The following is a 72089-nucleotide window of genomic DNA, read 5'->3' on the forward strand; positions in this document are numbered from 1 at the left end:
TCCAGTAGGGATAGGAATTAATTTGTCAGCCTAAATTAATTAATGTCAATGTGAACATTAAAATCACCTACAAGAATGACAGTCTGGGAAAGAGAATTTAAACGAGTTAGTAATTCAGCCATTCAGATCAGATAAAAAAGACCTATTGTATTTTGGGTGATGACAGAGAACAACAAGTAAGATAGGATGAATTCTTTTATATAAGACTGTGATATAAATCTATGATCTAAATGCACTGTATGTAAGACTAATGAGTAGACTAATGAGAATCAATAGACAGTACTTTACTGCCTGTGAATCAATTCGAGTCAGGTGGCATTACTATCATACCATCCATACATAGTATTGCAGCATAAAGTGACACAAAATAACATTTTATGAGACCATGTTGGAACATATACTGTACATAAACACAGTACAAGTGCAACAGAAGTAGAAAAATATATCCTATTAATGATAACAACAACTAACAATAAAAACAACAGTAGTAACTGATGTACTTTATATAATAGACTACTAACAGCAGATCTGAGGGGAGGAGTACAGCACAGAGCTCAAAGTCCGGACAACCATGGGGTAGAAGTTATTGAAGGACCTTGCAGAACTGGTTTGAATGCTACAGGTAAAAGTGAGATGAGGAAAGTAAAGGAAGTGTGCGAGCACCCAAGATCTCCAAACATGGTTGATTTCTAAAAGGTAAAATATCTACTTTCAGAAAGCACTTCTAATGACTTGTTTGGTTTTCTGCATGAATATTCATAATTTGTAATGTTTCTTATTACTTGGTCCAAATTAGGAATTTATGAGAATTGCTGGCTTTTGATTTTGTTTTATTTGAATTGTTTACATTTCCTGCCTGTTTACATCTCCCTTTCCCCCATGTCTATATGGATATTTCTCCAGCTACTGCAGTTTTTCTCCAACATCCCCAAAGATGTACCTCTTAAATTAATTGTAATTTACAAATTGGCCTCTTCTGTGTATAAGTGTGGATATATGCTTGAGTAGGGCCTGCAAAGGACTGGTTTATTCATTCTGGGAGTCATGGGGTCTGATTTTGTCAATATAGTCTCCAGTCCCAACCAACTGAATTAATCAAGTTGAAAAAGCATGTGTAGTTAGGAAAGCTCACTTCATTAATTGACTGTAATTTGTACTTCTAGGTTCAGGTTTGAAGTCATAATTTAATTTTAATATTAAATTACATGATGTGATGTTGTCAAAGGCAACAAGTAAATCCAGATTTTCAACAAATTAAAAAAAATAAATATGTACCTAACATAGGTGTATGAGAAAATGAAAGGAGGAAATTAAGCGTCCTTCCTACCTAATGTAATTTACAAGTACATAACCTAACAATCTCAGCCTCGCATAATCCATATTGGGGGGAAATGAAAACCATTTTTCTCCATCAAAACATATTTAACTGCCATATATTTTTTTTGTTTTTGCACTATAATTAATTAAATATCAATATTTAATTGTAATGCTAATTTGTTTAAATGTAATATTTTCTAATATTAAAATCTATGCTTAAAGCAAAACAATGAGAAAATTAACTACAATAAGCATTAAGGATTTATATGTGGGGGCCTGAAAGTTCTATGTATCTTACTAGGTCAACAAACAGGGCATATAAAATTCCTATGTTTGTCTGTGAGTGGGACAGCAAAGCCAAGAATTTACATTGGGTCGAGAAAGAATGGCCAGCTAAAGAAAGGATCCACCATCAGGGTGACTTGGGTACCCCATTTGGCCTTAGCATATGCAAGATAAAAATGTCTAATATCAGGAAAAGTCCACATTTTCCCCTACTTTACAAGCACTCACAGCAATCAGCCATCCAGCATATGCCCTTATAACACTTGGATCATCTTGTTTAATCTGAACTGAATAAAGAGCTTTTAAAAGAAAAATATGAGTCCTGGTTAGTTGACATGGACAAGTCAAAATCAAAGAAGGTGTTTCATAGGTCACTTTTATGAGATTATACTTGATGTTCTAACAGTGTCACAAAAATGAAAACATCAAAGCTTTCAAAATGAGAGTACAGTGGTGTAATGAAAAGAAAAATTAAATATACTTGACATTTTCAAAAAATAAACCCAACTTATGATTTGAACAAGCACTTTGAAGACGTTTTAAATACTGCAGTAGGGACTAATGAGATGGACCTTAAATGTAGTCAGGGGAGGGCTGACATTACTCCTTCTAGCATTAATGTGCACTCCAGCTCTGTGGAGTTACAAGCATTGTCATGAACAACAAAAAGAAGGACAAGACCAATGCAGGAAATAAGACACACTGAGCAATGCCAAACTAGAGCAATGTATTATGTTATGTGGTGCAAATATGCAAACCCAAATCTCTCAGCTACATATCACCTTGTCACAAAGAGGCATAGTCCCTTAAAAATGTTCAAAAGACGTTTGTTTACTGTGCTGTCAGAAGAAAGTTGACTTCGTGCTAATGTAATAATGTAGCAATTATCAGTTAGTTTGATACATTCATTTAAATACAAAAATGAATAAAAATGGAATTTGATGTTGACCTAATATAAAGTTTTGAATGTTTTAAAATATTTTAGTCCCTGTACTTGATTTATGATTGAACAATATGAGATGTCCTTAATGTGTGAGTATATACGTGTTCCTAGTTAGGTGAGGTGAAGGGGGGCTTTTTGAGCTTGGACACCCAGGTACTTGCACAAGGGACAAAACCTTTCTTCACAATAAGTTAATGTCCCTTTTTTCACGCCTGTATTAGGTGCCTGTAAATAACTAAACAATACTTAAGAAATTAAATTTTTGCATAATGGGAAGGGTATTTTCAAAATGTGACAAAATTTGCTTCATGATGGGAGATTTTGAGTGAAGCACCTGGCATACATACAATACATGGAAGGCAGCCATGGAGAAGACCTCTGGGTCTCCAATTGCGTTGGAATGTCAGTTTCTGGCAGAAATTAAAAATGAGTGGTTAATGCTGCTGTTGCTACTTCCTGTCAATTAATCTAAAATCACTGTACATGGTTTAAAAATTAAATTGTGGATTGAGATTATTACATCACACTCTACAATTCATCACAGGCCGGAGTTAAACTATAATATTTTGAGTGCGGATATGCGTTTATTTATTCCACAGACACATGTACTCCCTCCCTTCAGTTTACTCTTGTAAAGGTTTAAGTAGACGAACAGTTGTTTAATAATTTAACAGTAAACGATGAGCATGTTTTCGTACTGGATCACTCACCAAGGGCATACTATCCGCTTCATTTAGGTCATTTTAAAACACCGACCGCCTCCGCAGCCTGACAAGGCCCGAATGCAGAAGAGTGGCGCGCTCTGTGTCTTTAAATGAAGGAGATTACCTCACCGCAGTCACGTGACACAGCCCAGCTGCTCGGTTGCTGTGGTGTTTGTCTGCGACTGTCTTGAGGGCGAGAGACCTGTCGGTCGAGGGTGTAGAAAGTTGGATAGCGATTTTCTGCGTCAATGAAAATACTTTAAACATAGTCCAATAATTCATCGTGGATACAATGGGACAGTGCGGCATTACCTCCTCAAAGACCGTCCTCGTGTTCCTGAACCTCATCTTTTGGGTAAGAAAACCAAACTCATTGTCACGGTTTTCCCTGGTTGCGTATGGGTTACTTCTGTGCACCACAGCATGGAGCGCAAAACAGGCCCCGTGTTACCGTCCTGCTCCGGTGTTGCACTAATTAAGAAGGCACTTTATGTAAGTGTTGCTTGCGGGACATGTGAGACTGCGGTGTCCAGGCGAGACAGACGCTGCATTCGAGTCGTACTTAATAATTTTTAGATACCTGTAAGTGTTGTAGTGTATTTTTTTTTTTCATCGAAAAGCAGATTGCTTTTAATCCAAAGCCCAACCACGATGACGACGTGTGTGACCCATCAAGGAAAATGTGGAAGGCACGAAATGCCGCCACTATGACAGAGCTGCAAGAGAAACCGTCGGCCAAGCAGCCTGAGCTCTGATTTTATCATACTCCGCGGGAAATGGCGTGGACGCATTAATCCGGGATAAATCGGCCTGGATTTCTTTTGGAAAGTAGGTTGCCTTTTGCTGATCAAATAATCTTTTACAGTCAAGGCGTCTTCTCCAACGCTGACACTGTGCATGTGTTGCGTTATGTAAATTGACGGTAAGGCAAGATCCGTGTAGTAAAAATATGTCAACTTGCAGTATTTAACAGCATACATCCTCATTCCTTCTTTATGCCGATGAATTACGCCAACGAATATAGACACCACCTTTAAGATAAACTGCTGCTTCAATTTGTACATTGTGATATTTAATACAGCTCACCATCTGTCGTCGGGATTTTATCGCCCTCTCATTTCTTGCCGACAACTGAATTTGGTTTCTGCATGTGGACGTTAAAATGACAATAAAAGATCTTAAATTAATAGCAACGTGTTTTGATAATGTCGAACAGGGGAAAACTTCTGAACGCTTTCAAAATTTTAAGAGCACTGTACGTTACAGTTTTGGAGAGGTGTGGGTTATGTTTAGTACAAGCGGTTAGTTCGTCGTTTTTGTACAATATATCGTAGATACATATCAATTTAAACACTGAAAGTAGTTTTTTATCCATCCATCCATTCCTCATTTTCCATTCCCGCATATCCAGATGTGGGTGGCGGTGAAGCCAGAGCCAGTCCTTTCAAATATCGTACACAAGGCAGAAGTAATCTCTGAACGGGGCTCAGTCCATCACAGTTCAACGTTATTGCGTTTTTATTCTACTGCGTATTTCTGAGAATGGTATTTCGTGTTTGTATATGTGTTCTGTACCGGGGAAGTGTCGATGAGATGGCGCTATTTAAGCATTAAGTAGTTTGTAATGAATTGCCTACCTAATTTGATTTGAACAACTGAGTTTGTTGTATTTGCCTGTTTTCATTCATTCAGGGCAGTAAAATGCTAGAAAAGAGATATTTGGACAGCTTAGATATTGGCTAAACAACGAGATTCATTGACTAAATGGTCACTTATTTGTCAAATTTAATTTGTCAGTGTATCTTGCTATAGGATATTGCATTGCTGAGTGTGTAAATAAATATAGTGCCTTGACCAGTTCTTTAATTTTACTAAATAAATCATATACTGACATTTCTTACTATGGTTTTATTTCAAAACATTGATAGTCAAAATTATGTTTAAAGTAGCTTTGCTTTATGTCACAAACAACTTGTTAAGAAAAATTCAAGAAGGACACTTATTGTATGACTCAGTACAGACTCAGTACACACACTTGTACATTATGTAGTGCAACCTTTTGGTACAAAAGTGTCAAGTGCTTTTATTAAAACCAATCAAAGGTGTTCAAAAACCGGTGCTGTGTGAAAACCAGATCCTCAATAAAAAAATAAATTCATAAAACCAAAGTGTCTAATTGAGGTTAAAATCAGCACCACAATTGGAAGAGTATGAGGTTTGTTTTTTTTCGGTGGCTGGAGTGCCAATCCTGCCACCAACCCCCAAGTTTTCCCTGTAAATTGGAGGACCTGCTAGATGCAGATTAACGTTATACCCAAGACGAAGCAATTGCCGGTTAAGGGCGTTACTCGTTGCAGTCATCCATTAATCCCCGGTTCATGGTCCTACCACCATGCCGCTCCCCCGCATTGTTCCAAGGGGTGCCAACCACGCATTTGAGCACAAACCTGCTGCTTGTCTTACTCAGGGCATACTCCCAATCACCTGACTCTTTTCTTGAAGACATGGGCTCCTCACCATCTTGCTTTTTTTTCTTCCTGTAACCTCCGTCCTTTCCCTTTTCTTTAACCCTCTTTCTTTTTCTCCCCTCACTGCTGTGCAGTCTCTCTTTATACTGCCCTGTTATCTTCTGGTATGTTCCTCCACCAGGTGTCCTCCTTCAGGTGTGAATAAGGTACTTGATTGGTCCATTTCCAAGCCAACCCCAGGACCCTATTATTTATTTAAAAATCATATTTTGCCACAGATCTATTATCACGGGTCCAGATAGGTAAAAGAGTGTAGGATCGTATAGGAAATACACATACAGAACACATGTTTAGAGGAAATGTTGGTGGCACAAGCTTGCGTTTATATGTATTTTTGTGTGTGTCTACGTATGTGTATTTATGTATACATTAAAAATTTCAGGTTATTTTTTTAATTGCTATTTTTGATACATTAATATGCTCTTAACCGAAGTGCAGTTGAAGTTAGGGGTGTTCTTTTTTAGAAGCTCACAAAAATGACAACTTTTGTGTCAGAGTGAATTGTCAGAGCAGATTTTACTTCAAAGTAATATCAATCTTCAGTGTCTGTCACTCCTTTTAATTATTTTTAGATTACTTTTTTCCACAGGACAGTTTTGCCATAAACAAAGTAACCGTAACAAAGGGTAGAAACTGTCCAGTCATAGCTTGGAAAAATGTTATCCAGTTAAGTTATTTTTCAGAGTCTTCAAAATCATGTGCAGTGTAGACACAACTTTGTCCATCTAGGCAGCATTGGTGATGCATTTAGTTTGTTTAGCATTGTACTGTTTATTACTCATGCATTCTTTATACCCATGCTCAATTTTGAAAGTAACATTTTGGTCACTATTATTTTTCTTTGCCAAAGGTGTCGGTTAACTGTCTATCAGCACAGGTTAGTTTAGGGTTCATTATCATTCTGAAAAATGAAGATTTTGTGGTTTATTTTTTTCTGTATGTAATGCATGATGGAACAAAATCTGTAGTCATCATGCACTGAACCCTAATGACATAGTTTCTGTTGTGCTTTACAGAAGACTGAAGACATCCAACGTACTTCTTGTCAGTATGTCAAAAGAAGAATTGGCGTCTTTGTGAACCAAAAATTATAACTTTTTTTTTCCTTAAGACTTTCTGTTGTTGGTCGTTACTCCCTGCTTTTTAGTCCCTTTCACACTGCAGTGTTTACTGCTTCTTGGTTTTTTTTTCTTTTTTTAATTTTTTTTTTTATTTGCAACTCCTACTTCATGATCATTTTTAATAGCATTTTTGCATCGTGGAGGGCCATACTGCACAGTGAAGGGCAAGCAGTTTACTTGAGTATGTATATCTTCTATCACTAGAATTATCAAAGCCTATGAGAAAGCTTGTAATCCTGGCCCACCTTAATTTCTTTCGCACCTCTCCTGTCAGCATCAACACAAGCAGCAAAACAGCCTGCTATCCCAAACCTCTGCAGTTCAATTCGCAAAGAAGGCTCTCAGTGTTTATCTTGGAGTGAAGTGCTGGGGTTGTAGGGGGTAAATAATATATCGTCATTTGGAATACATACATTTCATGTGTGTTCAGTGTCATCAACAATCTATATAAAAACATTGTTAACACAGAAGTGTTTTTCATGTTTTAGTAATAACTAGCAAAATACCCACGCTTCGCAGCAGTGAAGTACTGCCTTAAAATTTTTATTAAGAAGAAAATTAAACCTTTTTAAACTGAGGGAAAATATACCAATAATTATTTGTTAACGATCTCTTTGTATACCACATTGTGAGGTCAGCCCTCCGGTTATAATATGGAATCCTTCCATTCCGTTGGTGTCCCAGCCAGGTAATGGCTGTGGCAGCCCATCACATACTTTATCACTTGAATTTTTTGTGTTTTGACAGAGAAGATGATTTCCCCCTAATGTAACAACATTTTAGTGAGGGTAGAATGCTTTCAGCATAGGGTGTATAAAGAATGAAAACTGCCTGCTTTATGTCATCTTGGCATGTCCTAAAATTATTATTAAACTTCAAACATTATTATGTCATTGCCACAAGAATTACTGAATGCCAGGATAATTGTAGATATTTTCTTTTACACAAACTCTTCTATAACAATGCACTTTTCTTGTCAGGTTTGGCAGAAATGTTATTTTGTTAGGTTTGTGATATTTGTTGTTGTGAGATTGTTTACCTCAATATGGAAGATCTGGTTAATAACCCTTATGAAGAGTAATATTTAACAAACAAATTGAGTTAAATTTTAAATGCTACCAACACATGATACTTCAATTTTTTAAGGTGTCATTTTAGGATTGTATTTCAGAATTCCTATAAAAAAGCCTTTGTTCTGTTTTCAAACTTTCTCACAAGTGACGACACATTGCTGTTGTTCATGCCTGTATAATAATGCAGTTAGCCACTCAATTACTATTCCAAAATGTGCTGCATTAGCTTTTGTCACATATTAGTTGCTTAACATCATAACTTAATAAATGTATTTGTGGATTTTTTTTCAGCAAATTCAATTTACATCATTTCAGATGGCAGCTAATTGTTTATCTCAGAGATTATGCTATTCCGTCAACAAATTGCCTGTCATGTAACAGGACAGATATGCCTATAACCATTATGAGAGGGGTCAACCTTAGAAAGATGTGTGTGATCATGTTCCCACTCGGTCAGGATAGGAACTGACTCCCTGGGGATCTGAACTGGATCTGCCAGTTAGAAAATGGACGGTGGAAAGAACTGTAGTCATGTTCATATTCATAATAATCCAAGGATGAATGTGAAACCACTGCTTCTTTATCACAGATGTGTATGACACTGTTTTACAAAAAAAAAAAAATCTTGCTACTTGCTCAGTTTATCCAGCTGACAGTTGATTGGTCTTGTCATTGCATTCCCAATGCATACTGAAATTCTGCGTTTTTGTTTCTCAACTAATTCTTTCCTGCCGTAAAAGTGTAATGATGAAAAGCCTTTTTTGCCTTGAAAGTTCAGCATTAAGTAAAACATTGCATTATTAAAAACTAAATAGGCAGCATACAACCAATTCCACAACAAAAATAAGTTTATATATACAAACTTAAGTTGCTCCATTAGCACACCTACTTAGGTTGACAGTCCATCATTAGTTGGCCAGTTGGATTGAAAAACATCTTGATAGCAAGTACCTCTAGAACCAAGTGAGCTTACTCACAATCTTATACCTTGCCTTCTGTATAGCATTTTATAATTCATTAACCGACCAATGTCTTTTTTTAAGGAAGTTTATAACTATTTTCATATCCTTAATAAATACTTTAAGCACCATTGTCTTGACCAGCTGTAATTTATAAAACTGACATTTTAATGAATGAAATGGAAATGGTAAATCAATCAGTCTGTGATGCTTTTTATTATTTGTGCCAACGATGCATTATTGGCCTCTAGATTATACAGTACCTTTTTGTTTTTCAGATTGTAAGAGCTATATGTAAATTAGGAAGAGAGTCAAAAAGAGATATCAGATTGTTGTCTTAAGAGTGACATGGTTGTACAGTTGTCAGTTCTGCAGCCTCTTACTTCCAGGATCCTGGGCGAGAACCCCATATTTAGTAATTATATAGTTTATTTTTTCCAGGTGCTTTACATTTCTCCCACATATGCCAATTATAAATTACTTATCTATGAGTGCCATTCTGTGTAAATGAGCCCTGTTGTAGACACTTACCCAGTCCAGGTTAGGTTCTGTATAATGCCAAGCAGTACCTGGACTGTCTATGGCGCCCAACAACCCTAACCTGCATGAGTAGTTTAGAATATTAATGTGTGTTTAAGTATACTGTTTGGGCTTTTAATGTGGATTCAGCGGGTTAGACAATGGATGGATGGATGGATGGTTTGTCTGTCTGTATGTCTGGTTTGTATGTCTGTATGTATGTAAATTGGACTGGTTACCCATTTTCTTAACATTGCGTTATAGTTCAGGAAATTAAGAATTGAAAACTCTGAATGCCTGGATATTTTTGTTTGTTGCATGACATTGAGTTTTATGCACATGTATGTAATTTTCAACTACATCAAATATGTATAAGATATATATATAAGGAAGTTCAACTAGCAATTAGATAAAAAGAAACCCCCCACAAACCTTGCATGTAATATAAAGGAAGAAAGATAAAATGAAAGTGCTGGGACAGCCTCGGGAGAGGGCATGGCAGTTGGAAACAATAGGAAACCCTGGTTTTTAAATCTGTAACTGAATGAGCTGTCAGGGATGCTTTGCTATTAGCTAACTGAAGTTTAATAAATTGAATGTTGCCCTTTTGCTTGTAAAATTTCATAATTTGTATTATGTTCTTTACAAAGTATTGCTTAACTTTAATTTATATAAAAATAAGTACATTATTTTTTTTATTGGAGATGGGAGCAGCCCAGTGGACCAGTAATTAGTCAGTTTGCTTCACAGCTTTGGTGATCTCCTCTTTTCTTATCTACTTATCTGAGTTTGAATTCTAGCTTGCGACTTAAAAGCTGTTTTGCATGTCCTGTCTATGGCATGTGAAAGGAAGTGCAAATGTACAGTACAAATATTTTTATTAGAATATTTTGGATCATTAAATAGGCCTGGTGGGAGTGAGTTGAGGTGCATGAGTGTGCCATGTGATGGACAGGTGCTCCTTCCAGGATTGGTTCCATCCTTACACCTAATGCTGCCAGGAAAGGTTTGGGTTCCCATGGCCTTAATTTGTAATAAGTATATTTTTATAATGGACTAGCAAAATACCCGCGGTTCGCAGCGCCGAAGTACTGACTTAAAATTTTTATTAAGAAGAAAATTAAGCCTTTTTAAACTGAGGGAAAATATATACCAATAATTATTTGTTAAGGATCTCTTTGTATACCACATTTTGAGTTCGGCCCTCCGGTTGTAATATGACCAAGCTGTGCGCTGAGCTTACTCTTGAGCATGCAACGTACAGTTGGCCATGTGAAGAGTAATCTTGTTTCAAATCTCACAGCTTGGATTGCTGCTGTCATAATCGGTTTGAGTTTCATGGTTTGTTTCAATGATGACAGTATTTGCAGGACTTGTTGTGTTGAAGTGCATTTGGCATCTGTCAAGCGTTGTAAGCATACAACCGGTTTAATCGATAACTTCACATCCAGCTTTTGAGAGTTTAAACATTCATAAACATCAAAGTGTCCACTACTGAAATCGTCACCTGTGAGTCTAAGATGTTTAAGAGGCACTGGCAGTTGTCAAAAGGTGTAAAATATTTGGCCATTTCGGTACACTTGAAAGCGACAACCGAACAATTTAGCGGCAGCCATCAACTCACATGCAGAACTATAGGTGAAGGGCTTAAGCATTTCACTCTTATAGTGCTCCTGTGTAGTATAATTATCTCCTGTACCGTCATCAATCCACACCTTAAACCTGTCCCAGTCATTCAATACATAAGACACAATGTTCCTCCGGATATCAACAGTGAGCCTGATATGGCCGTGCAATATGTAACAAAGAGAATGGAAAAGGTAGGTGCCATCTCTGGGCATGGAAACCACTAGGTAAGTGACAGTTTGATCAATGGTGATCACCACGATAGACATGTTAATGGGGGTACGGTTGGAACAATAAAGGAAATGGGTACCTGAACAATGTAAAGTAAGTCTAAAATACCTACACAATATCTATGATCATAATAAACGAACAATAAAACAGCGGAGAAGCCGTGGATTAAATAAAAAGGCTGTAGTTATCAGCAGGGAGACATGAATCCCTTGGCAAAGCAAGGAAGGGAATGTAGAGACTGGAGCGACAGACGGCCTTATATAGGCAGGCAGCCAGCCAACAACGTGGGAGGCGTTGGGATGGGGGACCCAACGCCGCCTCACATGGTGTCCGAGCTGCAGGCTATGGACGTATATATGTACGTAAGTAGGATTCAGTTAGCGTTGGGAACCCGCGTACCAAATTTCTTGAAGATGGGCCCATAAGTAACAAAGACTGTTGAAAAGTTCAATATGGCGGCCGACAGTGGCATCATAATACACCGAAATAAGTACGTACATTGGTTTTGGTTAGCGCAGGGAAGCCGCCTACCAAATTTCGTGAAGATGGGGCCATAAATAAGAAAGTTCAACATGGTGGACGTTGTCGACCGTTATGACCGTTACGTGTAGAATTTCGAAATGAAACCTGCTTAACTTTTGTAAGTAAGCTGAAAGGAATGAGCCTGCCAAATTTCAGCCTTCTACCTACACGGGAAGTTCGAGAATCGGTGACATTGGAAAGTTCGAGAATCGGTGACATTGGAAAGTTCGAGAATCGGTGACATTGGAAAGTTCGAGAATCAGTGACATTGGAAAGTTCGAGAATCGGTGACATTGGAAAGTTCGAGAATCGGTGACATTGGAAAGTTCAATATGGCAGCCGACAGTGGCATCATACCACTGAAATAAGTACGTACATCGGTTTTGGTTAGCACAGGGAAGCCACCTACCAAATTTCGTGAAGATGGGGCCATAAATAAGAAAGTTCAACATGGCGAACGTTGTCAACCGTTATGACCGTTACGCATAGAATTTTGAAATGAAACCTGCTTAACTTTTGTAAGTAAGCTGTAAGGAATGAGCATGCCAAATTTCAGCCTTCTACATTCTTTGCCTTTTATTAGTATAGATTAATGTGTTTATTGTTGCTCTGGCTTTTTAGCTCGGCATCATTTATTATAAATGGGCAATATGCTGCTGAGATATACTGCAGTATAATCATACTTTGTCTTTGTGGAAATGGGAGCATACTGATAGGTATAAGCTGAATTATTTACATGTATTCTTTACCATTATTGCATTGAGTGCGCCCTAGATTATTGTTGCTGTTGCAAAAAGTTGAACCAAAAATGCCATTTCAAATAAACTCAATCTGTAGGATTTTAATTAATGTTTGACTTTGTCAATATCTATAGTCTCATTTGACTGGACTGCTGAGTTTGCCACAGTTAACTTCTTGCTTGATGGGAAATGTTGACTCACAGTTGTCTGTTGGGCACAATTGTTTATGATAAGTCAAGAGAAATATGTTCATTTTGTTTTTCCCCTTGTTTTGCAGCTCTTTTGTACTTGGGGCCAGAGGATATACAGTTACTGCCAATCTTTCTTTTTTTTATGAATTGAGGTATAGTTAGTCTTTGCAAGTTTTGCAAATGAAGTAATTAAATGTCCTAGGGCAGTCAGATCAAACATTGCTATTCGAATATAATTCAAATTTATTTAAAAAGGTCTTATTCAAAGCAAACAGATAACATTCAATTGTAAAAGAATGGTTATTTGTTTTACCTGTACATATTTTGGCATCGGGTTATTTTAGACAAGCTATGCAAAGATGCAGTATTTTATTGATCTGGTTTTGCACATAACTTTCATGATTATAAGCTTATCTTCATTAGTAAAACTTATAAATAGACCCCTTCACAACATTTTTTTTTTTTGTTCCACAGTTCTATACTTTGATCTACAAGTGACCTTGGATTAATTTTTCTAAATGCTTCTCCAGTGCTCTACAAGTATAAATATTGCATCTGGTTCTGTCCCTTTCAATCTTAATCTGTTTAATACTAAGACCTTCTCATTAAAGTACAGTGGTACCTCGGTATACGTCCTTAATCTGTTCCAGACCCTTTGATTTATACCAAACAGGACGTATACCAAATGAATTTTTTCCATAAGAAATAAAGGGAAAATGATTAATCCATTCCCATGGAAAAAAAATCCTATTTTTATTGGCATATTATACATTGATGGGGTTGTATAAAATAATTTAAACACTGCTTAATACTAAAATACATAAATACAAAAGCAACTAGATGATATAAATAAAAATTTAACCTCACTTTACTTTTTAATAACATCTTTGTTTTTCACAATCGTAGATACCGTCGTTCTCGGGATATGGTATGCAGCAGCCATGTCTCGGATACACATACCACCTTCATACTTTTCAACAATCAATTCAAATTTACGCGAAAAAACACAAAATCGCGCGAAAATTCATAGTGAGTTGTAGCGCGGGTTGTTCACTGAATGCTACCAACTGCCGTACTGATGCTTGTGGGCAGTCGTGGCTTTGTCTCGAGAGAGAGGTAAACAAGGGTAGTGTAGTGTTCCCTAGACTGAAGTTGCGACACACTCAGAGTAACGTTTCGAATGCTGTTTATTTTGAACCATGTTTAACCAACTCTCCATACAGCGTGCCTTCTAAACCACACCCCTCCCTCCGGCAGTCATACGTCTCAAAAGATGCAGACCATAGCAATCAACACCCGAACATAAAGCAATGGACAAAAGCATCATTGAACAATCATATACAACAGGTAGCACGCGGGTTTTTCATTGAATGCTAGCAGCTGCCGTACTGACGCTTGTGGGCAGTCGGGGCCTTGTTTCAAGAGAGAGGTAAACAAGGGTAGCACGCAAGTCGTATTCCAAAAAAAGGTCATATACCAAGCAAAATGTTTCATGTCCAAACAGGACGTATACCAAGTTGGACTTATTCCAAAGCGTATGTATACCAAGATATCACTATATATGGAAAAATTAGTCCAATTCTGATTTTCCTTTTAGTACAATGCTTCAAAATTCCCACCTTAAAGACCCCTATTAGTATGTCAGCTAACACGCTGTGTCCCACAATTGGTCTCTGTCTTGCATGGCAGCTGGTTTTACATATTGTGTCTAAAACAATGAGGTGTAATTAAAAATATTAGGGCCACCTTTATTAAAATATTGCTGCATCTGTAAAGGACAAAAAAAATCGGATTGGGCAGATACGGACTTGATTCTGTGACAATTAAAGGTGCCACCTGGCTTTTTATTCTGATAGCCCCAATATAAACAGCACCTTGGTGCTGCTCATTGGATAACACCAAAATAATAAAACAAGTCTACCACTGACCTGCTTGCTTCTTGCATGCTCTTTTTCTTCACTGGCTATTCTTACCTTGTCACTTTCTTAGACCTGTATTCCAGCTGCCTTGGAAGGGAGTTTAAGTACTTGTAGGCACTCGGTTTGTCTTATGTGCTACAAATGTTTGTCTTGCTCCTGCAAGAACAGCTGTGAGGACTGGGAAGTGGGTTTAGGATGGAGCCTAGAGGAAAGTACTTTTTTGATAGATCACAAGGCACCAGGTTCCTATTTGTTCTTGCCATGACTGTCACCATGGATGTTACCATTATAACAAAGTATAAAAAAGCACATAAAAATATGCATGTAATACCCAGAATTTTTGAGCCAAGTTCGAATATATTCAAATTTCTTCTTATTTGAATATCTGAACATTATTTTTTGGCAGATTTGACAGCCCAAAATACATGGTACTGAATGGATCATCGTAATGATCTTTTAAGTTTTTATCAAACAAGATGTCTATTTCCCAAAAACTGAAATTCTCTAAAATGAGTTATCAGTAATGTTTGGATCTGGCAAACCTAGTTCTAATAATTCCTGATGCCATTCTTGTTAACTCTTGACCAAGGGATTGAGGCAGCAAAGGAGTCTCGCAATACTACTGATTCACTGACCTATTTCTAACTGTGTGTGAGGTTCATTTTTATGTATTTATCAGATGGTGTGCATAACTAAAATAACAATATAATATTCATTGTATATAATCAGATATTTCCAAACTAGGCACCGACATACAGAGGATTTTAATTTGCATTTATTTACAGAGAACCAATGAGCAGCAACTTTTTAATAACATTCCTCCATGAGTCTTTTGATTTCTGTATGTGAAGATGTATGGAACTTTTGAGCCAATTACTTGGATACTTTTTCCTGTAAGTGTGCATTAGTGTCGCACTTTTTGGTTTCAGCAGGCAGCCCTTTGCACCTTATCATATTAGTAAGACTATGGGGCTTTGCCCCCTGCTCGCTTCGCTCGCCAACCCCTGTGTTTGGTTAATCAATTTTTTTTTCTTTTTTTGAAATTATTTCAATTTCATTATTTGCACTTTTACTTTAAAGCTTCATTAAAAACAATATTTTTTGGAGACATATTGTGACAATGCAACGTACAACTGCCTGTGAGTGAATATTGTTTCTGTTTCTCTAATAATCTGATTTTTTTCTAATGTTTGTCCCTGTGATTTATTGATTGTCATAGCATAAGCTATTCTCACAGTAAACTGTAAACATGTTAATACAAATGGCATATTACAATCTCCTTTGGTGTGTAATGTTATTCGCGGAATATATACATTACCTTTATTTTTGCCTGTTAAAATTTACATCGCTTCTCTGTGATCATAAATATACACCTGACCGAGTTGTGTATTCTTTGAAATTCAACTTGTCTTTGCTTTAACTGTTGCAGGACCACAGATTCTCATAGCGTATGGTCTATTATTGTGTAAATCCATGTTTTGTGCATAAGAATGATGCGAAAAGACTCTGCTCTTTGCCTTTTATTTCTGACCTTGATTTGCCTTGCTCTTTTTTCAATTACACCTGGTCCTGATGATTAATCAACTTTTGTTTTGCGGTAATGCAATCCTTTTAAATTTCTTTTGAGAACTTCCAAGAAAATCACATATCGTCGCCTTGCTTTTGCATTCCAGGATTTCTTTTTATAATAGAAAGATAATGATCAAAATAATTCTGTGCTCCACTCACTTAGAATCTGGAACCAATGTAGAAAGCATTTTAAGACGGAGAAGCTTCTATCTGTGGCACCCCTGCAAGAGAACCATCTCTTTCAACCTTCACAAACATATGCAGTTTTTAATATCTGGAAAAAAATTGGAATTAACTTGCTTAGAGATCTTTATATAGACAACGCCTTTGCATCCTATGAACAATTACATTCCAAATTTAACATTCCAGCTACACATTTCTTTCACTATCTTCAAATCAGGAACTTTGTTAAACAGAACCTTCCAGATTTTCTTCACCTTGCACCCTCATCTACACTGGAAAAAATATTGCTCAATCTCAAGGAATTAGACTCCATCTCTACAATATATAAAATAATTTTACAATCCCTTCCTTTCAAATATCCAAGAGGACACTGGGAAAAAGATCTCTCAATTAATATATCAGAAAAGGAGTGGAAAATAGCAATGCAGAGAATTCACTCGAGCTCCATATGCGCAAAGCATACAATTATATAACTCAAAATTATATATCGAGCACATCTGTCTCGACTAAAACTCTCCAAAATGTTTCCAGGGCATGATCCAACCTGCGAACGTTGTAACCAAGCCCCAGCCTCACTGGGTCACATGTTCTGGGCCTGCACAAAATTAACATTGTTCTGGACAAAAAATTTTAATAACCTTTCAGACAGCTTTGGACTCACAATCCCTCCTAACCCATTAACAGCTGTGTTTGGGGTTCTTCCAGAGGGGCTTAAAGTGGAGAAGGACAAACAAATTGTGATTGCATTCACTACACTGTTGGCACTCAGACTTATTCTGATAAACTGGAAGAACCCAAACTCTCCTCTTTTAATTCAGTGGGAAACTAATGTGTTATATTATTTGAAATTGGAAAAAATCAAATACTCAATTAGAGGACCCGTACAGACTTTTTTCAAAACATGGCAGGATCTAATCAGTAATATTTTAAAATAAGTTTATAAAGCACAGATAATTTATTAATTTAGGTATGTTTACAAGCCTTAAATTTTACACAGTTTGGCTTGCTCTCTCTCTCAGGGGTGGGGGATCGATCTGTTCTTAACATAATTCTTCTTTTTGTAAAAACTTGATTGCTATGTATGGATTGTAATAAAATTAATTAAAAAAAAAAATCTAAGTAGTATACCGATCATATGAAATTTTGGGTATTAAACATCTCTGACTCCTCAATGTCTGTGAATACCTAGTTAAGTTTTAGCTATAAATTCTTTCATTCTCTTCTAAAGTTTACATTTTAAATGCGATTTAGCCTGAAAATTTTGATTGTCCTTCCAACTTGAGTTATAAAGTGCTAATATCTGACAAAAAACATGAGGGATAATTGAGATGAGCACTCTCTTTTTTGTGTCTGTCATCTTTAATTTACAATGTAAATATAATAAGACTAAAGTAAACTGAAACAAACCCAAAGATTATTGCTAACTTCAAGTCCAATGTGCCCATGAGAGCCTATGATTATGAGTAAAAGTGTTCTTGTTTAATAAATGTGCTGCATAGTAAATATGCTGAACATTTTGGTAGGGATTTTGATCACTGAAATGTTTGAGAAAAACATCTAAGAAAAAAAGTACAGTTTCTTGGCGTGTTTAGCTGTGATGATTTTCCACTGTCAAAAATACTGTACTTGATTTCACTAATAGGCCTTGTGAATAATTTCATTGGCATACCTGAATGCTGCATTTTTTAAAAAATAGATGCTTTTATTCTGTTTTTGTTTTTAATGTATTGTGTTTCAAGTTGATTTTTATTTAATACTTGAAACTGCAGTTCTTTTTCAATCCAGAACACAATCCTACGCACTAAACTTAAAACCAAACTGCTCTCTGGGATTTGCACTTCACTTTTGCTCACCTCCCACTCTTATCCTAATATAGTATCTGAGTAGGCAGGGAGCTCATTTTGATTCTTCTGTCAACTTTAGAACAGCTCGCTTACCAGCAGTATTGTAAAGGACTTGACAACCAAGAAGCATTTAATTGACTGGGGAGAGGGTACAGTTAAATTAAGTATACTGTATATAATTTGTAGTTATTGGAGGCAGCAATGCAAGAATGAAATTCACTGACTATGAGTACATTAATTAATCTGTTATTATTTGTATTTATTGACATTAAAGGTTAATGAATGAATCTTATTAATACTAACTGGTGCTTTACTAAATTCTGTCTTGAAGCAGCAGTTTTAGGAGTGATGCAAATTTTACAGTCATTTCTTATCACTTTATTTTACACTGTAAGTTGAGTCATTTTGCTATAGAAAACTTGAGCAAGAGCAAACTACAGTCAGCTGCTTGTTTGTTTATAGGGTGCGTGCTTTACCATCCCTTCTAATATTGCCTACAGGGGTTGGCCATTTTGTAAAGTGCAAACTAGTCTGAATTGAGTGTTCCAATGCAGCACATCCTGTAGCTAGCAGATCTCTCTATATGCTTGTTTTAATTAACATTTGCTTTATGTTGACTCATTGTTTTCCAGACCAGAAGGTAGCCTTCCGCATGTATATCATAACCTTGATGTAACGTATCTGTTTGTGTTCCTCTTAATTAAAAATGTGTTTAGGGCAAATCAAGTTTTAGGATTAATACTTTTTTTTTTTTTTGGTGTGTGTGCGCGCATGTTTTCATGATTTTGATCTGAATATGTACATTTCGGTTCTCCTAACAGATGTATAAACTATGTATAGAAAAGCTAGAATTAGACAATTTTTATATGTTCAAATTAGAATATCATAGGGAACTATGGAAATATTTGGTTTTATTTTTTTTTTACATTTTTTTTCTTTTTTTACATTTGGATACTCCATATGCAGCATAATATTAGCTTAGTCAAGGAGTGGTGTATTTTTTTTTTTTGTTCTGAAGTAAATGATGGTTCTAATTAATATAAACGTTTATATTGTGTTATTCATCAGTTTATTATATATTGAAAGTTAGACAGTTTGATTGATGGGGTAAATGTATTTACCTTTTATTAGTGTGTGCATGTAATTTGACACTGGCACTCTTGACACTATACTGGAAATTTATATTCTGTATGCTGTCTCTAACAGCAGCACACATCTCAAAAGTATCTTCATGCCGCTGTTTGATAAGAATAGATTTTTACTATACCATATAAAAAGAAAATTTAAAGGCACTATTCTAGTTTGATACATTACTTCTGTTAGCAACCTAGGTTTGAATTTAGATCAGATCTCTCAGTATGGAGATTGCATGTTCTTCCTTTGGTTATGTGTTGTGTTTTTGTTTTTTTTTTTTTTTTCCTTTTCACCCAAGGTGCTCCATTCTCTTTCCACATCCCAGAGAGATGTCTGTCATTTGTTTGGTGTGGGGGTGTGTGTCAGTGTGTCCGGCAGCCCTGATCCCAACAATGACAAAAATATTTGAGCTTGGTTTATCTCTAATTAATTTGTCACTTCCATCCATTTTCCAAACCTGATGTATCCAGAGCAAGGTCATGGTGAAGCTGGAGCTTTTCCCAGCAATCATTGGGTGCAAGACGGAAATAATTCTGGAGAGTATGCCAGTCCATCACAGGGTAAACATACATACTCAAACACTCACACACAGTCATACACCAGGGTCAATTTAGCATCACCGGTCCCCCTAAACTGCATGTCTTTGAACTGTTAGAGAAAACCAGAGCACCAAGTGTCCTTCATTAGTCAGTTGTCAGTCTTTACTTTGTGTAGTGTCATTCATCAAATATACCATCAGAAGACACCTTACATATCAAGCATACATTTTAAAATAGTCTTGTAGTTACTGTTTTATGTTAGTTGTATGGTGCAGTTATGTCCTAAAGTGTATATAAAGACTACAGAATGGTATAGTACAGTGAAGCAGGTAAACAGAAGTATGTTCATGTTATATGTTATAAGATAAGATAAGATATAATTTCTATTGAAGAATGAAAATTTATTCTGGTTAGAGTTAGGTTGATAGAGTTTGAGTGTGTGAATCAGAGATGTGTTCAGTCTTTAAAAACAGATGTGGCATAATCTACCAGTTGGCTACACACATTTTTAAAATATTTAAATACAATGTAATAACTGCAAAAACTGGAAAACACCTCTGCAAAATTCTCAAACCATTACAAGTTTCAAGTTGTATCTAAATTAAATAAATTTGATCCTCTGAGTTAGCCTAATATACTACTGATGTACTTAGTGATGAGAAACAGATAATTAGGCTTAACTATAACTTTAACTCCTATAAATATAACTTTGATGTATTTCAGAACACCAAGTAATCCTCCTTTGCCCCCACACAATCTTTTTCTAACCAATTGCTCTACATTTATTATGACTGCACCTTTCTTAAAGAGCAAAAAGTCAAATATACTGAAGTTACTACTTTTTAAATAATGTATTGGGATGTAAACAAACATACTGCATGACCTAAAAAGATCTCATTAAATGGCCTTTTCTTATTGTTTTCCTGTTCCCTGTCCCCATTTTATGTTGCCTGTTCAAAATATTTTCGAAAAGCCATTTGTATGTACATCACAGTACTTAAGTTTTCAACCAAGATGGTAGGCTTTTGTGTTTTTTTTTCCTTCCCCCTATCCTGCCGGCCCATAAATATTCGTCTCTGTGGGCGCAGTAAGTCGACGAAGCAATTGAGAACGATCAGGTGTGACTCGCCCCAATCACCTCATCAACTCCCCGCGGTCGTGCAATCGCACCCATGGTGAACTGGATTTAAAAACAGACCTCCTTTTTTTTTTTTTTTTTTTGAAGCCGCGGACCCACTGTACCACAAATAACATTATAAATGCAAGTTGCAGTTTTATTATTTGTGTATATAGCTTTGCTTGAAGCAAGGTCCATATTAATGCAATTTGCCTTAATGACGGTTCAGTTGGTAAAGATGTCATGACCAAGTTGCACTTATTTTATTTGGGTGAATACTGTGTAATGTACCAGGGCTTGAAGTTTTAAAGTAATAGTATTATTACTGGAAGTTGCACTATTATTTATTTACTAGCAAAATACCCGCGCTTCGCAGCGGCAAAGTACTGCCTTAAAATTTTTATTAAGAAGAAAAGTAAACCTTTGTAAACTGAGGGAAAATATACCAATAATTATTTGATAAGGATCTCTTTGTATGCCACGTTGTCAGTTCAGGTAAAGGATAAAGGACATGGGTACCTGAACAATGTAAACTAAGTTTAAAATACCTATACAATAACTATAATCGTAATAAACGAACAATAAAACAGCGGAGAAGCCGTGGATTAAATAAAAAGGCTGCAGTTATCAGCAGGGAGACGTGAATACCGTGGCGAGGCAAGGAAGGGAATGAAGAGACCGGAGCGACGGACGGCCTTATATAGGCTAGCAGCCAACAACGTGGGAGGCGTGGGGATGGGGGACCCAACGTTGCATCACATTGTGACCGAGCTGCAGGCTATGGACGTATATATGTACGCAAGTAGGCTTCAGTTAGCGTTGGGAACCCGTGTACCAAATTTCTTGAACTCCGTTTGGCCACTGTATCATACAGGCCTGATTGGTGGATTGCTGTAGAGATGGTTGTCCTCCTGGAAGGTTCTCCTCTCTCCACAGAGGACCTCTTGAGCTCTGACAGAGTGACCATCGGGTTCTTGGTCACCTCCCTGACTAAGGACCTTCTCCTCCGATCGCTCAGTTTAGATGGCCGGCCAGCTCTAGGAAGAGTCCTGGTGGTTTTGAACTTCTTCCACTTACGGATGATAGAGGCCACTGTGCTCATTGGGACCTTCAAAGCAGCAGAAATTTTTCTGTAACCTTCCCCAGATTTGTGCCTTGAGACAATCCTGTCTCGGAGGTCTACAGACAATTCCTTTTGACATCATGCTTGGTATGTGCTCTGACATGAAATGTCAACTGTGGGACCTTATATAGACAGGTGTGTGCCTTTCCAAATCCTGTCCATTCAACTGAATTTACCACAGGTGGACACCATTTAAGCTGCAGAAACATCTCAAGGATGATCAGGGGAAACAGGATGCACCTGAGCTCAATTTTGAGCTTCATGGCAAAGGCTGTGAATACTTATGTACATGTGCTTTCTCAGTTTTTTTATTTTTAATAAATTTGCAAAAATCTCAAGTAAACGTTTTTCACATTGTTGTTATGGGGTGTGTTGTGTAGAATTCTGAGGTAAAAAATTAATTTAATCCATTTTGGAATAAGGCTGTAACATAAAATGTGGAAAAACTGATGTGCTGTGAATACTTTCCGGATGCACTGTAACTCCTGTAGCCACAATAAATGCATTTATTGAATAGACAAACCAGGGGTGAACAAGTTCCTTTCTACTGCAGCTACAGCTGCGACGGACATAAACATCAATAATAACTCTTAAACTTGCAATATTATTTAGGAAAATCGCAACATTTTACTCACCAAAAATTTGGATTATTTGTAAACAAAAAACAGGCACTCAATTACGTGGGAGGCATGATGATGCGAGACTCAACTGTGCCTCACACGGCGACCGAGCTGGAGGCTATTACAGTATATGGACGAAATAAGGTTCCAGTTATGACCATTACTCGTAGAATTTCGAAATGAAACATGCCCAACTTTTGTAAGTAAGCTGTAAGGAATTTTATTAGTATAGACTAGCAAAATACCCGCGCTTCGCAGCGGCGAAGTACTGACTTTAAATTTTTATTAAGAAGAAAATTAAACCTTTTTAAACTGAGGGAAAATATATACCAATAATTATTTGTTAAGGATCTCTTTGTATACCACATTTTGAGTTCGGCCCTCCGGTTGTAATATGACCAAGCTGTGCGCTCAGCTTACTCTTGAGCATGCAACGTACGGTTGGCCATGTGAACAGTAATCTTGTTTCAAATCTCACAGCTTGGATTGCTGCTGTCATAATCGGTTTGAGTTTCATGGTTTGTTTCAATTACGTTAATATTTGCTGGACTTGAAGTGACATTCGGCATCTGTCAAGCGTTGTAAGTATAAAACCGGTTTCATCGAAAACTTCACATCCAGCTTTTGAGAGTTTAAACATTCATAAACATCAAAGTGTCCATTACTGAAATCGTCGCCTGTGAGTCTAAGATGTTTAAGAGACACTGGCAGTTGTCGAAAGGTGTAAAATATTTGGCCATTTCAGTACACTTGAAAGCGACAACCGAACAATTCAGCGGCAGCCATCAACTCGCATGCAGAACCATAGGTGAAGGGCTTAAGCATTTCACTCTTATAGTGCTCCCGTGTAGTATAATTATTTCCTGTACCGTCATCAGTCCAAACCTTGAACCTGTCCCAGTCATTCAATACATAAGAGACAATGTTCCTCCGGATATCAAGAGTGAGCCTTATATGGCCGTGCAATATGTAACACAGAGAATGGAAAAGGTAGGTGCCATCTCCGGGCATGGAAACCACTCGATAAGTGACAGTTGTTTGATCAATGGTGATCACCTCGATAGACATGTTAATGGGGGAACAGTTGGAACAATAAAGGAAATAGGTACCTGAACAATGTAAAGTAAGTCTAAAATACCTACACAATAACTATGATCATAATAAACGAACAATAAAACAGTGGAGAAGCCGTGGACTAAATAAAAAGGCTGTAGTTATCAGCAGGGAGACGTGAATCCCATGGCGAAGCAAGGAAGGGAATGTAGAGACCGTAGCGACTGACGGCCTTATATAGGTAGGCAGCCAACAACGTGGGAGGCGTTGGGATGGGGGACCCAACGCCACCTCACACGGTGACCGAGCTGCAGGCTATGGACGTATATATGTACGTAAGTAGGATTCAGTTAGCGTTGGGAACCCACGTACCAAATTTCTTTAAGATGGGCCCATAAGTAGCAAAGACCGTTGAAAAGTTCAGTATGTTAAGATATTTATCTTAACTCAATTCTAAACGAGTTGTAAGTGGATGTAATAAGGCAGTAGTCTGGATGGAATCTGCTTTAGGGATTTGGATTGAAGACTGCCAGAAGAAGAACAACGGCAGTGCTACCAAATCGCCTGAAGTGGCTACTTTAGGGGCTGTAACGCTGTCCTTTGTTGTGCAGTAAAATAAAACTCATTGTTATCGGACAAGTCATCGTGTCATTGTTGGTGAGTAACCATAATTAATTTTCTACTTACAGTACTTAGTACATGTACGTACGTTTAGTGTCCTGTACACACATTTACTGTATACTATTTTTCTTGCATTGTACGTATTTATTGCTGGTGGCCTGTCTATCGTAATGGCTGTAACATGTGATATCGGAGACACTCAATATCTTTAAAATAATATTTAGGTTTTACTGTATATAAACAGTGTGTTTATATACATAATTTCAGTGAATCTTACCTAATATCTAAGAGAATACAACGGAATTATGCTGTATAACTCTGCGGGGAATATTTATAAACAGTGTGGGATAGTTTATAAGGGCTTAAAATATATAAAAATAACCATACAAACATACAGTATGGTTTCTACTTCACGGATTTTCACCTATCGCAGGGGGGTCTGGAACGCAACCCCCGCGATCGAGGAGGGATTACTGTATATATATATATATATATATACACATACGTATACTTGTGTGTATGTTTGTATGTGTCTATATGTGTGTGTATAGGTTTGGTCACTGAGTGCAAGGGAAAAATAATAAATTATAGTCTATAAGTTATTAAACAGTAAAACATTAACGTTTTAAGAAGTACAGGTACATTGAAATTACATTTTCTATGTGAACGTTCAAATTTGTGCCTCTGGTAATGAGCCTTACCGGCATTTAAAGAAAATTAGTTTTGTGTCCTCTGCAGTGTTAAGAGAGAAAGGCTTTGGTTTGGGATAAAAGGAAAAAGGTGTAAAGAAAGGAAAGTTGCCTTTTTCTTTTATATAGTATAGAGAGATGTGTTCGCTGACGTTATGATCGCCTTTTGGGGACAGTCGCGGTGGGTCTTGTGTAGACTGGTGAGACGTCCCCGCCATTAATCGGCTGTGATGGCACTGTCAGTCCTCCACTCGTATGCGTGTCTTCATAATCCAAGCTTAGGACCTCATAATCGTATACGTGCAAAAGAAAGTGTGAATCGCCTTAATATTATTTTGCCGTGGTGTAGAAAAGGGGTCCCGTGTTTGCACTTGTCTGGGCTATAGCGCAGGGGGAGGATGAAAAAAATTAAAAGTGCTCACTTTGACTTAAGGCAGAAGCGCAGTCAGCGTCTCAAAGGCCGGCACAGCTATGCACGCACGCGCTGGCTGCTCGACTTTTGCTGGGCAGGAGACCCCAGTTTTTGCAGACACGTTCATGATATCAAAAGTGTGAGCGCTCTTTGGAGGTCATTATATATATACACAGTATAATAATATAGCAAAATACCCGCGCCTCGCAGCGGAGAAGTAGTGTGTTAAAGAAGTAATGAAAAAGAAAAGGAAACATTTTAATAATAACGTAACATGATTGACATTGTCATGAGTGTTGCTGTCATATATATGCCTGCCTAAATAAGTCACCCTCGCTTCGCTCTTACTTTTTTACCGTTCATTTAATCATGGCTAGTGGCGGAAAAATTATAAAATGGAAGAAGGATGGCTTTACCAAAACAATTATTGATGGCGAATCGATTATTCATAAAGCTTGAATTGGTGATCTGTTTTTCTGTGTTATCTTCATATTTTCATATTTTTTCATACTTCTTCTCAAACTAAGGTGGTGCGAGGGTAAAATGAATCGGGATGCGCTGATCAATGTAATCGGTGTACCAGGAAATCATACATTGACAAAAGCTCCCCTTTGCTTGGAATGTAAAGTGTGATTAAATGCATTATTTTTTAATGCGTTATGGAGCACATGCATCGAAGCTTCTCAGCTGTGCTTGTGCTAAGATAAGGAAAGATTTTAAAAATAACGTAACACGATTGTCAATGTGACCTTTTCTAAGTAGTGCCTGGAGGATTCAGTGTGGAGAAACTCTAGAGAGAGCGTGTGTATTAACTTGTGGATTTTTCTGTGAGTATTTGGTGGCAGTCTGACGAAGTTGCTTCGGAAGACGGTGTTAGCCGCGGAGCTCAGCTCAGAGCGAAATAAGATGAATGGGAGGGAGTTGATGACGTGACTCCCCACCCGCCTTTAACTGTCAATCCCCACAAACACAGTCTCTCGGAATTTGCATAAGCACACCCCTTCACCTACAGTTTTAACTTAGTTACAAAGTGATCAAAACTCTCGTTTATATCCTGCGTCCTCTCATTAAACTTGTATCCCGCATTACCTGTGGGCATGTGAAACGCCAGCGGTAGCCTGTCTATGAACTTAATTTAAAGTTTGTTTACACCTTGCTTTCTTTCCGAGGTAGCAGCACTCATGAATATGGTAGTATATGTCACTCGCTCGCTTCTTATTGTTTCGCTGCCTTCTCAATTATATAATGCATGTTTTCTTAAGCGCTTTTTGGAGGTCTTCCTGGTTTTCTACGCACTGCGTTGACAGTCAGTTCACGTGATTACGTGGGAGGCGTGATGTCACACGAAACTCCGCCCCCCACGTCTTTCCAGCTCAACTCTATTACAGTTAATGGAGAAAAATACCTTCCAGTTATGACCATTAGGCGTAGAATTTCGAAATGAAACCTGCCCAACTTTTGTAAGTAAGCTGTAAGGAATGAGCCTGCCAAACTTCAGCCTTCTACCTACACGGGAAGTTGGTGAATTAGTGGTGAGTGAGTGAGTGAGGGAGGGCTTTGCTTTTTATTAGTATAGATTAGTTTAGATATTATGCAGTTTAATTATGGTAAAGTTGTTCAAAAAAGTCACTTTAATGTGTCAGTGGACAGAGATTAACATTAACAATTCTCATGGCAGTGGAATAGGTTATTCTTAGCCAGTCTATTGTAGTAATTGCAGTGGAAAATGCGGTTAACTCATGCATGGGGAAAACAATACCATTGAATGCCATGAAACACGTGATATCGATCTTTGGTCATACCGCCCAGCACTAATTTATACCAAAAACCTTTTCTTTTACTTAATTCAACCTACTTTGAATCATTTGGGTTTGGAGCTAATATAATGCAGTGGAGATATCCTTTGCCAATCTTATGCATTTCAGTTCCTCCTGATATAGGATCATCATTTAACATTCCAGTACTAGCAAATCCACGGAAATATATATAGCTATAAACCACCTCTATAAAGGAAAGAAAAAGAAGTAAAACACCTATGGTCCCACTACAGACTGGCTGTAATTATATATCCGTATCAGTGGGTAGCGATCGTCTTTGTCGGTGTTGTTGACTCCAGTATATGTCAATGGTAATCTTCACATATACAGTACTTGGTTTGTGAGTCTCACTTGTCACGATTAAACCTTTAGTTAAAAAATGTAGCACTTTCATTCTGATCCTGTGAATTAATAGTGTCTCTGAAATAACATATTAAATAGTATTTCCGTAATTGTTTCAATTCAGAAGTAATCACACTACATTAATATATATTTTTACTACATATTTAAACTTAATATATTAGGAAAGTAACTGTTCACTCAGTTGTTTGATTTACACATGACTACAGTAATTTGCAAAAAACATGAAAAATGTAAATGTTCCAAGATCTAAAAATAAAGATTTTGACTTATATATTTAATATAATGTTTGTTGCAAGCTTAACTTCACAGTGCTACAATTACTTTATTTTCAAACAGTTACTTTGTCATAGGTTCTGCCGGTGTAGTTTAGATATTCTGTGACATCTTGTATAGAATTACACCTTTTTTCCTGCCATTTAGAATAATAACCATAACTACTGTATACTTTTTGATATGCACTAATCAAATTCTGCAGTTATGTTGTGGTCTGTATTTTTTTTAAATGTCCACATTATAGGAATTGGTTGTTGGTATTAGAATTTGTTGAATTTTTGAATTAATCAACCCCCATTCTACAAGTGTCTTCATATTACTGGAATATCCTCATCTTTTATGATGTAGATTGGCTAAGAGAAATGACAGGTCTGTGTTATTGTGGTAACTGATAAGGATATGCAAGTATTCGTCACAACCCTAAGTGTAAACAAACAACAAACACAACATAAAGGTTTGGGGTTTTCCAGCCCCGTATAATGTAAAGTTTGCTTTTAAGGTCAGTGAATTTTCCAATAATACAACAGACAGTGCAATGATGAATTGGGGAACATTTATGGAGTGGGACCGGAAATGACACAGACAGAATGCTGGGAAGGAACCGAGGTGGTGGATGGGAGCCATGACGTCATCTGAGTTAGACGGAAGGAAGGAAAAGAACATGGAAGTGTCAGTACGGGATTACGGAGTCTGGGCACATTCATGGCGGCGCGGCTTCTTTCTTTCTGTAGGAAAAAAAAGAGAGAGAGGTTAGTTATCCGCTTTTCCCCTTTGGTAGGAGTTGTCGCGCTGCTCCTTGTGTCTTTAGTCGGCTACCTATGTGCGCGTGCTCTCTCTCTCTCTCTCTCTCTCTCTCTCTCTCTCTCTCTCTCTCATATGTGTCAAAATGCATGAGTTTAAGTTTTATGCCCATTTCTTTAGATTAATGTTGAAAGCTTTCACTGAATTTCATATCTATAAAGATTTAAGTAAAATTTTAAATATAGCAATTACCAGAGGTTTATGGGTAGCATTTTGAAAAGGTGATTATATAATAACTTAAGTATGCAGTTGTATAGCTAACACACATCTGTTTACACCTGGTCTTTCTGCCGCTGAATTCTCATATGTTAAAAGGGCCTTCCTTGTAATCTTATTTATTGTTTTGATACTATAGGTAAAGCACATGGTTATGTCCTCCCTTCTGTGTAAGAGACATTACTTTTTAAAGGTGTTTTTATGTAAAGTATTTATACCAATGTGGTAGCCGTTCGATATCTTATCTGCACATGATGCCTTATAATTTGTAGTTGTTCAGTATTTGTTCTAACATTGCCACCAATGATTGAAATGTTTGTGCTTTGTTTTCAGATTTGTCACCTCTTTCTCTACAAATTACGTTAACTATAAAAAAGTGATTAAATGTAAGCCAATTTTCTAAAACAGACCATACATGGGATATCAACATCTTTAGCCTGGAAGGCCCCAGAGTGGTGGTGGAGTTTGAATTTGAATACAGTTCTACTCACCCATGTCCACTTATCCTTTCCGCGCTGTGCAGCTCTTGATTATTAAATGTATGAATTGGAAATGTTGCAAATGAGTTTGCTTTCCTTGAGTCTGTCTGCTAATATTTTTAGGTAAAAGGCATCTTAATGGTGACTGTTACTAGCAACAGTTGCTTATAAATCAAAGCGGTTTACATAAACTTTTGTCACTTGTTTTCTGTGATGTAGTGTTAGTGAATGTATATTCGATTACATTACATACTCTTTATTAATCCTATGTGGAAATTCAGATGAATGCAGCAGCTAAAACATAAAAAAATACACAAGAATACAGATTCATAGGACAAATAGTACAGTCAGTCAATTGATAAATAAATAAAACTAAATGCATGTTGTGCAGAATGTTCGGAACAAACTTAGAGTATATCAGCCTGATAGGAGTGGATAGAAGAGATCTCCAGAGGCACTAAGTGCTGTAAGAGAACGCCTCCTAGGAGGGAAATAGGGAATTTTTTATGATGGCATCCAATTTTGCCACCATCCTTTTCCTCAACAGCTTCCCGTGTGTCTAGGGTTCATCCTGTAATAGAGCAGACTTTCCTGATTGGTTTATTCGGGCATTGTGCATGTTTTGAGCTCAAGTTGCTTCCCTAGGTGACTGTAGCCTAGAAAAAAAAACACTGGCTACTATGATCTGATTGAACATTTCCAGCAGCTTGCTGCGTACACAAAATGACCAGAGTCTCCTTAGGAAGTATAATCTGGTCTGCTATATGTTTTTGGGTGAAGAAAAAGAGTTCTCTTTTATCTTTGGATCTGAATGTGACATACCAGCCGCAGCACGACAGGCCTGACAATTCCTTGGATATGAATCTGGAGTGTTTTTGGTCACCCAGTGTGTGTATTCTTATTCTATTGAGGTAAATTTAAATAATGCAACATCAGTGCTTGATCTATATATAAAAATAAATAAATTGTGAAGGTGGATTTCGCATATCTGCAGTCTCCATAGTTGGACTGAGAATTCTTGGTTATGGCACTGCTCCAGTATGTGGTATACAACTGCCCCTTGGTCTTGGGTCTTTTGATGTGAGATGTGCAAGAATTCTAGACATAATAGCTAATCCAGCCACTCTGCCAATATAACCAGGCTTTTGACTGATAATGTCATTTCCATTCTACCCACCCTCCTACCACATGAAGTATGATAGAGTGTCTAAAGACTTTGGACTTTAACTCCCATTTTTGCTCTTCTGGCCAATGCCTCTGATTCTGTTTGTGATTTCCATTAAATCACTTAAGTAGCCTGTGCTGCTATATTAATCTATATAGTGACTTAGTATGGTGGCTTACTATAGAAGTGTGATATTTAAAGTAAAGGTTGTGTATATGCAGTATGTGTGCATTCATATGTAGCATACTATGTTATATGCACTTTGTGGGATGATATTTTATGTGAAACTTATTCTACTGTATAACTTGCATCTGTTGTGTTTTCTTATTTTGCAGGCGGCAGCAGGAATCCTGTGCTATGTAGGGGCCTATGTGTTTATCACATATGATGATTATGATCATTTCTTTGAAGATGTCTATACACTGATTCCTGCAGTAATTATTATTGGTGTTGGAACTCTCCTCTTCATCATTGGATTGATTGGCTGTTGTGCAACAATTCGAGAAAGTCAGTGTGGACTAGCAACTGTGAGTTGTTTGTTTCATTTATTCATTTAATTTCCTTTTTTCCTGCAGGATCTTTATAAATGTTTTTCTTGATATCTGGATACAGTTTCACTACATAGAACAACATGTGAAAGGGGAAAGAATTTTGAATGACCTTTTATGTAATCTGCAGAATGGTAATAAAACATACAATCAACAAATAAAATATTTCTCTTGAAGAAAAAAGTTTGGTTCATTAAGCAAGAATATATAATATATTACTTAACATCAAGGCTATATCTTGTAATTAAAATGATTACAATTACAAAACAAAATAGAATTGAAAATTTAGAATTTAGAACAGTAGAATTAAACATTTAGTTGCCATTCATAAAACCAAGCATTACACTAGTTTTTTGAAATGCAAGGGCTTCAAGATCCATACAAGCTTCAAAGGTGACCTTAACAGATTGTAAAAGTTTTTGAAGGAGTAGTCATATAACTAGAAAAAAGATGTAGAATTACAATGGTAAACAGGTGATGAACAGCAAGGTAGCCCAGACAAAGCAAAAATCATTCATTGTTTCTCTGTCTTCTGTCATGGTTCATGACAGATTACATCTTCACCTACCGAGAGGATGAGACTTGACACTGTGGTATGAAACCATTTTACTGAAAAATCAGTGTAATGTAAAGGTAGTCCAGACTCAGTGGAGTTTTTTCAAATTGTTCCTCAAAGGCCAGCTGGCAGAAAAGTCCTCCAGTAGTTTGTGATAAATTATCTTGATTAAAGAGCTATAATGTACAGGTTTCAGGAGTGTTTTGCATTCAGTTTAGAACATGCTCATGCTATCAATATAAGCTGGAATGAGGCTTTTCTGCACAAAATGTAATTTAAAGTATGCACTTTTACTTCATATTGATAACTGAATTAGCCCAAAATGCCCTTCACTTGATAATTTTTTTCTTGAGCCTTGTGTGAGGTGCTGAAGCACTGGATAACAATTACGAGAAAAAGGGAATCTTGGTACACTGGATGGTCTCAGAATCAAATGATTAGATAACCGACTTTGTGACTGCAAGTTTAATGTTCTAACTGGAAGTACAATGACCAGTCAGATATATGGGGTTGGTGTCCAAGGAACAGGTTAAGAATCGGGCAATAAAATAGGAAGACAGAACTACAGACATAGAACAGGGGACCTCGTGTAGTAGCTTTTTTTATGTTAATATGGCCTGTTTTGTGACTACAAATAGCAATTTGCTTTTAAATGTTTTCGAAGCCAGTGGCTTCCAATTAACTTTTTAGCCTGGAGCTCCGCTAAAAGATTATATCCTCCGTGCATAAGAGAGAGTATATCAAATTGTGCAAAAGTCCAGCCAAAGATCATCTTGGCAAATTTCAATGAAACATTTTGGTCATTTAGGACATATACTGAAACGAGCAGAAAAGTTTTTCAACTTCCATGTACAATTCTGGGTTTGATTCCACATGAAAAATATTTATGTAGGTTTTAAAGTTCACTGAAGAATAAACTATTTCAAATACAGCCACATAACAGAAGTGATAGGCACATTTATTCTAATCACAACCAGTCAGTTATGCATGGAATACCTTGTGCCAAAACAGGCTTAATTGTTAGGTCATTTCCCTTAATTAAACCATTCAAAATTATTATAAAATGCTAATTGGACTATGTAGATATTTAATTAACACTTCATATTCCTTTATGCTCTTTAGATGCATTTAGCATCATATTATCAATGAAGCAAAACTTTAGGTTTTGATGCCAGAAAATTCTAAATCTTCTCATAAAAAAGGCCTAGGCAATATTTTAGAAAAAAATTATATAAGCCAGAATGATGAAACTCCTTGGTGCAGTGTATATGGTATTTTTCATAGTAATTACAGCAAAAATAATTAGTTCTATTAAATCCTTGATTCAGCTTCATTTGAGGCATATTCCAGGGCTGTATCTCAATAAGAAAAACATTGTAACAGGTTTCGCACAGTGTATTTTGAAAAACACTTAATGATATCAATGTGAAATACTGAAAGTTAAGATCTTTATTACTGTAGTTATATTTATGCATTTTTGACTGTCCAGAAGATTTGCAATATCTCCTTTTATGAATGTACAGGGTCATTTAAATGTTTAAGGAAATATTCCAGCTATGAATAATGTTTTATAATTCATAGCTGGCATATTTATTCATTTTATTAAATTTAAATTCAGTCTGCAAACGGGTACTTTTTAGTGAAATCTAACACATGAGGTGGAAGATTTCGGTTCAATAAGGGTAATTTAAGACATATGCACATGTCATTGATGTGCATGTAATGAAGCTGATTATTTTGATTGTCTTTAGGTTTGTATTATGAGTATTATGTTTTATGAGTTTGATTCTAGAAAATTTCGTTATTTAGCCCTATGTGGAAGGCATAGAAACTATCAAAATGAGAATGACATATCCAAATGAGGGCCTCTGATTTTTAGGAGTATTGAGTATTTAGGAGTGAAATAAACCACTTTTATCGTGCCTTAGAAATTTTGTGCAATTGTTCAATGTTATATTGCACTTTAATATGGTATCCTAAGGTACAGAAATACATGATGAATCATTTTAAGTTATATTTTTATGTACTTTAAATAAATTAGAAATTTTAAGCCATCATCCAATTAAAATGTTAATTCCTTTACAGTTTGTGATTATCTTACTGCTGGTTTTCATTACGGAAGTGGTTGTTGTCGTGCTTGGTTATATCTACAGAGCAAAGGCAAGTACCTTCTATAATTTTATTTTGCTTTTTTTATGTAGATTTTTATCAATGAAAATTGTGATTTTTGTATGGAAATATCCAAGAAAATTGGATATTTATATATAAAAAAAAAATGTGTGTGATATATATATATATATATATATATATATATATATATATATATATATATATATATATAGCAAAGCTGGCTGACTCATTCACTTGCATTTTTATACAATTTCCTATTTGGGTAAAAAGCTCTGGTCTCGTCCGATGCAAGAGATGGACGTCTGAAGTGGAGCTCCGCTAGCAGCAGTGTTATTTTTCATATTATTTGCTTATTATCCTGAGATATCCTGTATTTATTCAACCCGAGAGGGACTGCTACAGTATATGTAAGCACATATAAACATGGCCAACAGGAAGGGGGGTCTGAAAGAATCGAAAACTAAAGCTACACCCAAGCTAAGATCAGCAAGCCCTAGTTCAAGATACAGCCTTTCAGAGACGGACTTGAATCAGATGGGCGAAAGTGCAGACTCCTCGGGACCACGGTCCACTACATCGTCGCCGGCTGAGAGCGAAAAGGGGAGCGAAGGTGTGATCGTGAGTGCAGATCTGGATAGCTTGCCGATCGGAGAAGATCACCTGAAACTGGAAAAAGCCTTGGAAGTCCGCAGCTTCAATTACTCCACGCGAGCCGGGAGCAGCAGGGACACCGGCTACAGTAGAGTCTGCTGCTTCATCTACGGTACAAGAAAGCACAATTGAACTGTCTGAACTGAAGGTGTTGCTCGCTGAGCTCATGCAAGATAAAAAGAAAAGCAAGAAGGCTAATGAGTAAGCAAGGGTAAAGGCAAGTGAAAAAATGAGACAGGAGTTGAAACAGGCAAATGAATGGCTGCGACAGGAATTCCAACAGGCAAACGAAACACAGCGGCTGGAATTGCAACAGGCAAATGAAAGGCTGCGTCAAGAGATGCAACTTGAGCTGCGACAGGTGCTGGGTAAAATTGAAGAGCGCATTCAGGAAAACTTGGTTAAACTGAGCACGCTTACTGATCAATTGGAGGATCTCAAGGAGACATTCACGACTCAGATTGAAATAGCCAAAAATTTAGCTGCCAGTGCCGAGGAAAAAGTAGTAAATGTCAGCACTGAATGCAAAAAACTCTGAGATAGACTGGCTGCTTTGGAAGATGGAAGCAGAAGGTATAATGTCAGAATTGAAGGTCTGCCTGAGAATCGAGAAAGTTTAAACCCTGTGAAATTCGCAGCTGAACTTTTTTCTAAAATAATTGGGGATGACTTTAAAGCAGAATCTGAGATAGCAGCGGCTTACTGTGTTCGCGGATCAAACACCGTTAGACCCAGATCTTTTATAGTTCGTTTTGAACGATTATCATTTAAGCTAGAGGTAATGGCACTCCTCAGAAACAAGGAAGATATTATATATGAAAATAACCACATTCGTATCTTCCCTGACTTCTCTCCAGCAACAGCTACTAAACGCGCTGCCTTCTACAACATTAAAGAGCGGTTACGGCTAGCCAAATACAGCCTCTTGTATCCAGCAAAACTGAAAATGGAATGGCAGGGTCAATTCTATGTCTTCGCTAGCAAGGAAGAAGCAGAAAAGGAATTAAGAAAGCTGATCCTGGGACTATTCTGATGACTGGCCAATGTTCCATTCTAGTTATACGAAGAAAACTAGAGGTGTAGGAATTCTCATAAATAGAACAGTACCATTTGTAGCATCAGATGTAGTATTGGATCCTGACGGGAGATATGTAATGGTCATGGGAGACTTATCTAACTGTAAAATGATTTTGATAAATGTTTATGCACCTAATGTTGATGATAAGGAAATTTATACAAAATTTATTTGCATCCATTCCCAATCTGAACACTCAAAGTTATAATGGCTGGGGACTTTAATTGTGTTCTAAATCCACTTTTAGATAGGACTTCCTCCACAGGGGGAACAGCATCTAACACCGCAAAGATAATTACAAAGTTTATAACTGATCACAACTTATCAGACCCCTGGAGGTTTTTAAACCCAAATTCAAGAACATATTCTTTCTACTCACCAGTACATCATTGCTACTCAAGGATTGATTACTTCTTTATAGACAATAACTTCTTGCCTAAGATTAAATCTTGTAAATACGATGCTATTGTTATTTCTGACCATGCACCTATGATCTTGGAGCTGAAATTACTAAGCCCCATACACTCACCCCATAGATGGTACCTCAACCCGCTTCTATTAGCTGACGAGAATTGTACGGAATTTATATCCAAACAAATCAAATTCTTTCTAGAGACAAATACATCAACCGAGATCTCTGCAGGAATACTCTGGGAAACTCTTAAGGCCTTCTTAAGAGGACAGATTATCTCATATCTTTCCCACAGAAATAAATCCGAAGCCAAGAAAGTAGCAGAGATAAAAAGCGAAATTACTAAAATAGATGAAGAACATGCCAGACTACCAAGCGAGACTCTACATAGAGGAGGCAGGCTCTACATTCAGAATTAAACCTCTTGACAACTAAAGAAACTGAACAACTAATTTACAAATCCAGACATCATTATTATGAACATGGAGAGAAAGCTAATAAGCTTTTAGCTCAACAAATTCACAAGCAAGAAGTGCAACGCAATCTCTGTAATCACTAACACGAACGGAGATAAAATCATCGAACACAAAAATATAATGCACACTTTCAGAGACTACTATAAATCCCTATATACTACTGAGTTTAAAGAAGACAATATACAATCTAATGCATTTCTGGATACATTACAGATACCACAAATAGACGCTTTTAGTGTGGAGGAACTTGATAAACCTCTGGCATTATCAGAATTACTAGATGCTATAAAGTCACTCCAAGGTGGAAAAGCAGCAGGCCCTGATGGCTACCCTGCAGAGTTTTACAAGAAATTCTCCGCTCAGCTAGCTCCCTCCTATTAGCAACATTTACAGAAGCCAGAGATAACCAATCTCTCCCACAAACCTTTCGCCAAGCACTAATCACTGTTTTCCAAAACAAAATAAGGACTTATTACAATGTGCATCATACAGACCAATTTCACTTCTGAATAACGACGTTAAAATACTCTCTAAAATCATAGCTAGAAGGATGGAGAAAGTGCTCCCTCGTAATATCACAAGACCAAACTGGATTTATTAGGGGCCGACACTTATCTTCAAATCTTCGACGCCTGTTTAATGTAATATACTCACCAACTAAATCAAACACCCCAGAAATATTATTATCATTGGATGCAGAAAAGCATTGACATGATTGAATGGAAATACCTTTTACTACATTGGAGAAGTTTGGGTTTGGCCCAACATTTGTGCATGGATTAAATTACTGTATACTAACCCAGAAGCTTCAGTTTGCATCAACAACATTTGCTCAGACTACTTTAAACTAGAACGTGGCACTAGACAAGGATGCCCTTGTCACCGCTGCTGTTTGCATTGCCATTGAACCACTGGCAATACATTGTAAATACTGATCAGATAAAGGGGATTAGCAGAGAAGGACTGGAACAGAAAATCTCATTATATGCAGATGATATGGTACTGTATATATCGGACCCAGAAAATTCTGTGCCTGCAGTCTTAGCAGCACTCACAGAATTTCAAAAATCTCTGGTCTCAGAATTAATCTGAATAAAAGTGTACTCTTTCCAGTGAATTCTCAAGCATATAATATTAGATTAGACACCCTACCTTTTATCATTGCAGAACAGTTTAAATACCTCGGGGTAAACATCACAAGTAAACATAAAGCTCTTTATCAACAAAATTTCGCCATCTGCATGGAAAAAATTAAACAAGACTTGCATAGATGGTCAACCCTTCATCTCACACTAGCTGGAAGAATTAACACTGTTAAGATGAATATTCTTCCTAAGCTCCTTTTTATTTCAAAACATCCAATATACATTAATAAATCATTCTTTAAGCAATTAGATTCAACAATAACCTCATTTATTTGGAATTCAAAACATCCACGCATCAAAAGAGCACCCTACAAAGACAAAAGGCAGAAGGCGGCATGGCTCTACCTAACTTCCAGTTTTATTACTGGGCAGCAAATATACAGGCGATAAGAACCTGGACACAAATAGAAGAACATACACAGGCTTGGACCGCAATAGAAGTAAAATCCTGCAGTACTTCTTTGTATTCCTTGCTCTGTGCTCCAATAAACACACGCTATCGGCAATACACTAATAACCCAATTGTGCTCCACTCACTTAGAATCTGGAACCAATGTAGAAAGCATTTTAAGACGGAGAAGCTTCTATCTGTGGCACCTCTGCAAGAGAACCACCTCTTTCAACCTTCACAAACATATGCAGTTTTAATATCTGGAAAAATTTGGAATTAACTTGCTTAGAGATCTTTATATAGACAACGTCTTTGCATCCTATGAACAATTACATTCCAAATTTAACATTCCAGCTACATTTCTTTCACTATCTTCAAATCAGGAACTTTGTTAAACAGAACCTTCCAGATTTTCCTCATCTTGCACCCTCATCCATGCTGGAAAAATATTGCTCAATCTCAAGGATTAGACTCCATCTCTACAATATATAAAATCATTTTACAATCCCTCCTTTCAAAGATCCAAGAGGACACTGGGAAAAGATCTCTCAATTAATATATCAGAAAAGGAGTGGAAAGTAGCAATGCAGAGAATTCACTGAGCTCCATATGCGCAAAGCATACAATTATACAACTCAAAATTATATATCAAGCACATCTGTCTCACTAAAACTCTCCAAAATGTTTCGAGAGCATGATCCAACCTGCGAACATTGCAACCAAGTCCCAGCCTCACTGGGTCACATGTTCTGTGCCTGCACCAAATTAACATTATTCTGGACAAAAATTTTAATTACCTTCAGACAGCCTTGGACTCGCAATCCCTCCTAACCCATTAACAGCTGTGTTTGGGGTTCTTCCAGAGGGGCTTAAAGTGGAGAAAGACAAACAAATTGTGATTGCATTAACTACACTTTTGGCACACAGACTTATTCTGATAAACTGGAAGAACCCAAACTCTCCTCTTTAAGTCAGTGGGAAACCGATGTGTTATATTATTTGAAATTGGAAAAATCAAATACTCAGTTAGAGGATCGTACAGACTTTTTCAAAACATGGCAGGATCTTATCAGTAATATTTTAAAATAAGCTCATAAAGCACAGAGAATTTATTAATTTAGGTATGTTTACAAGCCTTAAATTTTACACGCTTGGCTTGCTCTCTCTCTCAGGGGTGGGGATCGATCTGTTCTTAACTCAATTTTTCTTTTTGTAAAAACTTGATTGCTTTCTATGGATTGCAATAAAATTTAATAAATAGATTAAAAAAAGCTAAAATTTGGCAGGATCGTACATCTAAACTGAAAGAGCTAGATTACACATACATGTGGTAAAAATGAATTTCCTTCACAATCTGGGCTTAGCCTTAGAGATGGGGTGAGAAGGACAGATATTTGAAAGAAGCTCAAAGTAAAGCCGCTGCCTCTTTGGATCAACGGGACCCAGTTGAGGTGGTTAATGCATCTGATTAGGATGTCTCCTGGATACCTCCCTGGGGAGGTGTTTTTCAGGCATGCCCAATTGGGAGCAAACCTGGGGGCAGACCCAGCACCTGCTAGAGAGAGTATAATATTTCTGCTGGCCTGGGAACACCTCTGTATCCAAAACCTTGGAGGAGTGGGGAAAACGGATGTCTAGGCATCATTGCTTAGACTTTTGCCCATGCAACCCAAAAAAAAGATAAACGTCAGGAAATGGGTTCATTGATTTTTTTTTTTTATATATTTGTCTATAGATTTTTCATTTGTCGATATTTGATAATTTGCTAACTTAGTGCTAAGAGTGTGCTTAATGCAACTGAAGGATGTAGCAGAAGTGATTGCCAAGAAATGTGAACAGCAGCACTAATCAATAGGGTCAATGGATGACTGAAGAAGGGACAGTGTCCTGGACAGGAAAAAAAAAAGACATGATCACATAGTGAAATGAAAACATTCTGCAGAGCTTAGTGGGGCAAGTGCTGGTTGTTATCATTGACCACTGTAACTATATGTGTACTATCTGTCATCTTGGTCATCCATTCTGCTCTGTCAACCTCCAGTCCTTGGTCATAGCGCTAAAAACTGCTCCCAAACACCAGGCTCTTCGATTGCAGTGCTTAAAACATTAAGGGGAATCCTCCATCAAGCCCTGCTATTAAATCACAGGAATGTTTTAGTCATGGACAATTGTGTATAGCATATTCAGGAGTAAGCAGCTCCACTGACCTAATAATAATAATATTATTATTATTACAGTAATCCCCCGCCTATCACGGAAGTTATGTTCCAGACCCACCCGCGATAGGTGAAAATCCACAATAGATACTTTTATTAATCCCATTTTTTTTTTATTTATTTTTTTTTATATAGTTTAAGCCTTAAAATACCCATCCCACATGCTTTAAATACATGTAAACTTATTAAAATACACTTTGTAAACACATATGATATGTGGGTGTCGGGCTAAGGATATGAGTAACATCTCTCTATTATAAAACATTTTAACTTCACGCAAGACAAGGTAGTGAGACAGGATAAGAGCTGTTGTACAGGCTTTTAAATGATTGACACGCAGACCGACAAGCTGAAATAGCATCTTGGCAGAGGCATCACAGAGCCAGCACAAAGTCCACTTCTCCTTAGCGTACTTTCAGCCCCCCAAACTTCACAACACGAAGTGGCAGGAGCTTCAGCTGTCACCAATCCCCCTACTTCTCCTCCTCCTCCTCCTTCAGAATGCACAGAGCAAACAGAACAGCAATCTTGGCAGAAGCAGCACAAGGCCAGTAGCTGATCTGTCTACTTTTGCTTAGTGTGCGTTTAGACCCCCACTTCACAATGCGGGGAGCGTTATAAGTGCCGCGAGAAAGATTTAACCACGCCTGGGGCAGGAAATACAGGACAAATATTGTTTTTACAAAAGTTTTAAAGTAAAAATTAAATAATGCATATGTAACAATTCCCATGAAAATAACAATCTCTGTTTATCCGGTAAATCAAACAAGGTGTGGACAAGCGAAGCGAGCAGTGGCGAAGCCCCCTAGTGATAATAATGCGATTAATAAATCTCCGATGTAGTGGGGGTGCGATAGCTGAACCGCTATAGAGCGGGGGATTACTGTACTTATTATTTATTTAACACCTTTATCCAAGATGACTTACAACATTTGAGATATGATTGGTTACATTGTTTTTTTCCATTTGGAGTACAGGCAGATGAAGTGACTTGCTCTCAATTACACAGTCTCGGTAGTGGGATTTGAACCCACGACCTCAAGATTAGAAGTCCTAGGTCCATAGTCTTAACCAGTACAGCACACTGTAGCCCTTGGTTTCAAAAATTAATAAACTACAAATATTGAGTACAGAAAAACACTTGGTTAGTTACATAGTACAAGTTGAGTATCTCTAATCTGAAAATCCAAAATCTGAAACATTTAAAGTGCAGCCGGGATTCGGTGCAGGTATACAACCAAAAGGGGAAAGGTGTAGTAACAGCGCTTCCAAACCACTACATGGGAGGTGGAGTGGGGTGGCAGTTTGTAGATGCATCTATGCTAGGTGCAAGAGCTGCACAGCAAAAATAATGTCAGACACATTATTTTCAATGTTTTCAATGCATGCAGAACACAAGTTTTTTCTAACTATACAATGTCATGTATCGTAAATGATGAATTTCAATTAAAGGCTAGTTATGCTGGTGCCAGAATGATAAACGAAGGGCTAGCTGTAATGCAGCTTAATTGAGCAGCATTGCATTCCAAAGGTTTTTTTTACTTGAAAATTCATTTAAATCGGCATATAATATGTCTTTATTAGTGATTTTAATTAATCTTCCTTTTCTGTTTGTCTTTGTTCAGGTAGAGGATGAGGTTGACCGCTCAATTCACAGTGTGTATAACAAGTACAATGGCTCAAATTCAGATGCCGCTAGCCGTGCTATTGACTACGTACAACGACAGGTGAGCTGATACAAGAAACTATTGTTAACATCAAAGTATGATCATCATTTAAGGATGTGTGTGTGCGGCAATGTAAGAGTAGACCTGCACCCCAGAAAAAAAGTCTAGTAAGGGTTGAAAATGTAGATTTGTAAGCAGAGTAAAAACAAACCTTTGGGGTGTGCATTGTTGCTGTTGAGCAGTGATAGTATTTATTTTTTTGTTGTTTTATATTTTATTATTTTTTTTATATTGATTTGTAATATTTAAGAGTACACTTACTAAGTCAAATGAATAGTCCTTTCTTATAGGATAGTTGAAATAATGAGCTGTGTTCCTCATTTCTGCATAGAAACTCATTTAAACATTAAAATTATTTCATTTGTATTCCATTAGAGGCTAGTTGTCTGAATTACAAGAGGCATGGAAAAGGAACTCTGTATGTAGTTGGGTTCAGGATTGTGTAAAACATCAAAAACATTTATTGACGCTGTTAACATTCATTAGAATTGGATAATGTTAAAAGCAGAGTGCAACATCATAATTAGTTTTCTTTTTTATCTTAATTGTTAAGATTAAAATATAACTGCTGTTGAAAGATTTAGAATTAACTAGTTAATTGCAGAGTCTGTTATGATCAATCGTATTCCATTAATTTCTTCAGTGAAGATTCAGGGATAATAAAACAGTTTGACAAACCTTGAATAAAAATACATATGTAGTTTAAAGGGAGTAAGCTACTTGAGCTTATAATGTATAGCCAGACAAAGTCTCCAACTGTTTTGCTTCAGTGACTGGTGCTACAAATGTTATGTTTAAATTTATAAAAATGTAATCTTGCTAGTATAGTTAAATTTAAATATGAAGCTAAATTATCCAGGTTATCAGATTTTCCTACTGACCATTAAATTATTGTTCAATTAGTAACTCTTATTAATTACACTTTGACTGAAAATAATTATATAGGCTTGAGTCTTAAGATGCATTAGGCCCTTCAATATGTGATGATACAGTCAGTCCTAATCATTAAAAACTAATCTAGGTGCAAGTTAAATTTGGCTAGCTATCTTGCAATAGTTTATGTAGAATAAACAGAAGAACCAAAATACCTTTCATGAAGGAGATTTCAGAGTCCTAGTTGACCCATTACTGTTCTCAGCTAGATAATGTGTATAACAGTTTAAAATGACATTTGTGTATAATAATGCTTTTTGATTGGTCACATCTAAAATACTGTGTGCACTTTGGGCCTTTCTAACAAAAAAGGTAAATAACAGCGCTAATGATAGATAGAAGAAACATAAATTGTGGACTTATCCAATGGGGATTAAGAATATAACAAAACTGGTGTAAAATTAGGAAGGTGAGAGTCTGTTGTTAATTTTAAAATATATAAATAAACTTATTTCAGATGGACAGTGATGAAAAGATTTACAGTTGGAGAATATTTCTGTATTCAAGTAATGTGGTTTTGCTAGTTGTACTGTGTACTTGAAAATTGGAGCTTGGATCTCATGATCTTTTTTCATTCAGCTAACATTACATCTTGCCTGAAGAAGAGGTCTGAGTTGCCTCGAAAGCTTGCATATTGTAATCTTTTTAGTTAGCCAATAAAAGGTGTCATTTTGCTTGGCTTTTCTCTACATTCATTCAGCTAATCAACAGATATAATTGTTTATAACCTTTTCAGTGAAATTTAAATACAGCAAGTTATTCCTTGATTGTTTATGTAACTAATGTGGTATGTTTCCATTTGAGTTTAGTGTAATTTGTAATTTTTGCTTTCTTTAGCTTCACTGCTGTGGCATCCACAACTTCTCAGATTGGAAAAATACAAGCTGGTTTATTGAAGCCAAAAACAACAGTGTCCCGCTAAGTTGTTGTAAAGCAAATATCAGCAACTGCACAGGAACTCTAAACCGTCCTGGAGACTTGTACCCAGAGGTAATGCAATGTTGTTTTGTATGGGTACTTTCTAGTTTGCAAGAAAGCCAATGGGGATTTATAAAAATAATCTGGAAAAATTAAAATTGAAATCGGGTGTGTGTAACTTAAAGCAGTGTATAGTTGGAGCAAAACCAAATTAAGAGTCCTGCCAAAGGTCACATAGTACGATAAGTGGAAGTAAACTGTTAGCCATGTGGTTTAAAGTCTAATGGCCAAGTGACTACACCATATCATCTGCCTTTCAATTAAATCCTTATACACTGTACTGCTGTTCATTAATATAGATGTGTATCCATATCTGTAGTGGTGTCCCTGATTTCAGTTTGAAATATGTTTTACAAATACTTACATTCCAGGTATTTTTATGGTCAACATGTTTACTTCTTTTATATTTAACTTTAAATGCAAGACTTAATTGGAATTATTGAAAATTAAAAAAGGGCATGCTCATTCCAGCATGTGGAGAAAACAGTGATTTTATTAGAATGTTCATCATATTGAGCGATTAAGTTTTTGGAACAAGTAATTAAGATAAGAGAGAAGTTTTAGGGATCATGTGAAGGTTAGTGAAGTGCAGTTAAATTTCAGGTTTGGAAAGGGAACAACCGATGTGCTGTTTGTTGTTGTCTAAATGCAGGAAAAACACCTGAGTGGGGGGGGGAGATTCTTTTATTATACATTTGAAGATCTTGGAAGACAGGGTGTCACAAGAGATGGTGAGTTGGGCATTGAGAAAGATTAGTATGAATAAGTGGTTAGTGTCTGTGGTGATGTCCGTTTATGAGGACGCTTGAATAGTAGACGGGACCGCCAATGGGAAAAAGTATAAAAGTTGTGAGGTGACTGTGGGGCTGTACTAGCATCTTCTTGAGTCCACAGTTTTTTGTGATAGTAAAGGAGGTGGTAACCAGAGAAGTTTCTAGATGACTGAAAGTCTAAGCTCTTGTATATTGATTGCAAAAAGTGAAATGAATTTGAAGGAGAAGATATTAAAATCAAAAGTTAGTTTGGAAGGTTAAAGGCCTCATGGTAAATGCGGGAAAGACCAAGGTGATGGTTGGCGGTGAAGGAGCAGGAGCCATGGAAGAGATGGGTGCATGGCTCACGAGTAGAGGAAAAACTAGTTTAATCCAGCTCATGGGTTGTCAGGAGTGGGTACAATAGGCACACTGTGCTGTGAGAGAACAAAATAAGGTAGTTTCAGCATGTGGAACTAAAGTCCAGAAATGACTGAGATGGGAGTAGACTCACACCTGGTGGCATGGATTGTGGACTATCTTACAGACAGACCTCAATATGTGCGTGTTGGGAACTGCAGGTCTGACATTGTGGTCAGCAACACAGGAGCACCGCAGGGGATTGTACTTTCTCCAGTCCTGTTCAATCTATATACATCAGACTTCCAATACGACTCGGAGTCCTGCCATGTGCAAAAGTTCGCTGATGACACTGCTGTTGTGGGCTGCATCAGGAGTGGGCAGGAGGAGGAGTACAGGAAGCTAATCAAAGACTTTGTTAAATGGTGAGATTCAAACCACTTACACCTTAACACCAGCAAGACCAAGGAACTGGTGGTGGAGTTTAAGAGGCCCAGGCCCCTCATGGACCCCATGATCATCAGAGAAGACTGTGTGCAGAGGGTGCAGACCTATAAATATCTGGGAGTGCAGCTAGATGACAAATTGGACTGGACTGCCAATACTGATACTCTGTGTAAGAAAGGTCAGAGCCGACTATACTTTCTTAGAAGGTTGGCGTCCTTCAACATCTGCAATAAGATGTTGCAGATGTTCTACCAGACGGTTGTGGCGAGTGCCCTCTTCTACGCGGTGGTGTACTGGGGAGGCAGCATAAAGATGAAAGACGCCGCACGACTGGACTAACTTGTTAAGAAGGCAGGCTCTATTGTAGGAGTAAAGTTGGACAGTTTAACATCTGTGGCAGAGCGACGGGCATTAAGCAAACTCCTGTCAATCATGAAAAATCCACTGAACAGTGTCATTTCCAGGCAGAGGAGTAGCTTCAGTGACAGACTTTTGTCACTGTCTTGCTCCACTGACAGACTGAGGAGATCATTCCTCCCCCACGCTATGTGGCTCTTCAGTTCCACCCGGGGGAGTAAATGCTAACATTACTCAAAGTTATTGTCTGCTTTTATATGCATTCTTATTACTATTTAATGTAATATTGTTTTTTTGTATCAGTATACTGCTGCTGAATTATGTGAATTTCCCCTTAGATAGATACTTTATTAATCCCATCTATCTGACTAACTGACGGACGGATGGGGATTAGACCAAGAGAAAGGTGGTATGAAGAGATTTAGTCACTCCAGAGAATGGCTATGGAGAGGGGAGGAAAAAAGATCTGGGGAGTGGCCAGCTCACCTGGATAAACCCAGAAAATAGCCTTAAGCTTATGATGATGAAAAATGTTATTAGTGTTACCTAATTTTAAAATGATTTGCTGTGGTTCTTTAATTACAATTGAGCATTCTTAAAGACATGAATTTCATGAATGTGTTTGAGAGGTTACAAGAAAATGAGTGGTCCTAAATTGAACAATTCCAACTTTTTTTTTTTTTTTTGCAGGGGTGTGAAGCTCTTGTTGTGAAGAAGCTTCAAGAAATTATGATGTATGTTATTTGGGCAGCTTTAGCATTCGCCGTCATTCAGGTAATAAAGCTTAGAACGTGAAAGATGTTCAATGTGAAATTTGTATTAAGAACATAGGTTTATTTTTGTTAGCTTTGTAAAGGGAGAGAATCTATTTTCAGTTTAACCTTGTGCCCAGTACTGCCAAAATATTGTTTGGAGTCCCACAGTGCTTTGTTTGAAAACACATTATCTTGGGGAGGGGAAATTAATGTGTCTTTTGCAAACCATGTTTGTCAGAAATAGTTATGTAATAAAGATAATTCAGAAATGTGTGTCTTTTGGTAAAAGAATTGGACTTCGATTAAATCCAACATATAAATGAAATGCAATATTATCCTGAAGGTATGCTGGTCTAATTTTATTTAATTTTTATTTGTAACTCCATGGTATTAAAAGTAAGAGCATGTTTCAGTTTTGCCACGAGGGTTCCCTCTTAAATGAAGAAAATTGCCTGGGCCATATACACTGATCAGCCACAACATTAAAACCACTGACACATGTAGTGGTTACAGTTGCACCTTTCAAGGGTTATATTAGACAACAAGTGAACAGTCTGTCTTGAAGGTAATGTGCTGGAAGCCAGAAAAAATGCACAAACCCAAGGATCTGAGCAACTTTGACAAGTGCGATTGTGATGACTAGGCAAATGAGTCAGATCATCTCAAAAACAGCAGGCTCAGTGGGTCAAGGATGAACAAACCCTTTGAACCGGAGGCATGGGTGTCCAAAGTTCATTGATGTTTTTGGGGAGTGAAGGCAAGTCTGTTTGGTCTGATCTCATAGAAGGGCTACTATAGCACAAATTGCTGAAAAACCTAATACTAGCCGTGAGAGAAAAGTGTCAGAGCACAGTGCGTAGATGCAGACTGGTCAGAGTGTCCATGCTGACCCCTGTCCACCACCAAAACTGTCTACACTGGGCACATGAGTATCTGAACTGGAACAATGAAAGAGGCAGCCTGGTCTGATGAATCATGTGTTGGACGAGCATTGTTTTGTTTTATTTAGGGTTTTTTTTTGTTGTTGTTGTTTGGGGAATGGATGGTAGCAGGATGTACTATAGGGAATAGGCAAGCCAGCAGAGGCATTGTGACACCTTGGGTCCTGGTTTTCATGCGGAATGTACTTTTCCCATGTACCACCTACCTAAAGACCATTGCAGACCATGTACACCCCTTCATGGCAACCGTTTTCTTTCATGGCAGTGTTCTTTTTCAGCAGGATAATGCACCCTGTCACACTGCAAAAATTGTTCAGGAATGGTTTAAGGAACATGGCGGACAGTTCAAGGTGCTGGCTTGTCTCAGAATTCCCCAGATCTCCGTCCAGTCAGGCATCTGTCCAATCCATGGAGAGTTGTGTCAGAGTTGTTTTGGTGGCATAAGGGCAACCTATACAGTTTTAGAAAGGTGGTTTTAGTGTTGTGGCTAATCAATATAATGTTTTGTTGATTTAATCGTATCAGGATTATTGAAAACACTTTTCCCATAGTAGTGATTCGATTAATAAGTACAATCTGTCCTGTTTCTGTATTAAATGGCACACTTAAGGTGCCTAGTTTATACTTTTAACTACTTTTCTGATGGAGTAAAATATATTTCAGAGAGGTATAGGAGTCACATTTTTGTTACCCTTTTCTACCAGTGTTCTGATCTTGCAATTCGCATTTATTGGCAAATCCTGTTGTTTCCAAACAGGAGCTCTGTGTCTAATAAATTAATTGCTCTTTCCCTTACACTAGTTCACATGCAGTGTAAGTGCTCCGATTTATCCCATAGGAAGTGCAAATCTAAGTGAAACTAAGCCAGAAAAAATGTCATTAAATAATTTTCATATTTTGTTTACTTGATATCCCTGCCACAATCCTGTCTGTGAGAAAATGTAATAAAATACATTACAAAAACCTCATTTAAGTGGCTTTGCTAGAAGTAAGCTAATATTATATTGTACACATATTCCTGAAAATTTGAATGTTTAATATATTGAAACAAATATGTCTCTGTTATTAAAAAAAACAATCCTGGAGAGAAACACTAGGGGGATACAAGACATGAAGATCATAGAAGACACTTAAGAAGACCCGCGAGACAAAAGAGATTGGCCACGGAGCGTCTCGCGGGCACCTTAGACATGAGACTTTGTGCCAACAGATTGACCCAGGACCGTCTTGCGGGGACGTAGAACATAAGATTCTTGCAAGACACACCCTACTTACAACCAGTATCAAATAATAATATAATAAAGTATATAAAAAAAATATATATATAATAAAATAATAATAAAGACCACAGGCAGCAAAACACTCAATCATGCAAAGGCTTTGAGCACACGCAGATCCAGGGCTCTCGGCAGATATAAAGGGTATAAGGACAATATGTTATAAATGAAACGTAGACGACTAAGCGAAGAAGAAAGCAGCGCGGAGAAAAGAGACTCAAAAGCGTCGGAGAGAAAAAAAAAGAGAATAATCTAGGTACAAAGAAATAAGGAAAGTAATTATCAGCCCGGAACAAGTAGAATTGAAAAAAAGCCCATCCATTCGGGCTCAGAATTAAAAGACAGTAAAAGACCAAATAGAACTACATAGAGATGTTCACAAACGTTGGCGTTCTACACAGGCAGAGTAGGTTAGAGATTGTGAAAGCAGTGGAATTCGAAAGGATCAACAAAAAAAAACACGGTGCGATTCACACGTGGAGAAAGTTAGAATATGAAAGTAGGAAGATTAAAAAGTATAAAAAAAAAAAGAAAGTAAAGATCGCAGTAGAGCATACACCACAGACCAGGTGTCATAGGGGGAAAAAAATCAGGACAAAGCAAGGTCAGAAATAAGACAGAGCAGAAAACAAAGTAAAACGTCATAAAGACGTTAAAAAAAACAAGGGTGCCAAACACATGCAGAGCAAGGTACAGAATATGAAAGCAGAAAAAAAGACCGTGTCAAAACAAAGAAAGTAAAGATCGCATTAGCGCAAACAAAGAGAAATTATTCCTCAGAGATATAATGAAAAGGCGAATAGGGATCGAATATATGGACATAGGTGATATGTCAGAAGTATGTAAATATTGTAAGGCTTTGAAGTCCGAGAATTTAAAAAATGGGGTTTACCTCTTATGCATTTATTGGTTACTTTGCAAAAAAAAATTAACTGCTGATGATGTAGATCGTTTTGTCTGTGTTGAAATTCCAAACAGAGAAACCTATCCTGAATTATGGTACAAATTCATTAAACACATGTCACACGGATCTCATTTAAAAGATTCCACATATTGGGACTCTAAAGATTCCAAATAATGTTTTTACAGAAGTTCTGAAATAAAAGTGAAACTAATGAAATAGCAACAATTCGAAGAAAAAAAAAATTTTAAAAGTGTGTATCCAGAAAACCAAAAATGGGGGTTGGCAAGCGAATAGGGGGCGAAGTTATAAAACATTTAGATCTTGATCTTGATCTTGATCTAGGCGTTGGTGGTTGCCTTAACTTCCACGTTGATGTATTTGTCTGTCGTGTTCCGTGCACTTTCATGCAATGGTGGCACTGTCCTCTCTCTCTCTTTCTCTCTGTACTAAGTTGTCCTTTTCTAGTGTAGGGTTAGGAATCTCCAGATGTGTAACATAATCCAGCAATTATGACTCAATACATCAGTTTTACTTTTAGCGATCATCTTCTTTAACTGAAAGCTAATACATTTTTAACAGAAGTGAAGAATAATTAATAATGAATGCTTTACAAGCAATAGAGAAAACACCATCCAACTGCTTTCAAATCAATTCAAGGTGGTGGGGGCCACTGCAAACTTTAAGTTCTACTGAACAGGTCTCCATATATATATATTGGCTATTTAAAATCCGCTGTTATAAGCTATGAGGGTTTTTTTAATTCCAGTGATCCACAACACAGAACTAATAACTTTAGGTCTTCGTTTAATTTCAGCACAAAAATGAATAAAAAAGCATTTATAAAATTTGTGTTAATGTGGCTTGCTCTTTTGTGCTTATATTGCTTTAGTATGTGATTTCAAACTTTGACTTTACTTGTCCCAGTAGTCTACTTCAAGCAGAGCTACAAAACCTAGACCTGCTAGCTAGCTCAGCAATAATTCATAAGATCAGGTTGTGGGAAAGGTCGTCATTAAATTAACATAAGGGTATGCTTTTCACAATGTAACATTATCTGCATTGTTTCCTTCGTTCAAACTCTCTTTTGTGGGATACAATAGACAATATGAATAGCCCAGCATGTGCAATGCGTTCATTGGGTTTCCCACAAGCGCTATCCCCATAGTTTCTTTAGCCTCCTATTTAGATGCAGTGACAGCTACTTAAAGACCCTGATGGTTTTCTACATTTCAAGCTAATGCACTGAAGAGCTACCATTTATAGATAGGAAAATAGTAACATTGAAATATTTTTTTTTTATTTATACACTTTTTTACCATTTGGTTTAGTGTACAAAGTACCCTTATAATGTAAAAAAAAGTGGTGTTTGTGAAATTTCTGGTATCTAAAGCCTAAAGTAGATAAGAAAATTTCTAATTCTTCAACAGAAGGGGAAACCTCTCTAGGAATGAGTAGTTTATTAATGTAATTATTTAAAGACTTTACTAATGTAATTTGAATGCTAAAATACCATTTTTGTGTCTTCCTTTTTAGTTGCTGGGTATGTTATGTGCCTGCATTGTATTGTGCCGGAGAAGCAGAGATCCTGTGTATGAACTTCTCATCGCTGGAGGAACTTACGCATAAAGGATAACTTTCTGTGTCTTTAAGTGGAAGGGTTATATTACAGGATGGCCCCCTGTGTTAGAATAAGCCGAAGCACACCTTGCACTACACAGACCTGCTGAAGTGTATACTGGTGATGGGATAAATAGCGAACATATTTATTTTTTGTGCTTTAAGTTTGGTGTTCCAATGAATTTTACATTACAGTTAGCCTAATTGCAATATTAATTATAGTATGATATGTCATTATTGGAGTTTTTTTTTGGGGGGTGGGGGCAACCTGAATATTTGCACATATAAATTCTTAAGGGTTTGTAAGACAGAAATTGAAGCCACTCCTCAATTACCTTTTTTGTAAATTGTATTTAAGATATTTTATAACTGTAAATACCAAAAAATGCGAAATCCTTTGTATAAGGGTCCCATTAAATGTTGCAATGTACATATCACAGTTAGTTTGTCCTGCCCATCACCAGTTTCCTTTACTTAATATACCCACTGTCTGTCTGGTGGAAATTGTATCTCAAGTCTTTTTTTTTTTAAAAGAGACAAGGCAAAACACACACTACTCTAAACCAGTACAATCTGAACCAGAGACTTTAACAACCTAAATATTTGATCTTCCAGTAGCTGATGATTCGTACAATATGTCAGCTTTATGGAAGTAATTGAAATGCACTACATGTTCAGTACTAAAATGTTTAGTTCTTTTAAGTTTATTTGGTATTTTTATTTGTGTGCAGGTTTTTTTTTTTGTTTTTTGTTTGCCATTCACATTTGTTTGAAATGTACCAGTACAATACTGATTTTTAAAATTAATTGGTAGGAGGCATGTAGCCATGTAGAATAAGAAAAAAGTACAACTAAACTGAATTAATGTGTATATAGGTTTGGATGCAAATCTTTCAGGGGAAATAAATGTATATGTCATACACTCATGTGTCCTTCTTTAAAACTACATCACTTATTTATTTTCAAGTGACTGAATAGTGTAGGAAGTGGCACAATGCTACAGCTGTTAACCCTGTTTTCTCACAGTTACAAAGTTCTGAGTTTGAATTCAGTGTCAGCTCATTTTTTGTCTGGAATTTGCTTGTTCTACTGATGTCTCAGTAGGGTCTCCTCACCCAAAATGTGCCAAAGGTTTGTTGGCAGCAATAAATTGGTTGAGGAGGGGCATATGTGCATGAGTGACCATGCTCTATGATACACTGATGCCCTGTCCTAGCTGGGTCCTGCCTTGTACCTAGTGCTCCTTGGATAGGTATTTGCTCAAAATTATCTTGAATGGGGTAAGCAGGTTAGAAAATGAATGAATGAATGCTTGGAGGCATAAGTGTTGTACACTTGACTTGAGGAAAAGCATAAAGCAGTTGTGCCTGCTGTCTCTGACATGCATTATTCTTTTCTGTATATAAATTTTATTTTTAAGGTAGTAAACTGGCTATTGTATGCTGATAATTATAATGCAATTTTAATAAATTTACTGCTGTGTTTTATGTATCAGAGACTTAAACGCCAAGCTTCCTAGTCTTTCTTCTAGCATTCTTCAAGTGTTGATTTTTTTATTCAAACAAAAGGGTCTTTAGGAAATATGCTAGGTAAATTCTAAAATATTAATTCAGCTGTACCAGCTTTTTAAACTCTTTTTTAATTCAGTTCAGCTCAATTTATTATTGTACATTTCAGCTAGTGCAGAAACAATACATTATAGCTTATAAAGACCATAGTGTAGCATGCACAGGTTATTAGGCAAATCAATGGCAGTGAGCAGTGGAAATTAATTAAATAAGCAGTACATGTCTATATATAAGTAGTTGAATTGAAAAGTAGTCAACATCAAATGGGTAGTGCACACAGATTTTTGTACTGCACATCAGGGAGAACTATTGCCATGAAGTTTTGTATGTGGTGTGGTATGTGTCACAGCAACATCCACAGGAATGCCAGGATCCAAGGTTTCCCAGCTATACATTACCTAGAGCATTATACTGTCTCCACTGGCTTGCCTTCTTCACATAGGGCATCATGCTGCCATCTCTTCCCCAGGTAAATGATGCACGCACAATTTCAGATGGTCTGGGGGGGGGAAATGTATTTTACCAGACAATGCCACTTTCTTCCATTGCTCCTTGTTCTAATTCTTATGCTAACTTGCCCAATATAGGTGCTCTCAGTGGTGGGCAGGAGTCAGAATGGGCACTCTGACAGGACTGCGGCTAGGTAGCCCGATACACAGCAAGCACCTAAGCACTGTGTGTCCTGACACATTTTTCTCAGGGCCAGCATTAAGTTAATTAGCAATTTGCGTTAAAGTAACTCTTCTGTGGAATCTGATCAGATGGGCTAGCCTTTGCACCTCACACGCAAGTGAGCCATGAATACCATTGATTCTGTCATCAGTTGTCCTTCCTTGAACCTCTTTTGACCGATGCTATTCGCTGCATACTGAGACCATCCCACAAGACCTGGGGCCTCATGCATAATGCAGTGCGTAGAATTCACACTATAACATGGCGTGAGCACAAAAGCGGAAATGTGCTTACACACAAAAAATCCAGATGCATAAATCTTTGCGTTCACCCACTTCACCGTTCTTTCACTACATAAATCCCGGTCAGCGTGAAAAGAAATGCTTGTGCACGCGCCTGCTGCCCTGCCCCAACTCCTCTCAGAATTACGCCTCTTTGAATATGCAAATCAATATAAATAGCCCTTAAGCTCAGTGTTCTGTGAAAAGGCAATGGCAAAACACTTGGGGGAAAAATAAAAGAATTTCAGCGAATACCAAGTGGAGACAAGGAAAAACATACTATTTGTTGGTTTAAAAAGTGGTATAAACAACAAAAGGAAGTTGATCAAGTGACAGAGTGTCGGAGAAACTCGTAAGCTCAAGTTTACAAAGTCACACTGTGCCCAAAATAAAAAAAAAGTTGTCAGATTCAAAGTCGCTGTGAAAAGGTGAGTCGTAGCCCACCGTCTGAGTGTCATATGAAAGCTTATTAGGGTACAGAGAAAAAAAAAAATAGGCACACAGTGGGGAAACAAGTACGAAATGTCCACTTTAATCACGTAGTTTTTGTCATTAAAGTAGAACATCATAAACTTCATCTTTAAATCATTTAATTTACTAGTTTCTCAAATCGCATAGTAACTGAAGTAGCACGTTAAATGCTTTGTTTTGTATTTGATATTCTATGTGCTTTATGTGTGTGAATCACTATGTGCTTCTGGGCTTTGTCTTCCTCCGACAGGACACAGAATCCATTACATTCGTAATATTACAGCTGTCTGAATAATTAAAATACTGAGATGTATATGTGATATTTTCAAGATGATAGGAGATAAAGCATGTTGTTACACTTGGGAACACGGTGGCGCAGTGATTGTTCATGTCACACGCAAGATGCTTGCTGCGGCGTGTGCGACCTTTGATGAAATAATTTATTGTAGCAGTACTGTCTCTTTCAAACGTACTAACCCCCAAATTCTGTCCTTGCTTTCCTTTCTCCAAATACCCAATCGCCACACAATCAGTTCTGTAATAGACTTTAAGCCATCTGTAAGCTTAGAATGCTGATTCTTCAAAACTTTTAAGGAACATTGAAATATCTTTGTAGTACGTGTTTAGTTATTCTATCCCTCTATCCTTCTAGTGTCACACCAGCAAGAATACAGTGCGAAGCAGGAACAATCTGTGAACGGAGCACTAGTTTCTCGTTAGCACTGCGGTACCATGTCCTTACATGTTTAATTATTAACAATACAGATTATTTAAATGAAGATAGTTTTATCTATATAATGATCATATTTTGCTGCATTTCATCTTAAAATGATATCGTCATCATATGTAAATACGCACTTTATAAAGTGGCTCAGGTTGTGCAATATTATAACTATCGCAAGTTTACCGTGTGGTGATTGTACTAATAAGTACAAGCAGTTCTACAAGGAGCACTTGATGGACTGATTGAGTGCGTTTAGAATTCTTGGGATGAAACTGTTTCTGAATCGCGATGTCTGTACAGGAAAGGCTCTGAAGCGTCTGCTGTATGAGAGCAGTTCAATAGACAGCATAGCTGAGGCAGCGTGTGCTAGATGCTGTATACTGATAATTCTCTTTCCAATCAGCTGCTGAGCTGTGATTCAAACTCCGATATAGTGATATAAATACTCCGAGTGGTGCAGTGAGAGTAATATGGAAAAAGATGATCTGCTGTGGCAACCCCTAATGGGAGCAGCTGAAAGAAGAAGAAGAAGGTGCAGTGAGAGTAACCCTAAAGCTGCTATTGTATTTAGAATATTTTGACTATTCTGTGGACCATTATATTTTTACAGGATAATTACAATCGGATGCCTTAAACTAATAATATGCTGTTAATTTCAGTGTATTTATAAAGCTATGTCAGGGATGTGGATCTAAAAAAAAAAAAAAGGATAACCACATTGGAACAGTAGCAACTGCTTTGACGCTGGGTGCTGCCTGTCTTCAAAACCGAGCACACAACTTGTGTGCGCCAGGGTATGAGCTACTGTGAAAATGTGCATGGCTTTACGCCAAGTTTAGGTTTTATACATCGCGATTTGAGTGTGGAAACGTAACATTTTGTATGTATGCATCGTTTATACATGAGACCCCTGCTGTTTTGCAGATGCTCTGACCCAGTCATCTATCCATCACAATTTGGCCCCTTTCGAAGTTGCTCAGATCGTTACGCTTGTAAGTTTTTCCTGCTTCCAACACATTATTTTCAAGAAGTGATTGGTACCTTTTGCCTAATATATCCAACCCCTTGACAGGTGCCATTGTAATATGATAAATCAGTGTTGTTCTCTTCACCTGTCAGTGGTTTTACTCTTGTGGCTGATTGGTGCATACTTTAAAAACTAACCTTTGAGAATAATTTCTGTGTAATGTCTGATACAGAAAACTTTACTCAAGTGTTAAGTTCTTTTATGAATAATAACATATACAGTACTTTGCAAAAGTCTTGGGCCCACTTGAAACACTTCTTAAAGCTTTTTTATGGTTTAAATGAAAATGGGAAGTTTCTTACCCTCCATTGTTTGCCGTTAAACTTATTTTTCCACCTAATCTGGACCATTTTGGTTTCGCTTTTTATTCACCATTGTCCAGTTTGTTTCAGTGGTCTAGCTGCAGACCTCCAGAGTTACACTTCATTGAGGAGGATGTCACATACAGCAGTAATTTTATGCAATATGCCTGGTTATACTGTGGTTAGGGTTATCTGACTCAAGTAATAATGAATGTCTATTAAACCAAGTGACATAAACGTGCAATCCAATTACGTGCTCACTGGAGGTCTGCGTCTAGACCCAACTAATTTATTTAAGTACTGTAGATGTGAACATGACATTCGCAATGCACTATGAACTTAAACAGCCGGACTGAAGCCATTTACATACAGTGGGGCTGTACCAAATGAACCTTGGAGCAGTTTGCATGAAGTAAAATGTGGTCTGGAATGGGACTGATTCAATGACAGGAAATAGTGTGCCTAATGGGTAAAACGTGTGGTAATTGTGTAAATTAGTCTACTCCATTGTTGCCAGTAACTCCGCAATTAACGTCATGCAGTGAAATGAAACTCGCCTGATATTTCTACTGCCTACATTAAATTAAAGCACATCACCTTGGCAGAGCATTCTGTTTTCTGTAGAGTCACCTAGATGAAACGTTTCTGTAGCGTGTGAAGTAGCACATAACTTTTATGTACTCTTCTATTTACCAGAAAGGTTTTTTGTTCACAGAGCTGCATGTTTTTTAAACAAATCACATAATTGTTGCAATTGTAGCAGTGCAAAAGCTCGGCTGGCTGTTGCTGACCCTTCATTAGGATTATTCCTGGTGTAAAAAATAGTTTCTGCCCAATGAAAGATGCCTACGACACACCCATGAGGTGTTTATTGATATGTTCTGGTTTGCTTTGAGACACACAACCCAGTTGATTGGAAATTAAAGGAAAGTAATTAATTGTCTCCTGATTCTGTGCAGAAAAAATTGGCTAGGAATGTGGAAATGCTTTAAAACTGCAATCAGTTGTCTTAGGACAAACTACCAGCAGATATTGTTCTAAAACTGAATGTCAGTGTACCTAACAACAACAGCAACAACATTTATTTATGTAGTACATTTTCATACAAATAATGTAGCTCAAAGTGCTTTACATGATGAAGAAAGGAAATAAAAGACAAAGTAAGAATTAAAATAAGAGAACATTAATTAACATAGAATAAGAGTAAGGTCCGATGGCAAGGGAGGACAGAAAAAAAAAAAAAACTCCAGACGGCAGGAGAGAAAAAAATAAAATCTGCAGTGGTTCCAGGTCACGAGACCACCCAGTCCCCTCTGGGCATTCTACCTAACATAAATGAAACAGTCCTCTTTGTATTTAGGGTTCACACTGAAGGACTTGATGATGATGATGATGATGATGGTCATGTAGACTTCTGGCTTTTAATCCATCAATGTAGGAACATCACGGTGCTTTGATTAGGTGGTGGTGGCACAGATCGCCACCACAGAAAACCGGGAAAAGAAACAGAAGAGAGAGCAGGAGTTAGATACAGAGTATCAGGATTAAATTTAGCTGAAGTTATGAGAAGGCCATGTTAAAGTAATGTGTTTTCAGCAGTGTTTTAAAGTGCTCCACTGTATTTGCCTGGCGAATTCCTATTGGCAGGCTATTCCAGATTTTAGGTGCATAGCAGCAGAAGGCCGCCTCACCACTTCTTTTAAGTTTTGCTCTTGGAATTCTAAGCAGACACTCATTTGAGGATCTGAGGTTACGATTTGGAATATAAGGTGTCAGACATTCCAATATGTAAGATGGAGCGAGATTATTTAAGGCTTTGTAAACCATAAGCAGAATTTTAAAGTCAATTCTGAATGACACAGGTAACCAGTGTTGTCGCATCAGAACTGGAGAAATGTGCTTGGATTTTCTTTTCCTAGTTAGGATTCTAGCAGCTGCATTCTGCACTCGTTGCAAACAATTTGTTTTTTTTGGGTAGTCCTGAGAGAAGTGCGTTACAGTAATCTAGACGACTGAAAACAAAATCGTGAACTAATTTCTCAGCATCTTTCAGTGATATAAGAGGTCTAACTTTTGTTGTGTTTCTTAAGTGAAAAAATGCTGTCCTAGTGGTCTGATTAATATGAGATTTAAAATTCAGGTTACAGTCAACAGTTACCCCAAAGTTCTTTGCCTCCGTCTTGACTTTTAATCCTAATGCATCAAGTTTATTTCTGATAACCTCACTGAATCCATTATTGCCAATCACTAAAATTTCTGTTATCTCTTTATTTAGCCTGAGAAAATTACTATTCATCCATTTAGAAACACAAGTAAGACATTGTGTTAGTGAAATAAAAGCGTCTGGGTCATCAGGTGCTATTGATAAATACAGCCGTGTGTCATCAGCATAGCTGTGGTAACTCATGTTGTGCCCTGAGATAATCTGACCTAATGGAAACATGTAGATCAAAAAGAGCAGCGGACCCAGGATAGAGCCTTGTGGAACACCATATAGAATATCATGTGTCTTTGAGTTGCAATTACCACAACTAACAAAAAATTTTCTCCCTGCCAGGTAGGATTCAAACCAATTTAAGAAACTGCTAGAGAGGCCCACCCATTGACTAAGTCGATTTGTAAGAATTTTGTTTTCGATGGTATTGAATGTGGCACTCGGATCTAAGAGGATGAGAACAGATAAATGGCCTCTGTCTGCATTTACCCGCAAGTCATTTACTGCTTTAATGAGTGCAGTTTCTGTGCTGTGATTTGTTCTGAAACCTGACTGAAACTTATCAAGAATAATGTTTATTGAGGTGGTCATTTAACTGCATAATGGCTGCCTTCTCCAGAATTTTACTTAAGAAAGGCAGCTTAGAAATGGGTCTAAAATTTTCAAAAGCAGAGGAGTCAAGATTATTTTTCTTGAGTAGGGGTTTAACTACAGCAGTCTTAAGACGGTCTGGGAAGACCCCCGTATCTAATGATGAGTTTACTATGTCAAGAATATTATCAATTAGCACGCCTGATACTTCTTTGAAAAAACATGTTGGTATTGGGTCAAGGACAAAAATGGAGGATCTCAGTTGAGAAATTATTTTATGTCTCTAGGGCTGACACAGCATGGTGCAAAAAGAAAGAAAAAAAACATTTGCAGTGAATGTCAGTTCTGTGCCTTGTTGATGAGAGAGGTCACAGGGGAATGGCCAGACTGGAATGTATAACACATCAAACCTTGAGGCGAATGGGCTACAACAGCAGAAAGACCATGTCAAGTTCCACTCCTGTCAGCCAGGAATGGAAACCTGAGGCTGCTGTGGACACAGGCTCACCAAGAATGGACAAATGTAGCCTGGTCTGGATGAATCTTCATTTCTGCTGAGGCACACATCAATCTATGTAAACAACTTACTTTGTCTTAGCATTCCTGGCTAGTGGTGTAATGGTGTGGACAATGTTTTCTTGGCACCCTTTGGGTTTAGTAATAACAAACCATCATTACTTGAATGTCATGTGCTATTTTTGTTGCTGATCAAGTGCATCCGTTCAATTTAACCATTTTCTACTGGCTACTTCCAGCATGATGATGAACCGCGTCATAAAGCAAAAGTAGCCTCAGACTGGTCTCGTGAACGTGACAGTGAGCTCAGTGCTCTGCAGTGGCCTTCCCAGTCACTGGACTTGGGAGAACGAAATATTCACAGCGTGATTGTGCAGCTGACAGATCTACAGAAATTATGTTATGCAATCATCATGGATCAGATTCTCAGCGGAATGTTTCCGTCGTCTTATGGAATCCTTGCCATGCAGAATTGTGGCTGTTTTGAGGGCAAAAGGTATGGAAGATTAAAATTCAATGCAATCCAATGTGTTAACTACATTTAAATGCAGTATGTATGGAAGTGGGCTATTTAATCTTAGCATGATTTTATCATGTCATGTTTAAAAGCATATAAACCAAAAGATTAATTGCTTTCCACTATGGTACTCAATTTTCATGTTAGTTTCGATATAAAAGTGTGTTACATTTTCATTCATGTCCATATATCGCATGTCATAACAGAAGGCAAAGCAGACGTATTTCATTCCGCCTAGCGGCAGTTCTGTGTTCATGGCATTTCAATTAGAGATCCATATTTTAATCAGGCCAAAACTAAACATAATCAAAGTAACAATCAGCATCAAAATGTGGGGCAAGGGGTGTTCCAATCATGAGTATGTTGTACTTGGGGGGGTAAAAAGGCAAACAGGGAGTCGGTAAAGTAGGGGATCTGCCATCTTATTGAATGGTTGGAAGCTGGTGATCTAAATGACGATTTTATTCTCGTGTGTTGAAAGAGGGGAAAAAAACTACATGATATGTATATTAGCATCAGAGGGGATGTATAAAAATCTATAAAGAAACATAGCTTGTTGACCCTAACGTGTGTTTAACTCTATTCAGAATTTGGTAAAAATCACTAACAACCCATCCATCTGTCCATTATCCAACCCGCTACAGTATATCCTAACTACAGGGTAACAGGGGTCTGCTGGCGCCATTCCCAGCCAACACAGGGCGCAAGGCAGGAAACAAACGCCGGGCAGGGCGCCAGCCCACCACAGGGCACACACACACACACACACACACTAGGGACAATTTAGAATCACCATTGCACCTAACCTGCATGTCTTTGGACTGAACATGGAGAGAACATGCAAACTCCTTGCAGGGAGAACCCAGGAAGCAAACCCAGGTCTCCTAACTGCAAGGTGGCAGTGCTACCCACTGCGCCACCGTTCCGCCCATCGATAACAACCCACACCTCAAAAATGTAACTGTGCTGCTTAATTTCACATATACAGTATACAAAGAATACAAATTTAGACAACTTAATCCAAGGCAAAACTTTTTGAACACAACCTAAAATACACTTTTTGCCATTTCATTCACCCACCCCACTGCTCATTTTGACTAAACTTCTGATTGTCACCAGAACACAGAAGTGGAACTCTTACTTAAATTAATTAGGTAATGCGAAATAATCATGACATAAATTTGTTTATTTGCACAACGTGCCTGGTGTCAGCAAATGTCAGCATCTATTAAAAATTGGTTCCAACTTGTATTTGTTTTATTTTTGTGTGAATACCTACTGTACATTTCCTGATAATGAGTGTATATAAGGCCTTGACCTTTTGGCAGGCAGGTGACCAGGGATTGCCCTTTAATTGGTTGCGTTCAGATTTTTCCAGAGATGCAGCTCTCTGCACCCCAGCCACTCCCACATTTATTGACATTGAATTAATATTGTTATAGGTTTTTTATAATCTAATGTGATTTGACAATCATCAATACGTTACTTCATGTTCAAATCAATAGCTCGCACTTCACACACGCCATTAATGTAATTACAGGTGAGCGAGAGTGACTTTAAACTGGAACTTCAGAAATCAAATAAAATTTGTTTTTTTCATCAATAAAACACCCCTTCATAAATAGTTCACTTGATGAAAAAAAGATAATAAAGGAGCATAGACTGGACCAACCTGACTTAAGAATTCAGCAGCAAGCTAGCGATCAATCCAAGGCGAACTTACCCACAGACTTTTTCCCGCTCTTGTGATGATAAATGGATTTGGTTAACTGGATGTGGTGTGAGTAATGCCTTTTTTTGCTTTCCCTGTTTGCTGTTTCAAAGTGTTGAAGCATTGTGGACAGCAATGAAGGTTTGAACCTTAAAACATCTTTCTAAAAGATACAAGCGGCATGAAAGTAGCTGCAGTCATCAAGACAATAGTATGAGGTGTAATTGTTTTGGCAGGTTCAGTGAAATGACTCGATTTAATCAGAAAGTAATTGAGAAATTTTCTGGCCTGAAGGAAAGGAAGGCTAAATTTATGTTCAAGGAAATCTAGGTATCCTGATTTTAAAGGCAGAATACGATTTAGGTTGGACTTGTCCTCTGAGTGTAGTAAAAGACTGGTTGGGGGGCAAGTTATGTATAAGATGTGGGGCTCTGTGGATCTTACAATGTGAATTTGTGCCCAGATGAGGTAAGTCTGGCAAACTTGCATAGGACTGGGCAGACTGGCAGCAAGTGTAGAATAAAATTAGGGTGGGAAGGACTCTATGGGTCTGTTAAATGATTAATTGGGATGTAAGACTGGAGAAAAATCAGAGGACTAGTGATGGTGTGATGTGGATTTATGGAATACAATGAAAATGATCGAGGACTGGGCACTCCATTAACAGAGGTAGAATAAGATTGGGATTGGATTTAAGCTATGGATGTGTTATAGGACAGAAGAAAGTCCATGTTGTTGGAAGATTACGGAGGTGGGTGTTGGTTACATTATGGTGTGGGTTTTGGCAGAATGGAGAACTGGGCAAGTTGGCAGAGGATTAGTCAGTTTAGAAACAGGTGTAGTACAAAATTTGGATGGCACGTGCACCTGTTCCTTTCCAGATCTATAGGGCAAGTTATGGGAAGAATAAGAGGACTGTGGATGTCACGGACTGAGGTTTAAGAGCACAATAGAAATGGAAAAGCTGACATCAGTTTGGGCAGCATGGTGGGGAAGGTAGAATACATTTTAACCTGAATTTGTCCTATGGGTCTAGTACTGGACAGGCCCAAGATGTACATTGACACTACAATGAGGACCATGAGAGCATGTGGAATGATCAGAGAGATAGATATGAAAGGCACCATATAGTAGATAAGTGCTGCTTCAGTTTGTTTCCCCAAAAATTGTACCTCCACTCAAATTTGTTTTCACCAGTCTCTACTGGTGCCTATGAAAAAGTATAGAGTGAGAATAAAACATGCTTAGGAGAGAAGGAATAGGTGAAGATTTGCGCTGTTATAGCCATGAAGGGAATGAAGCTAAAGAAGTGACGGTTGAAAATATGATAAGAAGGAGTCTCAGCAATAATGATGCCCAAAAATGCAGGAAAACTGGGAGAGACACATTTAGGGAGCATTTAACCAACCTTGGTAAATCCGGCATGATGGCTGTTCAGCCTCTAAGTATTGTGGTCTTGCTACAATAAAAAAAATGTTTTGGCACAAATGCCAAACTTGTTCAGGTTTAGAGCCCTGTCTGAATTAAATAGCAGAGCTTGTGTACAGTAGCTGCAGGGGTTTTTCCCATCAGCATAGCTAATGTTTAAGAAACGCAAAAACACATTTATTAATATGAGAATACTGCTGTTTGATAATCAGTTGAGCAGCAGATGGTGATTTTCATTTCTTGTGTGTTTGTTTGGGTGTTATACATTGAAGAGATTGTTTCCTGTTGCCATTCGCGAGAGTGCATCTGTCTGGGACTTGACCTTGATGATCTTTCAAAATGCATATTTATAGCCGCAAGTAATAAAGCAAGTGGCAACAATACAACTAGCCTCTTGTCGATGGTAACCTGATATAAACTCACCAGAACGCATTGTCTGAAAACTTCAAAGCAATGATAACAAAGTCAGCACTCGTGTGCGAAAAAGGACGGATGAATAAAGTGGTCCTCCAACTTCGGCAGTTGGGTACAAAACAGTGAAACGAGTTGGCAATTAAGTTTGTCTTGCTAAACTCTGCATACTCATGCACAGAGGGCTATTGTTCAATTCATTATTAAGGTGGAGTCGGCCCCAAAGTTCTACAAAGATCTAACACTGGAAGGGTTAAAGTTCACTGCTTTCCCAGGATAATTTCCACATGCAAAAGAAGAATAACATTTGAATGGGAATCAGTGGACTGACATGAAACCCTTCCCAGCTGAATATTCTTAGCAGTGAAGCCCTCAGTGTCCATTTTTTTTATAGAAATGTTTGAAGTAAAATGTTCTTATAGGGGGGATTTCCTTGTAAATGATAAGAGAAGCACATTGTCTCAAGTGTTTATATGGCACACTTTATATTGAACATCTCACGAGCAAGGTTTATGTTTTTCAAATTTAGCTTAACTGAAATAAACCACAAGGCCTTGTAATGAATATACAGTACCAATATGCTATATATATATTTTACTTTTTACCTTTATTATTTATTAATATTGTTTGTTTTGTTTTATTGTTCCATCAAAAAAAACCAAAAAAACTTTCTGACATAAATTATAATTGCAGGATGTGAAAATAAGTTTTTTTGATTCTTCACAGACACCATGCTAAAATCAACATTTCTGGATGTTCTGAACATCATTGTATCAGAATCTGGGCTCAACTCTGTAGCAAATGTTTGACTCCAAATTTCCATTTACATGGAAGTAAAATGAATGATGTCAAGCAGTAATAGCCATTTACAACACAAGTGAATGTCTTGGCCGTATTTATAGATTAATTTAGTGGTATTCTGATAAATAAGATATCAGTTTCTATCAGCATCCATACCACATGCTCTTCAGAACAGAACATCCATCTGAAGCTAAGCGTTTTCAAATACCATCTAGGTAAAGCTTGGGTTGTTGCTGGTAGATGTGTTGGTGCGGCCTGCAGGGGTCACTTACCCCATGGTCTGTGTGTGGATCCCAATGCCCCAGTACAATGACAGGGACACTTTGCTGGAAAAATGGCGCCATCCTTTGGATGAGATGTGAAGAGTAGGGTGTATCCCAATGTCCTAGCTAAATTGCCCACCGCGGCCTGGTCATTCTGGCCACCTAATCATCCCATGTCTCTTGACTAACTATCTCTCACCCCTTAACCACCTAATAATAGCTAATGTGTGGTGAGCGTACTGGAGCAAAATGGCTGCCATCATATCATCCAGGTGAATTCCACATATTAGGGGTGGTTGAAGTGACTCCCTGCTCATTATATAAAGCACTATATAAATGGAAAGAATTACTATTATCATTAGGAACATGAACATTTCTTGGTTATTCCAAACTTTTGACTGGCAGTGTATGTCTTACTGGTCCTCAAGTGGCTGATTCCTGCACAAATGCCAAATACCAGTGTCATCTGCAACAATAAAAAGAAAAAGTTTGAGAATGGAGTGTTTTCAAACTTTTTGCCCATTTGTCACATTCAAAAATGTTTTTTTCTTTGAAACTCTGCCTCTAAGGCCAGCATCCTGAAGTCATCTTTCTCTGTTGCAGATGCCACTGGTATTTGGTGTGCATTTAAGAAAACAGATAACTGAGGACAAGTAAGGTTTGTTTCTCTGGAGCTGTGTTTCCAGTGGCAAGCTGCATCTTCACCAGATACTGCACAGTGTATTTTTCCATTTAAATATTACTAAATATAATTTAACATTGGCAAGGTGGCTGCCTAGAGCATGCATATTCCATAGAAGCTTTTAAAATAAAGGTTTGATATTGATATGATTTTAAAATACTTTTTATGTTCTGCTGCACTGGCACCCTAATAACGGTGTGCACTACTGCTGGTATAGACTTCTGGCCCCTGCAGCCCACAATTTGAATTAAGTGGACTTTCAAAAGATGAGCATTTTGTTTAAGCTGTTTAAGTTTGAGGGACAATCACAATCAAGTGTCTGCAAACAGTCGATCTTAATACATAATTTGCACCACTGAAAACTCTCATATAGTGCCTTAGAATTATTTCCACTAAGGACAGAGAATAACAATACAATACATACACATACAATGTCTATGAAAGTGTCTTATATTTGCAATCCATTTAGATCACTTTGCAGAGATCTTTTTCGCTTTGACATTCAGTGTCAAAAAGTGTTGTAGAGACAATTGAGGTTCTGATCGGAGCTCTCGAGAGACTGAGTGAGGAGTCTGAGTGTCTGGGCTTATAGGTGTCCTGGATAAAAACCAAGATCCAGGCCTTTAATGACCTCTTGAGCATAGCCATCAGCAGTGTGTCTGTCTGAGGAAAGAATTTCGACCTTGTTGAGAAGTTTACTTACCTTGGCAGTGACATTCATGTCTCTGGTGACTCTTCCTATGAAGTCAGTAGACAGATTGGGAGAGCATGAGGTGGTCAAGAGGTCACTGGAAAGGGGTGTGAGGCACTCCCAATATCTTTACAAAAGGATGAAGATCCAAGTCTTTAGTATCCTGGTGTTTCCTGCCTTGCTATATGGTTGAGGTTATCCAGTGACCTGAGATGAAGACTGGTACTGTGTCTGTTTGGAGAATCATTGGGTACAGCTGGTTTGACTTTGTGTCAAATGAGCAGTTGCTCACGTAGTCCCAAAAGAGTTACATTACCTGCAATGTGAGGAAGTATCAGTTATGTCACTACGGCCATGTGGTGTGATTACCTGAGGGTAATCCAGCTCACAGGATCCTCATTGTTGAAGACTTAAGTGGCTGGACCAGGCCAAGGGAATGCCCACATAACACCTGGCTGCAGCAGATAGATGGTCATTTATGGAGGATGGGACTGGACCGCATGTGTGCCTGGGGTGCTGCCATCCAGAATCCTGAACTTTTTCATTGTGTGGCGGATATGGCAACATGCTATACGAGTTCAAGCTCCCCAACCTAAGTGTCAAAAAAGCCAAATTAAATCATGCCATTCAATGTTTTATAACAATAAAATGTGAGCACTTCCAAAGGGACAAATGCTTTTTATAGACACTGTACATGAGATTCCAAGTTGTAATTTGGTACTTCTTACATTATGTAACCATCCATGGAAGCCATTTTTTAACCACCATAGAAATGACTACTTTTGTGTTATATGATCTATTGAGGGGCAGCATGATGGCACAGTGGTAGCGCTGCTATTTTGCAGTAAGGAGTCATGGGTTTGCGTCCTGGGTCCTCTCTGTGTCTGCATGAGTTTCCACCCTCAATCCAAAGACATGCCTGTTAGTTGTATTGATGATACTAAATTTTACCTGATGTGTGGTTGGTGTGTGTGTGTGTGCTTTCATATTGTGATGGACTGGCACCCGGTCTAGGGTTTCTTCCTGCCTTGCGCCTTGTGCAAGCTAGGATTGACTCAAGCACCTACCATGACCCTGTTCAGGACAAAGTAATTTAGAAAATGACTGACTGACTGATTTATTGAGCCTTCTTAAGTTATATAGCATGTTGCAGTTTGTGTTGATCGGCGAAATTAGCCAAAGCATTTTTCACAACGACTTCGCCGATCTCCTCGTTCACTGAATTTTTCCCTCAAAATGCACCCTTACTCTGGCTTAGATGAAGTTTTTTATTTCCTCGATGCCCCATGATGCTTTGCAAGACCTGTGTGATATCGCTAAGCTGTAGCAGCCATGGTGAATGGTTCTATCACTACCCAATCTGTGCTACCTGCATAGTTTGCATTGTGCATGCACAGAACTTTCACACATGCATATATTAAGCATATTCTCCCTCACACTTTACTATGGTAGCCAATCTGCTTCACGCATGGGTGAATAATTTACAACATATTATAAGCATGCATGATGTCACTACCCAATCAGTACTCCAGCCAGATTTGCATACTGTGTGCTTCTAACGAACTCCAGACTCTAGACACAACTTCACAGACACAGTCAGGGGTTCAAATAAAGTATATTTTTATAACACAAAAATGCCTTTCTCAGATTCTTCCTCCAAACATAAGTTATCACAAACACAATTCCAAAGTAATTCCTTCACTCTTCTTTTCCCATACCTTCCAAATCCAACTGCCAGAGTGAGATGAGGTGACTGCTTTAATCTCAGACCTGGTATTTGGATGTTGTCCAAAGGAAGCACTTTTGGGTAAGGTGGGAGCCTCCCAAAGTGGCAATAGCCCTTTCCTGTTGCTCCCACTGGTGGCACACATGGAATCCTGCAGGGTTATCTAGCAGGACTATTGTTCCCAGTATGCCTTGCCTATATGTGCACGAGTGCACCAGACCAGTGTTGCACGGGAGCATACAGTCTTGACAAGCTGTCTCTCCGGTCCATCCATTGTACCTGGGTCAGGGTCACTGTGGTTAAGGCTTTGGATTTCAAAGCATGTTATGCCATTTGTGATGTCACACAGGGATAGACCCCCAAGTACATAATGCTGATCCCTCACATCACAGGCTCTGTGGGTATTAGTTAATTGTAGTGATCAGAGCTCAGGAGACGCAGAGAGACATAAAGGACCTGAAGCATTTGGGGCTCATTTTATCTTAGGGAGGCACCGTGGTGCAGTGGTTAGCACTGCTGTCTCACAGATCAGTTCAGTTATCTGGCCATACTAATCAGTCCAGCATAGTCGACAGATGCTTTCCCAGCCCACAGTGGCATTAAATGACCTCTAAACCATTATAATCCACTCAAAGCTAGTCCAGTTTCTCCATTCTTATTAAATTCAATGTATTTTATTGAGTTTGCCAAAATTCTTGTTTTTTCACCAAACTTGAGGTGAAGAGAATTCAGTGACAATTAAAATGATCTATTACTATCATTCCTCTATAAGAGTCCAGCTAAACAAGAAGATGCCATGTTGTTAAAAATGCAGTCAATCTTAGGGAGCCATAGTCTGTTTGACTGGCATAGTGGGTAGCTCTGCTCATTTACTTCTTCAGGAGCCTGGGTTCAAATCCTGTCCTTGTCAACTTCTGTATGGAATCTGCATGTTTTCTTATGCCTATGTGGGTATTCTTCAGATATTTCATTTTAACTCCCACATCCCAGAGATATTCCAGTTAAAATTGACTGCCAACTTTAAACTGATTTTCTGTGCCCAGTGGTGGATTGGCACCCCATCAGGTTTGGGTTTCTGACTTATACCTAATGGTGTCAGGTTGTTAGGCACCAGACACGCACGTCTCTGTTACAGGAGTTAGAGCCTTCAGAAAATGGTGAATGGAAGGTTTGCAAAGTGCTGTTGACTAAAGGAGTGAGCTCTGTTTCAACAGTGCTCTGAAAAGTGTGAACAAACACAACCATTGCATGTTTTCAGAATATATTAAACTTTGATCTTTGTTGTAATTATTTATTGAAAAGTAATGTTTCGTTTTAACTATTATGATTTTGTAAAGGTTATAGACTAGAACAGGCTTTAAATGATTGTCATTTGTAACCCTGCCATGAAGAGCCAGGTACATTTTGAATTTGAAGCTCTCTGGCGTTTATGCACAACATATGGTGGCCTTTTAATCCAGCCTGCATTTACTCAACAACTCATTTCCATTTATGTTATACTCGGTGCACCAACTGTTAGATTTAGCCAGATTTATATTCTACTATGCACAACTCCAGCTCACCTACTTTATTTTTAAAACAGTAAGGTTTCAGTATTCAAGGGCATTATGTATCAATGTGAAAACTGAAATCTGTGAATGTTAAGGCTCTTATTGAAATGTGCAGTTTTAAATGTTTTCACATAAGGAAATCCAACTCGTGTACAGTATTTAAATGAGATACATTAATTTTATGTACTAGAGATTTAGATCTGTAATTAATAGATTTGGTGGACTGATTGCTAGCATATATGTGATAATAAATATTTTGTATGTCTTTAACTATAATCTAGACAAAGTAGATGTAATATTAGTGTTTCAGGAGGCATGTCAAAACAAAAAATAATTAAACACACAACTTAATGCTCTTAACAATTGCACAAGTTAAATATATGGAGAAAAAAATGATGTACCACATGAGGTTAATTGCTTGCTTAGATTAATCTCTGTTTCTGTAGATGAAGAAGGATCACTTGAGGCTGAGATTTCTTTTAGCAAGGTTGGTGTATTTTTATGTTGCAGAAACATCACGATATGAAGTTGATTTTTTATTTGTTGGAGTTGTTGTGTGTGTGGCAGTGACTCCATTTCTGGAAGTGTGCTATGAATTGTGAATGGCATCATCAATGTGAAAAGCATAACACTCAATCTGAATGTAATAGTAAAAATAATAGAAATAAACCATTTAAAATACATACAAATGGCACAAAATAGAATTTTATATGATAGATCCTGAGTTTATATATTATTGCTAAGTCCCTCCAGAGCCCCTGAGTGGAGAAACACTGTAAGGAATTTGGGTCTCTTGGGAGTCCTGGACTAGTTGGGAATGCCTGATTGTTATATCACTCCAAAACCTCTGAAGAGAACTGGTTGAAAAATGAATCAACATTTTGCTTCGGTCTATACTGTGCAAATCTCTCAACGTTGTTCAGCTACATACAGAGTAATAATCTTACTAGCAAATACACTCTGGGAAGGCTACCTCCTTGAAGTGTAGGAACAATGGTTAAAAATGTTTTAATGACATCTTCTAAAAATAAAGAGTTCCAGCATAAAGTGTTGTTTCATCCCTTTAAATGTGATTAGTTGGTTAAAATGCCATACTTTAAGCGTTCAGCTCCATAGTATAATTCAGTGCTACGATCTATGAAAGCAACTGGCCGATGCCTTGAGAGAATGTCATGTAAGACTGACCTCACTGTTCACATCCAGGCTTTCTCTGACCATCAAAGGGCTTACAGGGATGCACTAACTGCAGCCAAGAACACACATTATGGCAGAGTAATAGAAAGTGGTCATGATAACCCAAGGGTTTTGTTCTTTGTAGTTAATAAATTACTTCAACCTGCATCTGCCCCAATTACCTCCTCTACTGAAGTCTGTGAAAGATTCCTCCACTTTTCTGCAATACAATTAAAGATCTAAATACTTCAACTAACATAAATCCATCATCCATTTATATCCTTCCCTGACTTCCCACTCCATCCAGCTCCTTTTCCAAATTTTTACCAGTCACATCAGCATTTGGTAATGATCTGCTTTGTATGATGAGGCCAACTACTTGTGTACTGGACCCCATCCACACCACACTTCTGAAATCCTGCCTTCATGCCATAATCCTGACTGTTACGACAATAATCAATACATCCCTCGACACTGGGTTTGTGTCAGCCACTTTTAAAATCGCTTCTGTAACCGCCATGTTAAAAAGTCTGGTCTTGATGGTGACAATCTTAATAATTTTCAGCCTATTTCCCACTTACCTTTTCTGTCAAAAGTTTTTGAGCGTGTTGTAGCCTCCTAGCTCACCAGTTACTTAACTCCTAATAATTTGATGGAACCCTTTCAGTCTGGTTTCAGGGCGCAGCACAGCTGTGAAACTGCTCTTCTTTGGGTAACCAATGATATGCTTATGGCCGCAGACTCTGGACAAACCAGCCTATTAATTCTGTTAGACCTCGGTGCAGCATTTGACACTCTCAGACATGACATTCTACTGTCCAGAATGGAGAACATACTGGGTATCTCTGGCACTGCCCTCCAGTGGTTCAAGTCCTATCTGACTGATAGGCAAGAGTTTGTTAGTCTTGGCAACAGCAGATCCAGCTCAGCTCCAGTCACACAAGGAGTTCCTCAGGGCTCTGTTCTCGGCCCTCTTCTCTTCTGTATTTATATGCTTCCCCTTGGCCATATTATTCGTAGCTATGGGCTCGGTTATCATTTTTATGCAGATGACACTCAACTCTATTTCAATGTCAAAAGCGCAACTTCATCAGAGTTTTCTCAGCTCACAACTTGCCTCAGTGAAATTAAAACCTGGATGGAGCAGAACTCTTTAAAATTAAATTGCAACAAAACTGAACTCCTGCAAATTGGCACTAAAGTGCTACTTAAGAAAATGAGTTCCTTTTCAGTCACTCTTGATAGTGATCTCATCAGACCTTCTTCTGATGCAAGGAATCTTGGTGTCATTTTTGATTCTTCCCTTTCTTATTCCGCCCACATAAACCACACTAAGAAACTTTCTTACTTTCACCTCCATAACATATCACGTGTTCGCTCATTCCTCCCCTTTTCCAATGCTGAGAAACTCGTCCATGCTTTTAT

The 72089-nt window shown here is 37.7% G+C and overlaps 1 protein-coding gene across 1 annotated transcript; it reads left to right on the forward strand.

Annotated features, from left to right (window-relative positions):
• The first annotated feature begins 3383 nt into the window (after positions 1-3383).
• Positions 3384-52266, forward strand: tspan3a (tetraspanin 3a). Its single transcript, XM_039773417.1, has 7 exons — positions 3384-3604; positions 31032-31223; positions 33886-33960; positions 41922-42023; positions 43794-43946; positions 46541-46624; positions 51261-52266. Exons 1-7 carry the CDS (start codon positions 3542-3544, stop codon positions 51351-51353), a joined length of 762 nt encoding a protein of 253 aa, XP_039629351.1. The 5' UTR covers positions 3384-3541; the 3' UTR covers positions 51354-52266.
• The last annotated feature ends 19823 nt before the right edge of the window (positions 52267-72089 follow it).

The sequence above is a fragment of the Polypterus senegalus genome, chromosome 12 (genome assembly GCF_016835505.1).
Source record: "Polypterus senegalus isolate Bchr_013 chromosome 12, ASM1683550v1, whole genome shotgun sequence".
Taxonomy (NCBI): domain Eukaryota; kingdom Metazoa; phylum Chordata; class Cladistia; order Polypteriformes; family Polypteridae; genus Polypterus; species Polypterus senegalus.

Coding starts and splice junctions, on each gene's coding strand:
- tspan3a (XM_039773417.1), top strand. CDS start 3,542: ATGGGACAGTGCGGCATTACCTCCTCAAAGACCGTCCTCGTGTTCCTG. Junction 43,947..46,540: donor CTGGAGACTTGTACCCAGAG/GTAATGCAATGT, acceptor TTTTTTTTGCAG/GGGTGTGAAGCTCTTGTTGT. Junction 46,625..51,260: donor TAGCATTCGCCGTCATTCAG/GTAATAAAGCTT, acceptor CTTCCTTTTTAG/TTGCTGGGTATGTTATGTGC.